The 72,089-nt window shown below is 41.4% G+C and overlaps 1 protein-coding gene across 1 annotated transcript; it reads right to left on the reverse strand.

The window, feature by feature from the left end:
* Positions 1-17,333: 17,333 nt before the first annotated feature.
* LOC124795744 lies at positions 17,334-54,674 on the reverse strand. Its single transcript, XM_047259827.1, has 5 exons — positions 54,614-54,674; positions 54,351-54,460; positions 43,112-43,146; positions 28,277-28,457; positions 17,334-17,441 (listed from the first exon to the last, which is right to left on the reverse strand). Exons 2-5 carry the CDS (start codon positions 54,393-54,395, stop codon positions 17,334-17,336), a joined length of 369 nt encoding a protein of 122 aa, XP_047115783.1. The 5' UTR covers positions 54,396-54,460; positions 54,614-54,674.
* Positions 54,675-72,089: the final 17,415 nt, after the last annotated feature.

Below are 72,089 nucleotides of genomic sequence, written 5' to 3' on the forward strand. Positions count from 1 at the left end.
CGTACTTTGTGTACAATCGAACTGGTATCCCATCAGGTCCTGCGGCCTTTCCTCTTTTGAGCGATTTTAATTGTTTTTCTATCCCTCTGTCATTTTGTCATCTGTGCGACAATCTAGAGATGGAACTGCAATGCAGTCTTCCTCTGTGAAAAAGCTTTGAACATTTAGCATTTCGGTCTTTAGTCTGTCATGCTCTGTTTCAGTTCCATTTTGGTCACAGTGTATTTGGACTTTATGTTTTCATCTACCTAACTCTTTGACATAAGACCAAAATTTCTTACAATTTTCTGCGAAGTCAGTACCTAGAACTTTATTTTAGATTTCGTTGAACGCTTCTCGCATCATGACTTTGGCTATGTTCATGTTTGCTGTGAAGTTGTAGCAGTTTTCTTACTCGATTGTTGTAGCACGGTGCCTCTTTCCCATCTCTTACGATCTTGCTTGGCACATACTCATCGATTGCATGTTGTACCATGGTTTTGAACTTTGTCCACTGATCCTCGACACTATCTGTACTTGAGATGAAACTTTTGTGTTCAGCTGTCAAGTACTCTGAAATCTGCTGTTTGTCACTTTTGCTAAACATAAAAATCTTCCTACCTTTTTAAATATTTGTATTTATGCCTGAAATCACCGATGCTGTAACCGCTATATGATCGCTGATACCCTATTCTGCGTTAACTGTTGCAAATTGTTCGGGTCTGTTTGTCACCAGAACGTCTAATATGTTACCACCACGAGTCGGTTCACTGTTTAACTGCTCAAGGTAGTTTTCAGATAAACCACTTAAAAAAATTTAACTGGATTCTTTGTCCTTGTCACCCGTTATAAACGTCTGAGTTTTCCAGTCTGCTAAATTAAAATCTCAACCAAAACCCATAACGTGGGCGGGAAATCTACTTGAAGTATTTTCCAAATTTTCCATCAGGTGTTTTGCCATAACAGCTGTTGAGCCAGGGGGCTTATAGAGACATCCAGTTAGCATGTCTGAGCCTACTTTAACCGTGGCCTTCACCCAAAATAATTCTCATTTCGGATCTCCGACAATTTCCTTCGATACTATTGCACTTTTATCGCTATAAACACGCCTCCCCCGCACTGTCCAACCTGTCTCTACGGTATACATTCCAATCTGAGTTTAGAGTTTCATTACTGTTCACATCTGGTTTCAGATAACTTTCCGTCCCTAGTACTATGTGGGCATTGTGATCGTTTATTAATGAGAGCAGTTTTGGGACATTTCTATACTCGCTCCTGCAGTTTACTGTTACCACATTAATGTTGTCATTCCATGTCGTGTTTTGCCTACTGCTGCCATGTCGCGTCTCAGGAGGCCTCTTGTCGGGCATAGGGAGGGAATTCTCTAACGTAAAAAACCCACATGTGCAATCCACACGTACTCAGCTAGCCTTGTAGCCGCTTCATAATTGTGTTATACTTAAATTCATCCCTTCACTTATTCCACATCACCGCTAAGTGTGTCAACTGTCCCTTCAAGAATATTTAGTTTCCACCAGAGTAGCGGCGTTATGATTATATGCCATCGTTTTTAAATCCACAACCACTGCAAATAGGTGTGCTACGTAATGTTCTTGGCCCACAGCATTTATCTTCTTTTCATATGAGCTAGAGAGACAATCTGAGTTCAAAGTAATGCTGTATCATAATACTTCAGTTAAGAAATAATAGTCGATTTTGTGTTGTGTTTTTCTTACCTGTGAATTGAAATGCATGTAAATGCATTAGAAGGTATACTGAGTACATCGAAAAAGATATCATTGAAAGAGGTGCTCAGTTATAATGTTGAAGGAAATGTGACCAACGGATTACAAATATTCATCAGCCTGAGAAAAACAATAAGTGAAACTACTCTGAAGTGAATACATTTATTTGGTGAATTCCATATATTCCTCACATAGAGGCGTTATTTTATTTGTCACAATTCAAAGTGATGCAGGTTGTATATACATATATTCAGTAGACCGTTACACGCCGATTTCGTCTAAGGTTCTCCATCAGCTCCACGCTCCTCGTAGAAATTGTTCCTACACATGAATCCAAATCCATTTATTGTCTCTAAAAAAGAAGAAACAAAACGATCATTAAGAAACAATGAGAAGTGTTTTTATGTCTGAAATCGCGCTCGAAGGGTTTTAATTGCTTACACATGTGTGCGCTGCCTCGACATACTCAGCAACAAGTGACAAACAATCGATTTTTTAAAAATTATGCTAGGAATCCGAAGACGTATTCTGGAGAGGAAAAGAAATTTGATTAACTTTGGTACGATTGTATTTGTGAAGACTGGATTACAGGTAATGACAAAGATTGATTTATTATTGGTTGTTGTTTCAAAATGCAGCATTTTTTGTTCCTCAGATATCCAGATAAGGAACATTATTAGCATCTGAATTTTTGTTAGGACAGAGAAATGGATTTAAGAACTAGTTTTGGGAATTGTGTGTAACGAGAGTTTATACTCCTGAAGTTCAATTTTTGTAATTCTTCGATTGTTATTACGTGATTGCAGGAAGGCTTCACAGTTTTTGGAATTTCATTAAACTTCATCAAGTCAAACGAAATGAAACTGGAAGTGAGTTCATTTAAACCAGAATCACGGTCCACATCCCAAGAGTTGATTCATTATCATTTTATTTAAAACCAATAAAAAAAATTATGGACCAATAATGATAGTAATGTATTTAAAGCACGCATTACACCTCTGCATATCTCTGTGGTTAAATTTTACACCTTTGTTATACAGACGTACTGTAGTTACGAGAGTAGTTTGCATTCAGGTAACACAAACTGGGTACTGAACAGATTCTTCCTTTCACTAAACTTTTCAGGGACTGACTTTACTTTCGCAGTAATCAGTTTTCTTTTATCAAAATTAATATCCAGATTTTGAGATTACAGTACGTTCGAGACACACAGCATGATTTTCGTAAGGTTTTCGCAGTTGAATTTTTGTCATCAACATCTAGTGTTACGCTACTTACACATTCAGATTCTCCTTCAGATCCACTTTCATTTACAAAAACAAATTGAAACTGTAACTTTCACTTGGTTACAGTTTTTCGACATCCAGGCGACGGGGAGTCTGCTGATATTTTCATGAAACTGTCAAATCAAGTGTACTCCTCTCGAAATTTTTCGGAAAACCGGCAGTGAATTATAATACAGACAATCAAACAATTCATCACACAACTGTTACCATGAATTATTCGTAGAAAAAGATCTTGACCTTATGCTTCAGCATTTATTACAAGAAAACTACAAATTAATTGAAAAAAATACAAGAAAGTAATAAAATATTAGCTAATCATTTATCAAATCCCCTTGAAACAAAGTCACAAGAAAACAACAAAATAACTAGATAAAACTATAAGGAAGTAACAAAACATTACGAAATAAATTATCAGGGCATCATTGAAGAAAATTGCACGGACAACGCAAAATATTTGAAGCAAATCAAAGAGAAACTATTGATTCAATCGTAAAGAATGTGACGACATTCATCAAAACAGAATTAAGTAAAATCTCCACAAGAACAGAAGAAACTATCAAAACACAGACACAATCACAATTTTAGGTTTCTCAGATTGTGGCTGATTTTGATAGAAAATTTAACGAAGTTACAGATACATACCGAAAACACAAAATGAAGTTATTGAACACAGCGACAAGTATTTACAAGTGCCAAAGTAGCAAAACTACAGCAGAAATCACAAAACTATGCGGAACAGTTACAGACTTTGGAGTCAGAAACAAATAAAACTGACACCAGAGCAAAAGTAAAATTTGAAACACTGAAAGCACAATTTGATGACCTTTCAAACTAGAGCAATTCCAAGTACACACGGACGATTACCCAGCAGGCACACAATGAATACACTGTATAGTAACGGAAACACTTCAATCTTTAGAGCGTTTTAAGGAAGGACTGACGACAGTAAACAAGCAGCACAAACAGGAAATAAATTGGTTACACACTCATATAGCTGACATTGAAAAGCATTTGCCACAAGACCAAGAGACACCTGATTGTAGTGAGAGCTGTCACGGGTGAGAAAAAGATTTCGTCCAAGAACAACATTTTGGCCGACTCAGACGTGAAAGATACTTTGAAAATGAGCGCGAACAGTCACAAACGTATTTCAACCACACACAAATTTAATGACTTAAAAAAACACGACGCATTTGAACACCAAAATTTTTTATCCGTTATGAAATTTTATGTTTTTCGCAATGGCATCAATGATGTACATCCTTTAGATTGGATACAACAGTTTACCTTTTCTTCAACACCTGCTTGGTCAGTGACATACGAGTCAGGATATATGTGCAGTTGTTTGGAAGACGAACCAGTGGCGCGGATGCGACCCACAGGAAGACAAAACTCTTCTTTAGATGAATTTCAAAATGCATTTCTTGCAGCGTACTGGTCAGAGACCACATATTGTGCAGTTAAGGACAAACTCATCAGTTTGCCAAATTTTGAAAATTCAGAATTTGCCACTTTAATGCATTTCTTCGATTACGTGGTACTGCAGAACCAATATTTAATAGAACCGTTCTACCAATCTGCTTTAATCCAGCTTTGTATTTCTAAAATTCCCAGATCTTTATGTGTTTCTTTGCTGACAGGATACCATAAAGGAAACATCAATGCATTCCGTGACGTTCTGCAGTTGCTTGAGATTCGAGTATCCGAATGTACGACAATGACAAAAGTGACTCGGGGACATTTCAGATCATCAGTGACTACAGTGACAGAACATACGGGAATTAACAACAGAGCCAAAACCCATATCAAGGAAACAACAGTTTCAGTAGATCACCACAATACAACCTGCAACAAATTCCGAAATTTTATCGCAATAACCTGTGCTTTTATAATGCAATGGGCAACATCACAGTCCTCCACAGCAACATAGCAACTTTAAACAATTACGTACAAAGGAATAACAATTTGCTACAATAGGTAGCAACCATATAATCACAACTACTACAACAACAAAGCCACAATTTCCGAGAAAGTTACGGATATGGGAATAGGAGAAACGAAAATTGCAGACAACAGCAAAATTTTGTTTTGAATGAATCGGACAGTCGTTACACCCAAGACAAGTTAATTCTAATACTGCAGAGCAGACAATATCTGTACAAACAGTTGAAGGTTTGCAGGCTACTTCACAGCAATGTGACAGGGGCGAAGAAGAGTGACTAGAGGAGAAGACTACAGAAGGTTTAAACACAGAGACAACAAGACGAATTACCAGTCCTACTGACATTAGTGAAAATATCATTTGTTTGGAAAATCTCATGCACACATTGTTACAGGAAAAAGGTGAAGTTAAAAAACGAACTTATCATCCAGTCATCTGCATAAAAATAGCCACGCACATATTAAATGCCGTTTTAGATCCAGGCTTTCCTGTTTCAGTAATCATTGATGCAGCATTCAATAAACATAATTTGGATGAAACTTAATCTACTTTACCATTACATAGAACAAAATCTGGAGAAGCTCTACCAGGGAAAAGTTTCTATGTAAAATCCAATACACATTTACAGTTTTTCTTATTTATTTATTTAATTTTTTATTTTTACTGTACAAGGTACCACTTTCTATGCAAACTTCAAGATAGTTCGACTACTAACAACAGAGATTATGCTTGGCATGGATTTCTTAAACAGACGAAAAGCAGTACTGGATTTTGGTAAGTCGTGTATATTGCTTCAAAACAATGATGCGCTAGTTACATTACATTTTGAGAATAAGTTTTCATTGGAGGAACAGGAAATTAACAGGCTACATCAAACTAAAACATCAATTAATTTTGTAAAGTTATTCTTATTCTTCCACTTTTTTGTTAGTTGGTACACATTTCTTAGCATAGTCATGTTTTGATACAGGTGATTTTCTCATTAACGAGGGGATATAGAATTTAAGTCATAAGCCAGTTCATCCTGTGTGTGTGTAGATCCTAACTTTCTTCTTGCATAAGGTAATAGAGGTTTTCCATTTCTTTGTATTTGTTTCACTTCATGTATATTAGTTAATAAATGACCTTTACTGTTTCAGATATAAATTACAACGTCACTAATAAAGAAACTTTCTAGCTGTGTGTTTCACACAAATATTTAGGCAATACTACATTCCAAAGAAAGAAGCACCAACTTTCAAAGAAGTAGAGTTGCGCAATGGAAGAAAACTATGAGTGTTGGATGTTAACATCGGGTACTGCGTTCAGTAATGGAATTTTTCGTGGGGATAACTCACTGATACATGCAACAACGGGATGTTTACGACAAATGTTGTACAAAACGGATTTGTGGAACAGACAGAGTTTTTCTTTGGAGCTCTGAACATAATAACACGAAGTAGCACCTATAAGGACTCCATCTTCGAACTTTATTTCTTTTTTAATATATAGTGTGTGATGGAAGTACTCGAAGTTTGTGATGATGAATTAGATGATTTTTTGAACTTCGTATTTGAGGTGATATGTTCCAAGATTAAGGAGAAAGGGAATGAGACTATGGCCTGTTAGGTATTATGTGATATTCGGTTGCAGTCCACACTCTGAGTTGTTGGGGTTATTATACTCGAACATAATACGTGTTCCAAAATTCTATAGCTGATCGACGTATGAGATATAGCTCTATAGTTCTGCACATCTGTTCGACGTCCCTACTTGAAAACGGGGATGACATGTGCCCTTATCCAATCTTTTGGAACGCTACGCTCTTCTACGGTACACCGCTGCAAGAAGGGGGGGGGGGGGGGGGCAAGGTCCTTCGCTTACTTTGTGTAAAATCGAACTGGTATCCCATCATGTCCAGCACCCTTTTCTCTTTTGTGCGATTTTAATTGTTTTTCTATCACTCTGTCATCTATTTAGATAGCTACCATTTTCTCATCTGTGCGACAATCTAGAGAAGGAACTACAATGCAATCTTCCTCTGTGAAACAGCTTTCGAAAAAGACATTTGGTCTTTCGGTCTTTAGTCTGTCATCCTCTGTTTCAGTACCATTTTGGTCACAGAGTGTTTAGGGTTTTTGTTTGTATCCACCTAACGCTTTGAAATAAGATCAAAATATCTTAGGATTTTCTGCGAAGTCAGTACATAGAACTTTACTTTCGATTTCGTTGAACGCCTATCGCATTGCCCTGCTCAGAGTACATTTCGCTTCGTGTAATTTTTGTTTGTTTCCAAGGATTTGGCTATGTTCGTGTTTGCTGTTGCGAGTTGTAGCAGTTTTCTAACTCGGTTGATGTACCACGGTGGCTCTTTTCCATCTCTTACGATCTTGCTTGGCACATACTCATCTAATGCACGTTTCACGATGGTTCTGAAATATGTCCACTGATCCTCAACACTATCTGTACTTGACAAAAAAGTTTTGTGTTGAGCCGTCAAGTACTCTGAAATCTGTTTTTTGTCACTTTTGCTAAACAGAAAACTCTTCCTACTTTTTTTAATATTTCTATTTACGCCTAAAATCACAGACGCTGTAACCACTTTATGATCACTGATTCCCTGTTTTGCGTTAACTGTTGCAAATAGTTTGGGTCTGTTTGTCACCAGAACGTCTAATATGTAATTGCCACGAGTCGGTTCACTGTTTAACTGCCCAAGGTAGTTTTCAAATAATCCACTTTAAAAAGTTTCACTGGGTTCTTTGTCCTCGCCACCCGTTATAAACGTATGAGTCTCCCAGTTTGCTAAATTAAAATATCAAACCAAAACTATAACATGGCAGGGAAATCTACTCGAAATATTTTCCAAATTTTCCATCAGGTGTTCTGCCATAACAGTTGCTCAGCCAGGGGGTTTATAGAGACATCCAGTTACCATGTTTGAGCCTGCTTTAACCGTGACCTTCACCCAAATTAATTCTCATTTCGGATCACCGTCAATTTCCTTCGATACTATAGGACTTTTTATTGCTATAAACACTCCTCCGCCTTCACTGTCCTACCTGTCTCAGCGGTATACATTCCAATCTGAGTGTAGAATTTCATTACTGCTTACATCTGGTTTCAGATAACATTCCGTCCCTAGTACTATGTGGGCATTGTGATCGTTTATTAATGAGAGCAGTTTTGGGACATTTCTATAGACTTTCCTGCAGTTTACTGTTATCACATTAATGTTGTCATTCCATATCGTGTTTTGCCTACTGCTACATTGTCGCGTCTCAGGAGGCGTCTTGTCGGGCCTAGGGATGGAATTCTCTAACCCAGAAAACCCACATGTGCACTCCACACGTACTCCGCTACCCTTGTAGCCGCTTCATAATTGTGTTATACTTAAATTCATCCCCTTCACTTATTCCACATCACCGCTAAGTGTGTCAACTGTCCCTTCAAGAATATTTAGTTTCCACCAGAGTAGCGGCGTTATGATTATATGCCATCGTTTTTAAATCCACAACCACTGCAAATAGGTGTGCTACGTAATGTTCGTGACCCACAGTATTTATCTTTTTTCATATGAGCTAGAGAGACAATCTGAGTTCAAAGTAATGCTGTATCATAATACTTCAGTTAAGAAATAATAGTCGATTTTATGTTGTGTTTTTATTACCTGTGAATTGAAATGCATGTAAATGCATTAGAAGTTATACTGAGTACACTGGAAAAGATATCAGGGAAAGAGGTGCTCAGGTTTAATGTTGAAAGGAAATGTGACCAACTGATTACAAATATTCATCAGTCTGAGAAAAGCAATAAATGAAACTACTCTGAAATGAATGCATTTATTTGGTGAATTTCATATATTCCTCACATAGAGGCGTTATTTTATTTGTCACAACTTGAGGAAAGCGATGCAGGTTATATATGAATATATATTCAGTAGACCATTACACGCCGATTTCGTCTTAGGATCTCCATTAGCTCCGCGTTGAAATTGTTGCTAAACAAAAATCCAAATCCATTTACTGTCTCTAAAAAAGAAGAAACAAAACGATCATTAAGAAACAATGAGAAGTGTTTTGTAGGAATTTATCTTGTCTTGTACGTCTGAAATCGCGCTCGAAGGGTTGGAATTGCTTAGACATGTGTGCGCTGCCTCGACATAGACAGCAACAAGCGACAAGCAATCGAATTTTTTTGAATTATTTTATGAATCCGAAGACGTATTCTGGAGAGGAAAAGAATTTTGATTAACTTTGGGACGATTGCATTTCTGAATACTGGATTACAGGTAATGACAAAGATTGATTAATTGTTGGTAGCTGTTTCAAAATGCAGCATTTTTTGTTCGTCAGATATCCAGATAAGGAACATTTTTAGCATCTGAATTTTTGTTAGGACAGAGAAATGGATTTAAGAACTAGATTTGGGAATTGTGTGTAACGAGAGATTATACTCTTGAAGTTCAATTCTTGTAATTGTTAGATTGTTATTACGTGATTGCAGGAAGGCTTCACAGTTTTTGGAATTTCATTAAACTTCATCAAGTCAAACGAAATGAAACTGGAAGTGAGTTCATTTAAACCAGAGTCACGGTCCACATTCCAAGAGTCGATTATTTTCAGTTTATTTAAAACCAATAACAAAAATTATGGACCAATAATCATAGGAATGTATTTAAAGCACGCATTACACCTCTGCGTATCTCTATGGTTAAATTTTACACCTCTGTTATGCAGATGTACTGTAGTTACTAGAGCAGTTTGCATCCAGGTAACAAACCGGGTAGTGAACAGAATCTTCCTTTCACTAAACTTTTCAGGGGCAGACCTTACATTCGCAGTAATCAGTTTTCTTTTATCAAAATTAATATTCAGATTTTGTGATTACAGTAAGTTCCAGACACACAACATGATTTTCTAAAGGTTTTCGCAGTTAATGGTAGCTATGCTTTCACGCAGCTGAATTTTTGTCATCAACATGTAGGGTTACGCTACTTACATATTCCCATTCTGTTTCAGGCCCACTTTCATTTACGAAAACAAATCGAAAGTGCAATTTTCACTTGGCGACAGTTTTTCTACATTCAGGCGTCGGGGATTATGCTGATATTTTCATGAAACTGTCAAATCAAGTTTACTCCTCGCGAAATTTTTCGGAAAAAGCAGCAGTGAATTACAATACAGACAAACAAACAATTCATCACACAACTGTTACCACGAATTCTTCGCAGAAAAACGATCTTGAGCTTATGCTTCAGCATTTATTACAAGAAAACTACAAATTAATTGAGAAAAATACAAGAAAGTAATAAAATATTAGCTAATCGTTTATCAACTCCCCTTCCAACAAAGTTACAAGAAAACAACAAAATTACCAGACAAAATTACAAGAAAGTAACAAAACATTAGGAAATAAATTATCAAGGCACCATTAAACAAAATTAATCAAACACAACAAAATATTTGAAGCAAATCGAAAAGAAAGTATTGATTCAATCGTAAAGAATGTGACGACATTCATCAAAACAGAAATAAGTAAAATCTGCACAAGAACAGAAGAAACTGTCAAAACACAGACACAATCACAATTTTAATTTTCTCAGATTGTGGCTGAGGTTGATAGAAAATTTAACGAAGTTACAGACACATAACGAAAACACAAAATTAAGTTATGGAACACATCGACAAGTATTTACAAGTGCCAAAGTCGCAAAACTACAGCGAAAATCACAAAACTATGCGGAACAGTTACAGACTTTGGAAACAGAAACAAATAAAACTGACACCAGAGCAAAAGTAAAATTTGAAACACTGAAAGTACAGTTTGATGAACTTTCAAACATGTGCAATTCCCAGTAAACACAGACGATTACGCAGCAGACACACAACGAATACTCTGTAAACTAACGGAAACATTTCAATCTTTAGAGCGTTTTAAGGAAGGACTGACGACAGTAAAGAAGCAGCACAAACAGGAAATAAATAGGTTACACACTCATCTAGCTGACATTGAAAAGTATTTGCCCCAAGACCAAGAGACACCGGATTGTAGTGAGAGCTGTCACGGATGAGAAAAATATTTCGTCCAAGAACAACATTTTGGCCGACTCAGACGTGTAAGGTACTTTGAAAATGAGCGCGAACAGTCACAAATGTATTTCAACCACACACAAATTTAATGACTTATAAAAACACGACGGATTTGACTACCAAAATCTTTTATCCGTTAGGAAATTTTATGTTTTTCGCAATGGCATCAATGGTGTACATCCTTTAGATTGGATACAAATGTTTACCTTTTCTTCAAAACCTGCTTGGTCAGTGACATACGAGTCAGGATATATTTGCAGTTGTTTGGAAGACGAACCAGTGGCGCGGATGCGACCCACAGGAAGACAAAACTCTTCTTTAGATGAATTTCAAAATGCATTTCTTGCAGCGTACTGGTCAGAGACCACATAGTGTGGAGTTGAGGACAACCTCATCAATCTGCCATATTTTGAAAATTCACAATTTGCAACTTTAACGCAATTCTTCGACTATGTGGTTCTGCAGAATCAATATTTAATAGATCCGTTCTGCCAATCTGCTTTAATCCAGCTTTGTATTTCTAAAATTCCTAGATCTTTATGTCTTTCTTTGCTGACTGGATACCAGAAAGGAAACATCAATGCATTCCGTGACGTTCTGCAGTTCCTTGAGATTCAAGTATCCGAATGTACGTAAAAAAGAAATCTTTATCAGAACAACCACAACCACAATGACAATATGAATCGGGAACATTTCAGATCATTCAGTGACTACAGAGAAAGAACACACGGGAATAAACTACTGCGCCAAAACCCATATCAGGGAAATAACAGTTTCAATGGATCACTACAATACAACCTGCAACAAATTCCGAATTTTTATCACAACAACCAGTGCTTTTATAATGCAATGGGCAACATGGACAGTCCTCCACAGCAACATAGCAATTTTGAAAACAATTAAACAATTACACACAAACGAATAAAAATTTGCATATGAATAGGCAGCAACCACACAATCACAACTACAACGACAACAAAGCCACAATTTCCGAAAAAGTTATAGATGTAGGAATAGGAGAAACGAAAATTGCAGACCACAGCAAAATTTTGTTTTGAATGAATCGGACAGTCGTTACACCCACGACAAGTTAATTCTAATACCGGAGAACAGACAATATCTGTACAAACAGTTGAAGGTTTGCAAGCTACTTCACAGCAATGTGACAGAGGCGAACAACAGTGACTAGAGGAGAAGACTACAGAAGGTTCACGCAAAAAGGCCTCAGGGAGACCTTGTTACAGGAACAAGAGGAACTTCAAAAACGAACTTATCATCCCGTCATCAGCATAAAAATAGCCACACACACTTTCAATGCAGTTTTAGATCCAGGCTTTCCTGTTTCAGTACCATTGATGCAGCATTCACTAAATATAATTCGGATGAAACTATTTCTACTTTATCATTACATACAACAAGAGTTAGAGGAACTATTTCATATTTACAGTTTATTTATTTATTTTTTATTTTACTGTGCTAGGTAACACTTGTTATGTAAACTTCAGGATCGTTCGACTACTAACAACAGAGACTATGCTTGGCATGGATTTCTTAAATAGACGAAAAGCAGTACTGGATTTTGAGAAGTCGTGTATATTGCTACAAAACAATGATGCACTAGTTACATTGCATTTTGAGAAGAATTTTTCATTGGAGGAACAGGAAATTAACAGGCTACATCAAACTAAAACATCAATTAATTTTGTAAAGTTATTCTTATTCTTCCTCTTTTTTGCTGGTTGATACACATTTGCTAGCACAGTCATGTTTTGATACAGGTGATTTTCTCATTAACGAGGGGATATAGAAGTTAAGTCATAAGCCAGTTCATCCTGTGTGTGTGTAGATCATAACTTTTTTCTTGCATAAGGTAATAGAGGTTTTCCATTTCTTTGTATTTGTTTCTCTTTATGTATATTAGTTAATAAATGACCTTTACTGTTTCAGATATATATTACAACGTCACTAATAAAGAAACTTTCTAGCTGTGTGTTTCACACAAATATTTAGGCAAAACTACATTCCAAAGAAAGAAGCACCAACTTTCAAACGAGTAGAGTTGCGCAATGGAAGAAAACTATGAGTGTTGGATGTTAACATCGGGTACTGCGTTCGGTAATGGAATTTTTCGTGGGGATAACTCACTGATACATGCAACAACGGGATGTTTATGACAAATGTTGAAGAAACCGGATTTGTGGAATAGACAGAGTTTTTCTTTGGAGCTCTGAACATAATAACACGATGTAGCACCTGTAAGGACTCCGTCTACGAACTTTATTTATTTTTGGGACAAAGAATGAGAGAGAGGAAAGACTAATTGGGTTCTGTAATAAGTGTTACATCATGGTAAGACAGAGATTCCGAAGTCAGATATTATATTGTAATTCGGATCCGGGAGCAGATATAGACTAAGTCACAATGTAGCAGTGATGAAGAGTAGACTGAAGTTCAAGAGATTAGTCAGGAATAGCCCATTCGCAAAGAAGTGGGATACAGAAGTACTAACAGATGACGAGACACGAATGAAGTTCTAGAAAGCTAAAGATCCTGCAATAAGGAATAGCTCAGTAGGCAGTATGGTTGAAGAGGGATGGACGTTTTTAGAAATGGAAAAGACGGTAGTTGGAAAGAAAAACATAGGTACAAGAAAGTAACTGCGAAGAAACCGTGGGTAACAGAAGAAATACTTCAGTTGATCGATGAAGAAGGAAGTACATAAATGTTCATTGAAATTCAGGAATAAATCAATACAAGTCACTGAGGAATGAAGTAAATAGGAAATGCATGGAAAATAAAAGGAAACGCCTGGATGAAAACTGTGAAGAAATCGAAAAGGAAATGATTGTCGGAGGGGCTGATTCAGCATATAGGAAAGTCAAAAATTCTCCGGTGATATTAAAAGCAACGGTGTTAACATTAAAATGTTAGTGGGAAACCAACTGTTAAACGCAGACGAGAGGAGGATAGGTTTAAAGAGTACATTGAAAGACCCTGTGAGGGGGAAGATTTGTCAGATGAGATAGAAGAAGAAACAGGAGTCGATTTAAAGGTGGTCCAGGAAATCCACTATTAGAATCAGAATTTAAGAAAGCTATAGATGACTTATGAACAAATAAGGCAGAAGAGTTAGATAACATTCCATTACAATTTCTAAGATCACTGGGGGAAGTGGCAACAAAATGACTGTCACATTTGTGGTTAGAATATATGAGTCTGGCGACATACAACATGACTCCTGCAAAAATATCATCCAAACAATTCCGACGACTGCAAGGGCTGACAAGTGCGAAAATTATCGCACAAGCAGCTTAACAGCTCACGCATCTAAGTTGCTGATAAGGATAATATACAGAAGAATGGAAAACAACATTGAGGATTTGTTAGATGACGATCAGCTACGCTTTAGGAAAGGTAAAGAGAACACAGGGGCAATTCTGATGTTGCTATTGATAACAGAAAGAAGACTAAACAAAAATAAAGACACGTTCATAGCACTTGTTGACATGGAAAAAGCGTTCGACAATGTGAAATGGTGCAAGTTGTTTGATATTCTGAGAAAAATTTGGGTAGCTATAGGGAGAGACGGGCAATACACAATCTGTACAAAAGCCTGGAGGGATCAATAAGAGTAGGCGACCAAGAACGATGTGCACAGATTAAAAAGCCCAGGATATAGTCTTTCGCCCCTACTGTTCAAACTGTACATCGAATAAGCAATGATGGAAATAAAAGAAAGGTTCAGGAGTGAAATTAAAATTCAAGGTGAAAGGTTTCGCTGATGACATTGCTATACTGAGTGAAAGTGAAGAACAATTATGTGATACACATCAGATGACTATGCAATTGCGAATAATGACTACCATCAGCTGTAGAATGGAATGACAGGTGATGAACCTAACATCAGGATTAATGGTCACCGAGTAGATTTTAGTTGAGAAATTCTACTACCGCGGTAGCAAAATAACCAATGACGGACAGAGCAAGGAGGATACAAAAAGCAAACTAGCACTGGTAAAAAGGGCATTTCTGATTAAAAGAAGTATACTAGTATGAAAGATAGACCTTAATTTGAGGAAGAGATTTGTGAGAATGTACGTTCGGAGCACAGATTTGTATTGTAGTGAAACATGGACTGTTGGAAAACAGGAACAGGAGAGAATCGATGTATTTGTGATGTGATTCTACAGATGAATCTTGGAAATGAGATGGACTGACAAGGTAAAGAATGAGGAGGTTCTTCACGGAATTGGAGGGGAAAGGAATATGTGCAAACCACTGACAAGGAGGAGGGACAGAGTGATAGGACACCTGTTAAGACATCAGGGGATAATTTCCATGCTGCTAAAGGGAGCTGTAGACGGCAAAAGCAATAAAGACGGAGACTGGAATACATCCAGAAAGTAATTAACGATATAGTTTGAAAATGCTTCTCTGTGATGAAGCGGTTGGCACAGGAGAGGAATTCGTGGGGGGCCTGCATCAAACCAGTCAGAAGACCGATAACTGAAGAAAAAAGAATAGACCACCACAAAAGCGTTCTGATATCCTTAATGCTGCCCCTGTCATCAGTTGTCCGTCCAACATTACGGGACACTAACCTCCATCGATTTAGGTAAGAGCGTTTTGTCATCCATATATTTTCTCAGGCAGAATATGCGACATTTAAAAAATTATCAGCAAAACAATTTGAATGCTGCCGTTCGAAGCGAAATCTATGTCGATGCCTGTCGGTAGATTGGCGTTGACACCGTCAAGTGTCGGGAAGTAGAACGAATGGACCATCTCTTGTAGGCATTTACCCCAAGTTTATCAGACTGGGTGAGGGGTGCTGCGACGTGGCATTCTGTGGAGGACTTCACGAACCATGAATTGTCAAGAAGATATCGTAACTGCATCCACAATTACACGTAACTAAGCCCTTAGTTCACTAAAGATTCGCTTTTATAACACAGTCACGGTATGTCTCCAAAAGCTACGACGTGTCACCATTATCGCTTTTCCAACAAGACAGATATCTGCTGCATATGGTTACCAACTTTCGACACCTTGTTTATCCATGATAAGACTAAGTGAAAAGCATATTCATTCAAATAGCCACTGCGAAAATATACAATGAGATGACGAATGTCATGGGATAGCGATATGCACATATACAGATGGTGGTAGTATTGCGTACACAAGGAATAAAGGAGCAGCAAATTGGCGTAGCTCCTACTTGTCCTCGTGATTACTGACGCGTGGCAGGAACTGGCGGACTTTGAAAGCAGAATGTTGACTGGAGCTATACATATGGGACAGAGATCCACAGTGCCAACAGAGTGCCGAGAAAACCATTTCTGGCATTACCTCTCACCACAGACAATGCAATAGCCGACGTCCTTCACTTAACGACCGAGAGCAGCGGCGTTAGCGTAGAGTTGTCAGTGCTATCAAACATGCAACACTGTGTGAAATAATCGCGCAAATCAACGTGGGACGTACAGCGAAAGCTACCATTAAGACAATGCGACAAAATTTGGCCTTAATGGCCTATGGTATCAGGCGACCGACGCGAGTGCCTTTGCTAACGGCACAACGGTGCTTGGATCGTCTCTACTTGGCTCGTGATCATATCGGCTGGACCCTAGGGACGACAGGAAACGTAGCCTGATCAGATGAGTCCGGTTTCACTTGGTAAGAGCTGATGGTTGGGTTCGAATGTAGCGTACACTCAACGAAGCCATGGGCTCCAGTAGTCAACAAGGCAGTGTATGACCCGGTGATTGCTCCACAATGGTGTGGGCTGTGTTTACATTAAATGGACTTCGTCCTCTGGTCCAACTGAACCTGTCATTGATTGTAAATTTTTATGTTCGGCTACTTGGAGACCATTCTCAGCCATTCATGGACTTCATGGTTCCAAATAACACGAACCCCCACCGAACATTTGTGGAACATAATAGAGAGGTCAGTTCGTGTACAAAATCTTGCACCGGCAACGCTTTCGCATTTACGTACCGCTAAGGCGACAGCATGGATCGGTATTTCCGCGAGGAACTTGAACGACTTATTGAGTCCATGCCGCGTCGAGTTGCCGCACTACGATAGACAATCGAAGATCCGACACAATATTAGAAAGTATTTCATGACCTTTAACACCACTGTGTACATCATGAACTACGCCTATCCACGTTACGTACAAGAAAATGATGTAATTTTGAGATTTGACAGTATGTGTACTGGAAGAGCCAGCACATGAGTACTACTAAATCAGTATTTAAAGTGGAGTAATGGACTAACAACCAGAAAATAGAAAAAAAAAATCCACTTACATTTCAGCTTCAGATGGTGGTTTCAAAACTTTCAGCATTGTGAGCCAATATTTTTCATTCGTCCCTGGCCAGGGTTTGCATGGGAAACTCCTGAAGCCTTTCTCCTGGAAGGAAAACACCAAGCATTAGGAATGGGCAGATATGCTCTGATAAATCTGTGTTCGTTTCTATTGCGACCAGTTGCTGGTTGACTTTTCTACCATTTAAGATAATGGAATTATTGGGGCAGTATATTAGTGGATGCTCACTACAAATGACATGCAAAGATATTGACGATGTACGTGTTGCCATAGTGGCAAGGAGTCGATCTTGTGCAGAATTATTATAGTTATTGTCTAGTGACGCCAAACTGTGTGTTCAAACTGTCAACAAGGTGAGACATATCTGCATATATTGTTAATACCATAAAATCGTTGCACTGGTGTATAAGTACAAGGGCAACTCAGCATTGCGGGGTCTTCCGCCTTTAGCGGCAGTTCGCCATTCCAACGGTCATGAGATGTCCCGAACCTCTATCTGCTCCTCCGCAGCCTAGACAAAGCCGTTGGAAGAACGACGGTGAAGTCTTAAATGGGAAGAAGCCGTAATATCTGGTACAATAGGAAGTACCAACTTCCGGCCCTTCACAGAGGTTCACTAAGTATGACTATAGATGTAGATCCAATAATTTAGTTATTTGTCAAAGATGCTACCCTATACCACACTAATGTATCCGATGTTAAGTGTGTTATCACTAAATTGTACGATAATCGAGGCATTCGCATTCCAAAAATTGGGGGGAGGGGTAAGAATGTAAGGGATGGTAGATGATGGATGGAGGGAGTGTGAGGTAGCTCTGATTGGAAGAGGAGGATGTATGCAGTTCAAACGAAAACTCTGAAACAATCTACTTCTGGGTTTGTAATAGTTGATAGTTATGGAAGAAGACAAATCAACTTTACAAGCTATAATACATATTTTCTCATATTTGGGGGCACAATTTTTAGGTCAATATATCCCTTGGAAAGAGCAGTTCAGGTAATGTATGTAGTTCACCTACCATCGTACTACTGACAGCTCTTGAAGGCATTAGACGTTTTATTCTCATTTCACAATTCATTCACTTGCTAATAAAACTACAAAAGAACAGTCTATTTCAGTGCATAGTTACTACACTACTAGAAAAGAAGGCAGGTTGGCACCAATCAAGACGACAGCATCATCCGAGAATTTCGCCAGTGTAATAAATGTCTTAGGCATGACTTAATGTGAACAATATGTCAGGTATACTTCAAGTGAAGAATATTGGAATTTTTGCTGTATCAGGTGACGCTTTAATATTCAGAAACAGTATCAAATACACGAAAATCTCCTGTGGAATTGAATTGTACTAAGTTAGGTAAATATTGTTTCTTACCTTGTAATAAAGTGGTTTACTATTTCATCTGTTGTAGAATGTCGGAATATCTAGCGCAATTGGAGGCTGATTTTTCTGTAGAAAACAAAACGTGTATAGACTGCAATGCTGTCTTTTTGTCGCAGTCAGTCTACCGCTCTGTGTTAAACTGTGTTCAGACTTAAGTCCCGAATTAGTTAAGTAAGAAAACCTTGTTAAGTTACTGAATGAACGTTATGATAGTCAGGTCCATGTCACAGCATCGACCTATATATTTTTCATCTCAAACAGCAGCTTACACCAACAATAAACCACTGGATTAGAGTACTAACCAGGCATCGTACGTTTAATAGTTCTTGTGCTGTCAATTTCAGTAAGGTCAGATACGTGCATTAGTGCTGCAATTCTAAAACTATCAGGTACTTATTTAAGAAGAGTGCTGTCTACTTTGGCATCTGTCACTATTCTACAGTCGATAGAGGTTGAATTTGAGGCACCATGCATTTCTGTTGATCAGTGCTCATTCTGAAGTACAAGACAAAGTTAAAGTGATAAAACGTAGTGCTCAGGCACACAGTAAATGTAGAAGTGCAAACTTTCAGTCTCAAAGTGCGCTACAAAATTCTGGGGGGCAGTCTTCTACTCCGTGTTTTTCGCATCATGACCAGACAGTTTGCCCTTGTCATGATGCAAAATGCTACCAATGCGGACAACAAGATCACATTTAAACAGTGTCTACGCGGCAACCCCCACTCTGGCAACTAGGGCCACCATGAAAACGCGTGGCTATAGCAATGCTGTCAACAAGAACACACAGTTATGGGGAAGCCATTAACAATGGAACAGGCCATGCCGCGCACTTCCACGTCGCATTATCTTTCACTATAGTACGCAAGCAGGCAAACATAATGTTTGTTCATTTATTCGTGGAACAAAAACAATTAAATTAAAATGGATATTGGTACTTGTGTTTCTCTAACTGACAAAGACACATATGGCTCAATTGATACTCTACCGCTACAGCAGCCTACTTCTATTTTGTCTGCCTACAACAGACAAGAAATTCTAGTCCTTGACGTGTGTATTTCGCCTAAAACTTTTCGTGGAGTGACAGAGGGTCTTTCGCTTCTTGTTCTTAGTTCTAGAAACGGTGCAAACACATTTCGGTTATACACTGAAGGGTCAAAGAAATTGGTATAGGCATGCTTATTCAAAGGCAGAGACATGTAAATAGGTAGAATACGGCGCTGCGGTAGGAAACGCCTACATAATATGACAAGTATCTGGCGCAGTTATTAGATCCGTTACTGTTGCTACAATGGCAGGTTATCAAGATTTAAGTGAGTTTCAACGTGGTGTCACAGTCACCACACGAGCAATGGGCACAGCATCTCCAAAGTAGCGCTGAAGTGAGGATTTTCCCGTACGACATCAGGAATCCGACAAAACGTCAAATCTCCGTCATCGTTACGGCCGGAAAAAGATCCTGAAAGAACAGGACCAACGACGACGGAAGAGAATCGTTCAGCGTGACAGAAGGGCAATGCATCCGTAAATTGCTACAGAATTCAATGCTGAGTCATCAGTAAGTGTCAGTGTGCGAAACCATCAACGACATGTGCTTTTGGAGCCGAAGTCCCACTCGTGCACCCTTGATGACGGTATGGCACAAAGCCTTACGCCTCGCCTGGGCCCGCCAACATCGATATGAGACTGTTGATGACTGGAAACATGTTGCCTGGTCGAAAGAGTCTCGTTTCAAACTTTATCTCATGAACGCATGGGCACTGTAAGTCAGCAGGGGAATGTTAGAGCTGGTGGAGGCTCTGTAACGGTGGGACGTGTCCACCTGGAGTAATATGCGACCCCTTATGCGTCTAGATACTACTCTTACAGGTGATACGTACGTAAGCATCCTGTCTGATCAGCTGCATCCATTCACGTCCGTTGTGCATTCCGACGGACTTGCTCAATTCCTACATGACAATGGCATACCACACACCTCCAGAATTGCTACAGAGTACCTCCAGGAACAGTATTCTGAGTTTAAACACTTCCGCTGGCGCCAAACTCCCCACGCATGAACGTTATCGAGCATATCTTGGATGCCTTACAGCGTGCTGTTCAAAAGAGATCTCCACCCTCTCGTATTGTTACGGATTTATGGACAGCTCTGCAGGATTCTGGAGTCAGTTCCCTCCAGCACTACTTTAGACATTAGTCGAGTCCAGGCCACGTCGTGTTGCAGCACTTCTGCGTGCTCGCAGGGCTCTACACGACATTAGACAGGTATATCAGTTTCTCTGGCTCATCAGGGTACTCATTTCATTTGATGAACCATTGAATACAAGACAGTGTATTACAAATCAGTGTTTCAAGGCCTCACAGTAACGTTTATGAATTGTGTAGTAAATACGAGGAATTGTTTGGGCAAGGTTTAGCAAGGGCTACAGTCTTTGAAGCGCACATTACTGTGAAAGACAATGCGCAATCGAGATTCTTTCGCGCACGGCCTGTCCCCCATACAATACGTGAGGAAGTTGCTGAGGTACTGTAAATATGTAAAGACAGTTGGGCTGTTCATCCCGTTTCTGCAATCCACTGATCATCGTCCTTGGTCATTCTCAAGAAGTCTTCAGGTGGTTTACGTCTGTGTACTGATTTTAAAGCAACACCAAACCAAAAAACTGCCGTGGGTTCTTTTCCTATTTCACGTTTGGAGGAATTTACGGAGAATCTGGGGCAAGGTTGATATTTTTCAAGTAAAGATTTGTGTGAGACGTATTTTCAGCTGCCACTGGACGAGCAGTCCAAGCAATACTTCGCGATAAGCTCTCACCTGGGTTGTGTTCCAGCATAAAGACTACCGTTTGGTCGAGCTTCACCTTATGAAGGACTGTACTACTTAGGTCATTTAATTAATGCACAAAGTATTCATTCTACTACATCACACTTGGATACGTTTATAGATCTGCGAAACATTAAGGAGCTCCAGTCAGTCGTGTGGATGCATGCATACTACATCAAATTTATTGCTAACTCTGTGTAAATTGCTGCATCGCTCAACTGCCTGCGCTGCGAAAATGTTCATTTCGTGTAGCTCAAAGAGCTCCAGAAGGCATTAAACGAAGCATTGTTCAGTCCTCGACGTTTCATTCACTTCGACCCAGCTAAGCAGGTTGTGTTAGCTGTAGATGGACCTTCATACAGGATCGGGGCAGTGCTCTCCCATAAAATTGTTTATTCCAGTAGACCTATAGCTTTTGTCTCGATAACTCGTAACAAAACACAGTGTAACCACAGCCAGATTAGAAAAGAGACACTCGCCTTATCTATGTATTACAAAATTCTACCTATATTTCTGCCGTCACAAGGTTTACTTGCCGACAAACACCCACCTGCCTCTGTGTCTGCGAACCATTCCACAACAGTACTGGCCTTGTGACATGACGCTTTGTATTGTTGAAAATTACCACTGCCATCGGGAAAAGTGATCGTCATGAAGGGATGTACGTGGTCTCCAACCGGTGAAGGGTACTCCTTGGCCATCATAGTGCCTTAGCACAATGGAGAAGTCGCCAGCTTGTCCATGACCCGAAGTACATGTGTCAAGGAACTGTTCCCCTGGAAGGAGACGGATTCGCGACCTCCAATCAGTATGAACATTATGACGAAGGAATCGGAGTTCATCGGGTCATGGAGTGCTCTGCCACCGCGCCAACGTCCAGTGCCAATGGTCTCTTGCCCATTTCAGTCGTAGTTGTCGATGTCGTGTTGTTCACAGCGGCAAAAGCTTGGGCCGTCGGTTACAGAGGTCCATCGTTAGGGGTGTTGGGCGCACTGCGTGGTCACACATTGTTTTACTCTGCCCAGCCTGATGTTCGTTCCGACACAGTTCGCCGCCATTCCTGTTTTATAAGTCTGCCACTCCTACGAAGTCTGACATGTATAATGAGGGGTGTCCACCCAACCCCTGAACCTGGTTTCACATTGTTTTCGCCACGTGTTGAATACACTCATACAGTACTCCTCGAACTCCCAAAAAGTCGTACAGTTTCCGGAATGCTCGTGCTGAGCCTCCAGCCATCACAATCTGGCCTCGGTCAAACTCAGATAAACAACACACCTTCCCCATTCTACACACGGATAGACACTCACTGATACTACGCGCACCATGCATGTGTCTGACTTCCACACTTTCCTCGCCAGGTGGCTCTGCTTCCGCCTGGACGTTTATATAGATAGTAAGTCGGTGATCATAATGTTCTGGGTGATCGGTGTATAAATAATAAAGATGAGGATGGCCAATGACCTCTTTAGTGCTGATGCACACCAGGTTCTATGTCTTGTCGGAATAGTGGAAGTACCGCGAATAAAAAGGGAAATGAGCAATGGGCACTACATCAGAAGTGTGTGGGTAAGGTTAGAATTTGGATCTGACGTGAGGCGTACTAACGAAGTGCGCGCAGTTATGCTGACCACAGTCTCTTATTTGTCAGAGCATCTGCTTAGTAAGCAGGAGCCTTTGGTTCAAATTCCCGTCTGGCACGAATTTTGACATTCCCAACTGATGTAAATCCATGCCCACTGACAGCCATTGTCGTCAATTCCTTTGCGCCTGAAGTAATATCGATTTCGCGAGTCCATTCTGGAACACACGATTGTTGTTAGAGGTAGGCACATAAACAATGTTTCCTTTTGTTGTCCCCACGACATCCGGATTTGTTTTCTTTTATTTGTCGTGAAGGTCTTCCAGAGGTCATTGTCTCAGGCAATGGATCACAATTAACCTCAGCCTATTACCAATAGTTTTGTTCCACCAATTTCATACACCATTTGACTACTGTACCTTTCCATCCTCAGTCTAGTGGTGAAGCTGAACGTTTCGTTTGAACGTTAAAACGTCACACGGGAATACTCCATTTCCCCACAGATGGGAGCAAGCTTTACAGATTTTCCTGTCGTCCTACCACACTTTGCAACGTGTCGGGTCGTCGCCAACTGAATTGTTACACGATCGTAGACACCTTACCCTGTTGCATCTTATGCGGACACCATGGAAACAAAATTTCGGCTGCAAAGTGAGGTCTTCTACTAAGGATTTGCACAGAAACAGTGTTGGTAGCAGCGAAGGGTTGTGAGAGCCTTCCAAACGAGCTTCTTACTTCAGACAAGTTAGTGTAAGGCTGCAGAGGTGACACTAAAAGCAGTCATGTTCTTCTTCAGAATGAGATTTTCTCTCTGCAGCGGAGGGTGCGCTGATATGAAACTTCCTGGCATATTAAAATTGTATGCCAGACCGAGACTCGAGCTCGGGACCTTTGCCTTTCGCGGTCAAGTGTTCTACCAACTGAGCTACCCAAGCACGACTCATGCCCCGTCTTCACAGCTTTACTTCTGCCAGTACCTCGTCTCCTACCTTCCAAACTTTACAGAAGCTCTCTTGCGAATCTTGTATAACTAGCACTCCTGAAAGGAAGGATATTGCGGAGTCATGGCTTAGCCACAGCCTGGGTGATGTTTCCAGAATTGGATTTTCACTCTGCAGCGGAGTGTGCGCTGATATGAAACTTCCTGGCGGATTAAAACACAGTTTTAATCTTCCAGGAAGTTTCATGGTGTTCTTCTTCGTATATTATTGATTTTGCTGCAGAATGCCTATCCTCAGACCGAGTACGTCGGCCTAGCCCACACCAGCAATCGCATTTGTGTCTCCGCATGTCGCGGGTGGCACAATCCACATTGTTGTTCATGGAGGTAAATGGCTCACAGCCGCCCCTGATGTCACCAATTTGGGCGCCTGTCCAGCAGGCTGAATCGATGTCCACACCCAGAAGTGTCTTGTGCCGCCACAGATGGTCACATTGTTGTTCAAGACACCACAGTGTCTGCGTGTCTGGATGCAAGTGTGCCATCTGCGACTGGTTCTTCGTCCAGTGTTTCTGGTCACCACAATGTGGTGTGGGCCCTCTTTACCCTCGCTGTGTTCTCCATTGTGTCAGCATTCAGTTATCACCCCATCCCCTCCTCACTCTCGTCAAAGACACGTGCATGCTCCCTGCACGACGACGGTGCGAAGGTGCGGTTGGCGGGGAGCGGCTGGGACGTGATGTCGTCCAAAGAACAGGGCGGCAAAGCAAGGTTGACACCTCGCAAGGAACCCATAGAAAACAATAGTTGCTGCATGCCGTCTCTTCAGGTCGCACCAAGGCATGATGTGTGTCAGCGTAGCGACACCTCCTAGAGATATGCTACGCCACTGGATTCGATGGTCTAGTTGCAGCTAAACAGAGGGGAAGTTCACCGCAAATCTCAGACACCGAGCAAAACGACAGCATATACTTTTCCAGTATGTTAGATATCTTAGACAGAATCAGTTTCGTGTCGGCGCCAAGTTTCAAAACATGCAGAGAGTCACAATGGTATTTCCCTAAATATAAGAAACTTGTGGAGATAGCAAAAATATATATATAAATAACTGTAAATGAACATTTACGCAGTATGCTGGAAGTTAGTCAAATTTCATGTCTTACAGTTCCACCGAAAGCAAACCAAAGAACGCACCGTTGAACCAGGGAACGTATTTTCTCTCGGCACAACAATTAAAGTTTTCGGTGGCCGAAAAGTTGTTCGATATTGCGCAGGGTGGCCATGCATATGTAACCTGTCGTTTAGAATATATCTTAATTTTCCATCTTTCACTGTATAATTTCATCTTGCCCGCTTTTTGACGTCCACTCCTCCCACTTACATCTTGTGTAATAAATTGCTAAAGAACTGAAGCTATCTGGCAGATTAAACTGTATGCCGGACCGAGACTCGAACTCGGGACCTTTGCCTTTCGGGGGCAGGGGCTCTACCGACAGTCGGTAGAGTACTTATCCGAGTAAGGCAAGAGTCTTGAGCTCGAGTCTCTGTCCGGCACACAGTTCAATCTGCCAGGTAGTGGTTTCACTCTCATTTTGCTAAATAAGTGATTCAACTTTTTTTCACTGGCTGGAAACGTAATAAAAAGCAAAACAAATGTAAAAACTGGCCTAGAATCATTTCTCCGTGAACACTTCATCTCTCCTAAAAACAAATTTTTAACTGAAAGTGGATCACATGAAGAAAAAAAGTGCAAGAATGAAATGTGAGTGTACCACTGGTTAAACGAGCAGTATTCAAGACATACACTGCACCATGTAAGACGGCTTCCTTATGTTCCCCTGCGCCAGTGATTTGGATCTTAGCGCTGTGTTTGGCACTCCTGTTAGACACGTGACCAAAGAGACCGCCGACGTGGCGGTGCTGAGGAGAGGCGCGAACGGCGGCAGTCAGTTGGACTGAAGTAGAGGGGACAGACACCTCCCGGAAGCTAGCGCCGAGTCTGTAGGAGGGGCTGTCTGCACGCCGTCGAAATTCAGCGAGGGGGAACAAAGGGCTATGACGGCCACCGAGTCTGGGAGCTCGACCGGTGATTAGAGATGGACATTGAATCAAGGGACGTTCTGGAGAGACCCCAAGAAGAGCAGTTCTGGTGGTACGTGTGTCCAAGACTCTAAGTTGGCGTGTGTAGCGACACAAAAACGGACGTGGTCAGCACGGGCAGCACCGGAACTGGCGTGTGGACTGCAGCCTGTTGGAGGGGGTGCCGAGAGGTCTGAGGCGGTGCAGTCATGGAACGTGCCGCTGGTCCTGGCGGAGGTTCGAGTCCTCCCTCGGGCATGAGTGTGTGTGTTTGTCCTTAGTGTGTAAGCTTAGGGACTGATGACCTTAGCACTTAAGTCCCATAAGATTCCACACACATTTTTTGGAGCGAGTGCTGTTTCCTTCAGTCACATGAACTCTGTTGGTGGTAGGCGAGGAATGGCTTCAGCAGATTGCAAGGACCTCAGCGAGAGTGCTTTTGAGTTAATCTCGGCAGCCTGATGCTTTTGTATTCAAGTCGAGGGACAGAGCTACATACAAATGTGACGTCAGTGATAGCTCACTTCATCCAGAAGTTGCGATCGCTATGGCTTGATTGGCCTATTGTACGTGAGACAGTGATAAGAGGATATTGTGTCGAAAGCAAACTGGTTCACATCAGTGCATGCAGTGCTCGTGATTATTCGAAACTAACTTAGCATCTTGCCACAACTGTGGATCTATTCCATACTCCTTGGTTATTTTGTCGATTCACTACAGATCCCGTAATTGAACCTGTGGTTCATCCATGTATACTGCGAATTTCTATATTAATATATTCTCAATATATACTCTAAGACAAACAAAAAAGAACGGCTCACTACGGAATCGGTAGGTGCGATGTGCATGTAGACATAAACAAATGATTATGATTTCAGAAAATTTTTATGATTTATTCAACAGAAAAGGTTTCACAGTTGCGCAAGTTAATAACGCATGGGTCTACCTCTGGGACTTATACAAGCTGTTATTCGGCTTGATATTGATTGACTGAGTTATTGGATGCCTATGTGAGGGGTATCGTGCCATGTTCTGTACAATTGGCGGTTACATCGTGAAAATCCCAAGCTGGTTGGAGGACTCTGCCCACAACACTCCGAAAGTTCTCAGTCGGGGAGAGGCTCGCCCACTTTGCTGGGCGAGGTATGTTTAGGCAAGCATGGAGATAAGCACTGAAAACTTTCGCCATTTGCTGGCGGGAACTACATGCTGAAGTTTAAGAACAGAATGGCTTGGCGTGATTGGCAAGAGCGCAGGGCGTGGAATATCGTCTACGTAGCACTGTGTTATAAGGGAACCGCAGATGACAACCAGAGGGGTCCTGCTACCAAAACAAATGGCACTCTAGACCGTAAATCCTGGTTGTCAGGCCTTATGGCGGGCAATATTTAGGCTGGTATCCCACCGCGTCGCACGGTGGGCCATCAACGGAGACCACTCAAATTCAGCCAGTGAAATTCAAGTTTTCTGTTGTGCATAAATGAATATTTACTTTTACAAAAAGTTGATATTGTCATAACAGTTGGAGGCCACAGACTTTCTAATGTAGTGTATTTGGATTTCCCATTTGGGACTATGTATGATGGTTTTGTATTAATTACCGTCAGCATTTGAAGAAGGTATATCGCATTAACCATATTTTGTTGAAGTTTATTCGGGCCTCAAGGAATATTTTGTTCATAATACTTTTTTAGATCTGGTTAAAACAGTTTTTTCATTGTGAAAAAAGGGGTAATAAAAATACTGAGTCACATGTCTGCACAACCCCAGTCCGAACACCTCAATCACCACGTTAATACTTATTATATTGCATCTAGAGCACTATTTCGAGACCTTTAAGTGGCCAGTACTAACAAAAATATCGTGTGTAGTTGGCCTCTAAACTGACGCGGTTTACTGATTTGATGAAATTTACGTACGAAAGACAAGAATAAAAATTAATTAAATGTGTGTTAAATCTTACGTGACTTAACTGCTAAGGCCATGAGTCCCTAGGCTTACACACTACTTAACCTAAATTATCCTAAGGACAAACACACACACCCATGCCCGAGGGAGGACTCGAACCTCCGCCGGGACAAGCCGAGACGAGAATAGGTAAAATTTTTTGCTCACCACAGTTTCCTCATCCGGGTTCCTCAGTGGCAGGCACCTCCTCGAGCCGAGGTCGTACGTCTCGAGCCAGTTGCACTTCTCTAACAGCGGCGACACGCCTACACGATCGCAGACAAAGAACAATTCGCAGGCGAACCAAGCGGACGCCACACCTTCCTCGAGGCACTCCAACCTTCTGACCCTGGAACAATATAAGAGAGGACGACATGTGTTGTTGTTGTGGTCTTCAGTCCTGAGACTGGTTTGATGCAGCTCTCCATGCTACTCTATCCTGTGCAAGCTGCTTCATCTCCCAGTACGTACTGCAGCCTACATCCTTCTGAATATGCTTAATGTATTCATCTCTTGGTCTCCCTCTACGATTTTTACCCTGCACTCTACCCTCCAATACTAAATTGGTGATCCCTTGATGCCTCAAAAATTCTCCTACCAACCGATCCCTTCTTTTAGTCAAGCTGTGCCACAAACTCCTCTTCTCCCCAATTCTATTCAATATCTCCCCATTAGTTATGTGATCTACCCGTCTACATTTTATATCCTATCTACTTCGACCATCATCAGTTCTTTTGCTCCCCAAATAGCAAAACTCCTTTACTACTTTAAGAGTCTCATTTCCTAATCTAATTCCCTCAGCATCACCCGAGTTAACTCGACTACATTCCATAATCCTCGTTTTGCTTTTGTTGATGTTCATCTTATATTCTACTTTCAAGACACTGTCCATTCCGTTCAACTGTTCTTCCAATTTTTTGCTTTCTCTGACAGAATTAGAATGTCATCGGCGAACCTCAAAGTTTTTATTTCTTCTCCATGGATTTTAATACCTACTCCGAATTTTTCTTTTGATTCCTTTACAGCTTGCTCAATATATAGATTGAATAACATCGGGGAGAGGCTACAACCCTGTCTCACTCCCTTCCCTACCACTGCTTCCATTTCATGCCCCTCGACTCTTGTAACTGCCATCTGGTTTCTGTACAAATTGTAAATAGTCTTTCGCTCCCTGTATTTAACCCCTGCCACCTTCAGAATTTGAAAGAGAGTATTCCGGTTAACATTATCAAAAGCTTTCTCTAAGTCTACAAATGCTAGAAACGTAGGTATGCCTTTTCTTAATCTACCTTCTAAGACAAGTCGTAGGGACAGTAACGCCTCACGTGTTCCAGTATTTCTACGGAATCCAAACTGATACTCCATTCGTCAGTAAATAATTCGTGTTAGTAATTTGCAGCCGTGGCTTATTAAACTGACAGTTCGGTAATTTTCACATCTGTCAAAAACGGTTCAAATGACTCTGAGCACTATGGGACTTAACATCTATGGTCATCAGTCCCCTAGAACTTAGAAATACTTAAACTTAACCAACCTACGGACATCACAAACATCCATCCATGCCCGAGGCAGGGTCGAACCTGCGACCGTAGCGGTCGCGCGGCTCCAGACTGTAGCGCCTAGAACCGCTCGGCGCACTCCTAAGGCTATCAGTAGTTGTAATGGAATGTTATCTTCACCCGGGGCCTTTTTCCGACTCAGGGCTTTCAGTGCTCTGTCAAACTCTTCACGCAGTGTCATATCTCCCATTTCATCTTCATCTACATCCTCTTTCATTTCCATAATATTGTCCTCAAGTACATCGCCCTTGTATAGACCCTCTATATATTCCTTCCACGTTTCTGTTTTCCCTTCTTTGCTTAGAACTGGGTTTCCATCTCAGCTCTTCATATTCATACAAGTGGTTCTCTTTTTTCCAAAGGTCTCTTTAATTTTCCTGTAGGCAGTATCTATCTTACCCCTAGTGAGATAAGCCTCTACATCCTTACATTTGTCCTCTAGCGACGCCTGCTCAGCCATTTTGCGCTTCCTGTCGATCTCATTTTTCGTTTTTGCCTGCTTCATTTACTGCAATTTTATAATTTCTCCTTTCATCAATTAAATTCAATATTTTTTCTGTCACCCACGGATTTCTACTAGCCCTCGTCTTTCTACCTGCTTGATCCTCTGCTGCCTTCACTACTTCATCCCTCATAGCTACCCATTCTTCATCTATTGTCTTTCCTTCCCACATTGTTGTCAATTGTTCCCTCGTGCTCTCCTTGAAACGCTGTACAACCTCGGGTTTAGTCAGTTTATCCAGGTCCCATCTCCTTAAATTCCCACCTTTTTGCAGTTTCTTCAGTTTAAATCTACAGTTCATAACCAACAGATTGTGGTCAGAGTCGACATCTGCCCCTGGAAATGTTTTACAATTTAAAACCTGGTTCCTAAATCTCTGTCTTACCATTATATAATCTATCTGAAACCTGTCAGTATCTCAAGGATTCTTACATGTATACAGCCTTCTCTTATGATTCTTGAACCACGTTTTAGCTATGACTATGTTATGCTCTGTGCAAAACTCTACCAGGCGGCTCCGTTTCTTACCCCCAATCCATATTCACCTACTACGTCTCCTTCTCTTCCTTTTCCTACTATCGAATTCCAGTCACCCATGACTATTAAATTTTCGTCTCGCTTCACTATCTGAATAATTTCTATTATCTCATCATACATTTCTTCAATTTCTTCATCACCTGAGGAGCTAGTTGGCATATAAACTTGTGCTATTGTAGTAGGTGTGGGCTTCGTGTCTATCGTGGCCACAATAGTGCGTTCACTATGTTGTTTGTAGTAGGTTACAGGGAAACCTATTTCTTTATTCATTATTAAACCTACTCCTACATTACCCCTATTTGATTTTGTATTTATAATCCTGTATTCACCTGACCAAAAGTCTTGTTCCTCCTGCCACCGAACTTCGCTAATTCCCACTATACCTAACTTTAACCTATCCATTTCCCTTTTTAAATTTTCTAACCTACCTGCCCGATTAAAGGATATGACATTCCACGCTCCGATCCGTAGAACGCCAGTTTTCTTTCTCCTGATAACGACATCCTCCTGAGTAGTCCCCGCCCGGAGATCCGATTGGGGGACTATTTTACCTCCGGAATATTTTATCCAAGAGGACGTCATCATCATTTAACCATACAGTAAAGCTGCATGGCTTCGGGAAAAATTACGGCTGTAGTTTCCCCTTGCTTTCAGCCGTTCGCAGTACCAGCACAGCAACGCCGTTTTGGTTAGTGTTACAAGGCCAGATAAGTCAATCATACAGCTGTTGCCCCTGCAACTACTGAAAATGCTGCTGCCCCTCTTCAGGAACCGCACGGTTGTCTGGCCTCCCAACAGATACCCCACCGTTGTAGTTGCACCAACGGTATGGCTATCTGTATCGCTGAGTCACGCAAGCCTCCCCACCAACGGCAAGGTCTATGGGTCATGGGGGGAGGACGACATGTATAACAACTAATCAAAGTACTGCCAACATGTTGAGCAGACACTGAGGAGAGCTTCCCTTACAATTAAAGACTTTTAGTACGAGATCTAAAAACAGAAATAACCCTTTCCTCATTATTGTTTATTATTCCACACCCACATACGTTCATCTCCCTTACAACTGCATCAACAAATATTAAGATAAAGAGATACTTTATGATAATATGCCTTGAGGAATTTTTTCATTTTACGTTACTGGTCACCAGTTTGGAATGCCGCATCAATGATGGTGCTAGTCAATGACGTCTGAGAACTTGGTTGGGAACTTGACCACATGTTTATTTTGGGATGTATGGAGATCTTCGTATCTGTGTTAGTTGCCAGTTGACCAAATAATTTTAGATCCTCTTGTGCAGCCTCTTGAGAGTAAAATGCCTGGATGGAGCCGATGAGTAAAAAGTTCATTAACTCATCTTTAGTCTTTGTGGCACACAGCAACAGAAGTCACTGAATTACATTACAAGCACCTTTATTTGTCTGTATGAGTGTACCCTTCATCCTGTCAATTCTGTGAACATATGCCTTGTACGTGAAGATGCTTGTGAGCGATTGGAATTGCTTTGGCGCTGCGGAAGTGATCTTCTTGTTTCAGGTAGCTTGTCCTGTACATTAGTTTGCTGACTGAAGATAAGCAGGGGGCGCATCTACATACGGGAGATGGTACCTTCCCACGGCGAGAACTACTGTAGGCTAGCCCCCTCGTACGCAGCCACAGTCCGTGGTTAAGCAGCCCCATCACATCCGTGCCGCCTGCACGTCATACAGAGTGAGGTATTACAGATCATAAGCAGTGACCCAAGTTACGCATGTACCGAGAATTTATATAATGGAATCCTCTTCGATACTCTTGTAGAGGTATTCAAAGTACTCGCCACACGACTTTACAACGCCTCGACACACTCGAACAAACCCTTCAATCTGAATCTGAGAAACTGCTGTCATTCCCAGAGGTGGAAGTATAACCGCTCAACAATTCTGTTCCTTAGGGAAAATTAACCATCTATGGAGGGCTTAAATTAAGCATACAAGCTTTGAAGCTAAATATAGGCACCGCCAGCTGTACAGTTCAACGATTCAACACAAGCAGGGACGTGAAACGTTCCGTGCAAAAACAAAGCCCACACAACTCTATGCAACAAGCGGCCAGTTTTATAGTCAACTTTAGCAGTAATATGACGACTTGGTAAGTTACAGATACGCAGACACTGTTGGTGGCCCAAGAGATTTCCCCAAAGATAATTTACACCGGTATCACCTCTCCACTAAAATTTTCCAATACCCAAGCATGAGTTGCCGCTACTGGCACAAATTTATCGGCAGTCCTATTTCCCGCACAGACAATTGCAGAGGTCTCTTTTCCCAATCGACTTAACGTAGCGCTTTTTCCGCCTCTGCACTTAAAACTGCTACCCTACAGTCACTTTCCGTCTAGTGTCTCCCTGAAGTGATCGTATCAATGGGTATCGCACCCAGACGTACAGGTGTTACAGACCCGCTTCCTGTGACTCCTAGATTCGAATACTAACTCGTAGAGGTGACAGTAGAACGTCCTGTGTTGGTCACCATGATAGTGCTGGCGTGATGTGGCTCCACTACTTGTTAAATAACAAAGAAAAAAAGCCTTCATCGTGTTTTCGTGACATATTCATGGGAAGAAGCAATTAATTTGTTGACTCTACCTGGAACGTAAGTTCTCGGAAGCTGACGTTGGCTTAGCATCCTCCTGATGCTTACGAATTTGCTAAAAGAACCTCCAGCGAAACACGTTACTCTTCTTTCGATCTTTTCTGTTTCCTGCATGAATCCTATCTGTGCGGAAGAACCTTTAGCGAAACACGTTGCTCTTCTTTCGACCTTCTCTGTTTCCTCCGTGAATCCTATCCGTGCGGATCCCAGACTGGCGAGCAATATGCAAGTACTGGTCGAACGGGGTTTTGTAAGCTACCTCCTTATGGGTGGACTATAGTTCCTGAAGATACTTTCATCGAATCTTAGACTGTCATCTGCTTGCTTACAGTTTGCTTTAGTATTGTTCCAGATATCTAACGGATGCGACTGTTTTCGATGATTATGTTGCAATCGTGTAATTATAAAAATGGGTCTTCCTCGTCATTTATACGTAATAGTTACATTTTCTTGTACTGATATCACAATCTCAGGCTCCTGAAAGAAGTGGTTACGTAACTTCAGTGTATTACCACACTTAGTTGCTGCTTGTTGTGTGGTCTTCAGTCCAAAGACTGGTTTGATGCAGCTCTCCATGCTACTTTGTCGCGTGGAAGTCTCTTCATCTCCGAGTAACTGCTGCACCCTATATCCTTCTGAATCTGCTTACTGTATTCATCTCTTGGTCTCCCTCTACCATTTTTTACCACCTACGAATCCCTCCATAATAAATTGTTAATGATGTCTCAAAATGTGTCCTACAAACCGATCCGTTCATCTAGTCAGGTTCTATTTAGTACCTCCTGATCTACCCAGCTAATCTTCAGCTTTCTTCTGCAGAAGCTTTCAAAAGCTTTTATTCTCCTCATGTATGAACTGTTTATCCTCCATGTTTCACTTCCATACGTGATTAACCTCAGACATATACTTTCAGAAACGTCTTTCTAACACTTAATTCTATACTTTTCGTTAACACATTTCTCTTAATCTTTTCTTGCCATTGTCAGTCTACATTTTATATCCTTTCCACTTCGACCATCATCAGCTATTATTCTGCACAGATAGCAAACTCATTTACTACTTTAAGTGTCCTACTCCTTAATATAATTCCCTCCGCATCAACTGATTTAATTCGACTACATTCCATTATAAACGTTTTGCTTTTGTTGATGTTAATCGTTTATCATCCTTTTAAGACACTGCCTGTTCCATTCAACTGCTCTTCCCAGTCCTTTGCTGCCTCTGACAGAGTTACAATGTCATCGGCAAACCTCAAAGTTTATCTTTCTTCTCCCTTCATTTTAATTCCTAACGCACACTTTTCTTTTGTTTCCTTTACTGCTTGCTGAATATACAGATTGAATAACACCGGGAATAGGCTACAACCCTGTCTCACTCCCTTCTAAATCACTGCTTCCCTTTGATGCCCCTCGACTCTTATAACTGCCATCTGGTTTCTGTACAAACTGTAAAGAGCTTTCGCTCCATGTATCTTCCCCATACCACCATTAGAGTTAGAAAGAGAGTATTCCAGTGAACATTGTCTAAAGCTTTCTCTATGTCTGCAATTCCTATAAACGTAGGTTTGCATTTCTTTAACCTATCTTCTACGAGGAGTCGTAGGGTTAGTACTACTTAGCGTGTTCCGGAATCCAAACTGATCTTCTTCGAAGTCGGTTTCAACCCGTTTTTCCATTCATCTGTAAGGAATTCGTGTTGGTATTTTGCGACCATCACCATTTAAACTGACAGTTCGGTAATTTTCATTTCAGCGGTTTAGCGTTTTCATTTCTCCACACCGCAAAGAATAAAGGACACCAAGCAGATTTATTGGGTAAGTTATTACTCAACTTCTCTGTAATTTGGCTCACATGGAAAACTGCAGATTGTGCTGAAGTCGTTCCATTTTGGTTTGGGCTTAGGATGGTATATAGAAGTAGCTTTCAGTTTACAGCCCTTAATAATTGACAAGTCTCGGAAAGATTCATTGTCCATCAGTCACACCTCGTTGTAGCGTTGCAGATGTTCGAACCCAGCATTTGAATGTATGAGGCTTGGGGACACGAAGAGCATTTAGACAATATCACATAACCAGTGCGTGGCAGGGCAGTGAACAGTAAGACATACCTTAAGTTGTCAGTCTGTGCTTCTTGAAACCAGCAAAATACTTCGTGCACCGATGAATTCCTTCGTGATTATGGAGAAAAAACTCATCCTGGTGGCAGTTCGCTATAATTGCCATCTAACATTTTAACAAAATATCTACCCTCCCTCGCTAGAAAAAACAGTTTGATGTAAGCATTTACATAATTAAAACAATGTGGAGTCAAGTGGTCTTCTTTATTCTCCCATCATCGGGTAGGGTGTTGTGTAAATCCGTGGAGTTTCATGGCTGGTTGATTTCTTGCCCAAATTTGTAATGCATTGCAAATATCGGCTCAAATGTTCAAATGACGACATTACCGTTGTGTGTCTTCTATGGAAACTAACTTGTTTAATTTACTAAACGGTATTTGTGTACTCGCGGGTATACAGCCCAGTTGTTGTTCAATTTTCAGGATATGTTTCGACGAGTTATGTAGCCGTCGTGTTCAGGTGTTGCAAGTTGCGGTGCTACGTGCACTCGCTCCATGTACTCCAGCCACACTGTTAACCAATGTTGATACCGCTCCGCTGTTTATAGTTGATTGTGTGTTCGGCTCCCGACGCCCAGTACGCACTTTGATGTTCTTTCGTTTTTCAGATCCCATATAGGCACAGGCATATTCTATCAGTCTTTTCCAGCTGTGATGGATGTGACAGCCGTCGAGATCTTAATAAGGCGCCAGACTTCAATCATAGTTCAAATTGCAGCCTCCCTTCCCGTCCATTAGATTTTGCATAATCTTCATTTAGATATATTACCTAAACGCTCTCTTCCACGAACTTGGAGTTTGCACTGCAATACTGATCTCCCCGTATTTCATATCATAATCGTATTTCAAAGAGTGTTTGGCGATACCAAATGGTGTTGGTTGTTTTAGACGGGTGTGTCGCTAATGTTCACTGTATCTCGCCTCGACTTCTCTAATTGTGTGCCCCGTGTAAGACGCGCCGCATTCGCATGGAACACGGTACACACCAGGCTTTCGGGTAATTCGATCGTCTTTAACATTATAAAACACTCCTTATATTTTTATATGAAACAGGAGATGGGGAACGAATGTGAAAGGAAGTATGAGGATTTGTGACCTCGCATAGGGTATTGTGGTAATGCAACGCCGAAAGTCTAATTTGTGCGATACCGGGACTTGAATTCTGATGCTCCACGTCCGTAGAACGGTTTCCTTAACTTCCTCTGCCATCCGAGCATGCTTACCATCCGACCCAAATTCTCAAATTATCGTACGCTGCAATGCAGGGTCCCTCGTCCATTAATTATCTTGCACGTAAAAGAATGATTCTCGTAGGAGTGTAGACTGTACTAGTGCACCTGCACTGAAAATAACTTCAAGGAACCGTCACACTGTTTCAGAAAAGCAAATATTCGACCATCAAACATAGCTTACATCACTCAGATCTACACTTTTTATCTTCTTTGACGGGAGCGAAACACAGCAAATGTCATTGTTCTCTAGAAGTTTACCAAATTCGCCAGAAAATGGGGTGGGCGTCACATAGATTAGAGATTCGTGGCTTCTCTTTCGGAGCGAGTGCACATAATATCGCAACTCACAGCACCTGAAGAAGAGGACTGGGTCGTCAAAATATTGTGTAAAGAAATGTAAGCTCATCATTAATCAGTGACACCGAGAAAACGTGAAGGATCTCGTCAGTCACGGTGCTTGCCACTGCCAATAGGAATTTTTTCCTTCTATGCCCTCAAGCTTGCATTCGCTGCTGCTCGGATTTCTCTTAGGTTTGCAGTATATACAGTTTTAGTACTGGAGAGTTGGCCGTTGCAGTACTTTTGTCGATACAAATTTTGCAACTCATGCAACACAATCACAGGAATTATTTTCATCAGAAGGAAACGAGTCGTAGATGTCTTTCTGGGGCTAGATGTGTTTGGGTTCAGGAGAAATGCAGTAAAACGGTAGGTAATATTGACCTATGACGTATTTTATAGGAGAGATTAATGAGAGAGAAACCTCCATTCATAGCTTTAGTATAGCTTCACTATATCTCAAGTCAACATTCCTTTTTCTCAACACACAATAATCATTCAGTGGTTAATTAAGTACCGTTAGAAACTTATTTCACCGGCTTCTGAGATTGTATAGCGATTTATCCCTAAGATTTACTATTTGTGGAAAATTTTAACATGAAATAGACTATTGACTAGCACAGGAAAAAGGGCGTCATGGATGCCCAGCTTCGTACCTGTTGTTTACGAAGGTACCTTATTGACAACAAATTAGAGACTCCCTTTCCAAATTATGTTATTACAAATACCATTTCTTTTGTTTTAATGTACTTATTAACAGGATAATTTGTAAAGAATCGCATTCGATAATAACCGTGACCAGTGCGGTAGTTCGTAACTCTGCCCGTAGTACACGTTCGCTTCTCTAAATAAATATATTTTCCAAAATGACTAACACATTTTTCATGTCGCCATGAATTGTGATTTACCTACTGCTACTATGACCTAACGTGCTTCTGTAACTGAAAACCGCCGTCTGCTTCACGTCTGCTGTGCAGCGGGCTACCTTAATTTAAGTATTAACTGTATTTTTCTTACTTGTCACTTCTTCTTCCGTGTGTTTTTGCTTTTAGGAAGCTTTATTTGCCGAGAGCTACTAATAGTGTTCCATAGATTTCGTGTTTGTTTTGAATACAGTCAGAGAGAGTCCCTTTAGTCAACCATAGTGCCAGTAGTGCTAGTGTTTGTTTTCAATACAGTCCAGAGACAGGTAGTGCTATTTTCTTTGTTTTCTACAAGAAGTGGCTAGCAATCACAGTTTAGTCAATAGTCGGCCGCCTTTAGTGAATTAGCAGTCTAGTTAAAAGTTGATTAACTCTCTTCAGTAAATTGATTCCTTAGGATGGATAGGATGTGTGACTGCTGTGTACGGACGCAGGAGGAGCTGGCCACTGTTCGCGAACAGCTGAACGTGTTGATGGCCGCGTTCAGCCGTCTTCAGGCTGCCGCCCCGGAGTGTGGCGGCAGTGGGGAGTCTGGTGCGTCGCAAGGTACACCCCAGGTGTTACATGCTTCATCCAGTGTCCCTGCTGTCGAGACATCTTCGCGGATACCGGGCGCGGTTGGGCCACCCTCTCCCCAATGGGAGTGGCGGGTTCAGCGGCGTTCGCGGCGCACGAGGCGGAGGGTAAATGTGGAGGCTGGCCGTGTGGCATCGCCCGCTCTGCCTGTGAGTGGACATGTGGCTGCTCCTTCAGCAAGGTCCGAGCAGGCACACGGGGGGAGGGGTTTATTAGTTATTGGGAGCTCCAACGTTAGGCGGGTGATGGAGCCCCTTAGGGAAATAGCGAAAAGGTCGGGGAAGAAGGCCAGTGTTCACTCTTTCTGCTTGCCGGGGGGTCTCATCCGAGATGTGGAGGAGGCGTTACCGGCGGCGATAGAGAGCACTGGGTGCACCCGACTGCAAATTGTTGCTCATGTGGGCACCAATGACTCTTGCCGTCTGGGTTCAGGGGTCATCCTCAGTTCTTACAGGCGGTTGGCGAAATTGGTGAAGGCGGAAGGCCTCGCTCGCGGGGTGGAATCAGAGCTAACTATTTGTAGTATCGTTCCCAGAACCGATAGCGGTCCTCTGGTTTGGAGCCGAGTGGAAGGCTGAAACCAGAGGCTCAGACGATTCTGCGGAGATCTGGGGTGCAAATTTCTCGACCTCCGCTATCGGGTGGAGAAATGTAAGGTACCCCTGAATAGGTCAGGCGTGTACAACACGCCGGAAGCGGCTACAAGGGTAGCAGAGTTCGTGTGGAGTGCACATGGGGGTTTTTTAGGTTAGAGAATTCCCTCCCTAGGCCCGACAAGACGCCTCCTGAGACGCGGCAAGGTAGGAGTAGGCAAAATGCAACACGGAATAAAAATATTAATGTGCTAATAGTAAACTGCAGGAGCGTCTATAGAAAGGTCCCAGAACTGCTCTCATTAATAAACGGTCATAGCGCCCATATAGTACTAGTAGTTGGCTGAAACAAGACGCAAACAGTAATGAAATCCTAAACTCAGGTTGGAATGTATACCGCAGAGACAGGCTGGACAGTGAAGGGGGAGGCGTGTTTATAGCGATATGAAGTGCAATAGTATCGAAGGAAATTGACGGAGATCCGAAATGTGAAATGATTTGGGTGAAGGTCACGGTTTAAAGCAGGCTCAGACATGGTAATTGGATGTCTTTATAGGCCCCCTGGCTCAGCAGCTGTTGTGGCTGAGCACCTGAAGGATAATTTGGAAAATATTTCGAGTAGATTTCCCCACCATGTTATAGTTCTGGGTGGAGATTTTAATTTGCCGGGTACAGACTGGGAGACTCAAACGTTCATAATGGGTGGCAGGGACAAAGAATCCAGGGAAATTTTTTTAAGTGCTTTATCTGAAAATTACCTTGAGCAGTTAAACAGAGAATCGACTCGTGGCGATAACATATTAGACATTCTGGTGACAAACAGACCCGAGTTATTTGAAACAGTTAACGCAGAACAGGGAATCAACGATCATAAAGCGGTTACTGCATCGATGATTTCAACCATAAATAGAAATATTAAAAAAGGTAGGAAGATTTTTCTGTTTAGCAAAAGTGACAAAAAGCAGATTACAGAGTACCTAACGGCTGAACACAAACGTTTTGTCTCAAGTACAGATAGTGTTGAGGATCAGTGGACAAAGTTCAAAACCATCGTACAATATGCGTTAGATGAGTATGTGCCAAGCAAGATCGTAAGAGATCGAAAAGAGCCACCGTGGTACAACAAACGAGTTAGAAAACTACTGCGGAAGCAAAGGGAACTTCACAGCAAACATAAACATAGCCAAAGCCTTGCAGACAAACAAAAATTACGCAAAGCGAAATGTAGTGTGAGGAGGGCTATGCGAGAGGCAGTAAAGTTCTATGTACTGACTTGGCAGAAAATCCTAAGAAATTCTGGTCTTATGTCAAAGCGGTAGGTGGATCAAAACAAAATGTCCAGACACTCTGTGACCAAAATGGTACTGAAACAGAGGATGACAGACTAAAGGCCTAAATACTAAATGTCTTTTATCCAAGCTATTCCAGAGAGGAAGACTGCACTGTAGTTCCGTCTCTAGATTGTCGCACAGATGACAGAATGGTAGATATCGAAATAGACGACAGAGGGATAGAGAAACAATTAAAATCGCTCAAAAGAGGGAAAGCCTTGGACCTGATGGGATACCAGTTCTATTTTACACAGAGTACGCGAAGGAACTTGCCACCCTTCTTGCAGCGGTGTACCGTAGGTCTCTAGAAGAGCGTAGCGTTCCAAAGAATTGGAAAAGGGCGGAGGTCATCCCGTTTTCAAGAAGGAACGTCGAACAGATGTGCAGAACTATAGACCTATATCTCTAACGTCGATCAGTTGTAGAATTTTGGAACATGTATTATGTTCGAGTATAATGACTTTTCTGGAGACTACAAATCTACTCTGTAGGAATCAGCATGGGTTTCGGAAAAGACGGTCGTGTGAAACCCAGCTCACGCTATTCGTCCACGAGACTCAGAGGGCCATAGACACGGGTTCCCAGGTAGATGCCGTATTTCTTGACTTCCGCAAGGCGTTCGATACAGTTCCCCACAGTCGTTTAATGAACAAAGTAAGAACATATGGACTATCAGACCAATTGTGTGATTGGATTGAGGAGTTCCTAGATAACAGAACGCAGCATGTCATTCTCAATGGAGAGAAGTCTTCCGAAGTAAGAGTGATTTCAGGTGTGCCACAGGGGAGTGTCATGGGACCGTTGCTGTTCACAATATACATAATTGACCTGGTGGATGACATCGGAAGTTCACTGAGGCTTTTTGCAGATGATGCTGTGGTGTATCGAGAGGTTGTAAAAACAGAAAATTGTACTGAAATGCAGGAGGATCTGCAGCGAATTGACGCATGGTGCAGGGAATGCCAATTGAATCTCAATGTAGACAAGTGTAATGTGCTGCGAATACACAGAAAGATAGATCCCTTATCATTTAGCTACAAAATAGCAGGTCAGCAACTGGAAGCAGTTAATTACATAAATTATCTGGGAGTACGCATTAGGAGTGATTTAAAATGGAATGATCATATAAAGTTGATCGTCGGTAAAGCAGATGCCAGACTGAGATTCATTGGAAGAATCCTAAGGAAATGCAATCCGAAAACAAAGGAAGTAGTTTGCAGTACACTCGTTCGCCCACTGCTTGAATACTGCTCAGCAGTGTGGGATCCGTACCAGATAGGGTTGATAGAAGAGATAGAGAAGATCAAACGGAGAGCAGCGCGCTTCGTTACAGGATCATTTAGTAATCGCGAAAGCGTTACGGAGATGATAGATAAACTCCAGTGGAAGACTCTGCAGGAGAGACGCTCAGTAGCTCGGTACGGGCTTTTGTTGAAGTTTCGAGAATATACCTTCACCGAAGAGTCAAGCAGTATATTGCACCCTCATACGTATATCTCGCGAAGAGACCATGAGGATAAAATCAGAGAGATTAGAGCCCACACAGAAGCAAACAGACATTCCTTCTTTCCACGAACAATACGAGACTGGAATAGAAGGGAGAATCGATAGAGGTACTGAGGGTACCCTCCGCCACACACCGTCAGGTGGCTTGCGGAGTATGGATGTAGATGTAGATGTAGATGTAATCAGTTAGCAGCGTTTCAGAGGTACCTTTGTCCTGAGATTGGTACTAGCATTTGATTAATTCTGATACTTCTTATTCAACGCAAATTACCTTATGTGTATTATTGGCCCTACTGGTTAAAGTGTAAGACTTTCATTTTTTTTTTTTTTACTTTAGTGTTATTTTAAAACCTGTACAACAGGCAGGCTGTCTGCAGCAGACTACGCTGCTCCTCAGCTATAGAATATACAAGGAGCAAAAACAGTGAGAAGACACATAAGTTACAGGACGGTGGGCAATAAAACAGGAGACACATAGAGACAAACACGGAGCCGTTCACACTCGTCGATAGTCCACACTGCTAACTGATGAGACGACGCCCAAACACTGAAGAGGACGATGGCACTGGTGAACGATGGAGTGTGACGGTGAACACTGAACACTAAACACGACGGCACACACGAAACACTGATGGCGGTGATCTCCGGCGCGCGAATGTCCACTTAGCGTGTGCGAGTCCGGGGACCTGCCAAGAGGGGAACAGGGGTGAGGTGGGGGAGAGGGGAGAAAAAGGATGCCAATGGCTGAGGAGACGGGGGCAGGAGGAGAGGGACAGGGGAGGGGTGGCCTGGGGGAGGAGGGGGGAGAAAAGGAGGAGGGAGGGGAAAGGGAGAGAAGGAAGGGAGGGTGCCCAGAGGAGCAAGCACAGGAGGAGGGTGGGAGGATCAAAGTTGGTAGGAGGGGTAGACGGAGGGGAGGAGGGCATCATCAGGGAGGGAGAGCTGGCGGAAGCCACCTTGGGAGAGGGTATGGATGGTGGAGAGATGGAGACCGGGTGGGACGTGCGAATATAGGCGCGGCAGCGGGCGGGGGTGGGAGAGGATCGGGGAGACGAGCGGGTGAGGAGGATCGAGTTTGCGGGAGGTGTACAGGAGCCATATCCTTTCAAGGAAAAGGAGGAGGTAAGACTTTCATTGAATACGAACAGTTTAAACCTTACCTGGAACCAGTATAGCCCTGCGAGAAGAACAGGACCTGTAGAAGTAAAAAGTACGAATTAAAAAAATATAGCAGATTATCATAAAAGAAAAGAACTACTTAGTCATACACAGGGTGGTCCATTGATCATGATCGGGCCAAATATCTCACGAAATAAGCGTCAAACGAAAAAAACTACATAGAACGAAACTTGTCTAGCTTAAAGGGGGACACCAGATGGCGCTATGGTTGGCCCGCTAGGTGGCGTTGCCGTAGGTCAAACGGATATCAACTGCATTTTTTTTTAATAGGAAGCCGCATTTTTACTACGAATTCGAGTAGTACGTAAAGAAATATGAATGTTTTAGTTGGACCACTTTTTTCGCTTTGTGATAGATGGCGCTATAATAGACACAAACGTGTAAGTACGTGGTATCAGGTAACACTCCGCCAGTGCGAACGGCATTTGCTTCGTGATACATTATCCGTGTTAGAATGGACGGTTTTCCAATTGCGGAAGAGGTCGATATCGCGTTTATGTATGGCTATTGTGCTCAAAATCCCCAACAGGCGTGTGTATGTATGCCGCTCGGTATCCTGGACGACATCATCCAAGTGTCCGGACCTATCGCCGGATAGTTACGTTATTTAAGGAAACAGGAAGTGTTCAGCCACATGTGAAACGTCAACCACGACCTGCAACAAATGATGATGCCCAAGTAGGTGTTATAGCTGCTGTCGCGGCTAATCCGCACATCAGTAGCAGACAAATTGCCCGGTCACCATCAATGGACCACCTTGTTTAAATACGCAGTCTACAACACTGATCCTAGGAACACGGTATCGAGAGATAAATCCTTATATAGCGCAGGCACACACTCTGAAAATTCGATGGAATCGTATAGCAGCTGTAGGAAAATACTGTACAGTCTTACTACTGGAGCGATGCTAGACAGGCACTCGTTTCAGTTGCACAGCGAGAGACGAATACTGAGCTAGGATAAGGCTCTGTCATAACCTTAACAAATGGAAGATAAACAAGTAAACAGTTCATTATTTCAAAATTAATCGCCGTTACCGTTAACTGTTTTATCCCACTGTGAGAGAAGGTGGTAAGTGCCTTCAAGGACTACTTTTAGTGGTTTCCTAAACCAGTAGATCGAATAATTAATTAGCAAGCACCGAATCTAAATGGGGAAAAAGAGATTTATAGTACAATTACGGTAAAGGGAAGGAACGGTTCATGGGCCAGGCCGTATCCCGGTTAACTATGAGCTGTTGCGTCTCTGTAAATGTCACTTTCTTCCCTTTTTTGTCTATAAGTAATGTCTTACCACCAGAGAATTTTTCCTGTCGACATGACAGTGGCAGCGTTACACTTCTTACCTTATTAAAGGGCTCCTGCCTGACATTGCTGTATGGATGTATTCAGACAGGTGGGACATTTAGAGACAAGAAACAATTAGCAGAAGTTAAGCTTGATTTAACTCTTCTTCACTACGTAACAAAGTTGAGGCAGCGTTTCAAATTTTGGGAGCCACTGATTCACAATATCGATTTATTAATGAAAATAGCCCCATTACTCATGGGAAGCTGACAGAATAGAGAGAGAATTGAAGACAGTAAACTTGGCTTACTCCAGCCTGTGTCACGTTACAAATACAACAACAATAAGGCAACTGACCAATTAGCTACGATGCTTGCTTAAAGAGACAGGGACTTGTTAGACTCAATATTCTGCAAGATATATTAATTTATTAATTAAACCTGTTTTCGGCTGACAATGTCACATTATCGTCGTAAAAGAAGTTGCAACATTTGTAGGTAACATTGTAAGAGATGTTACTCATCTAGAGTGAGGTAAAAACACAGAATAAATATTATTTTTGACATTGGAGTCAAAGATATTGCAATTATATTATGAAAAGGAAAGCTGCTACTCACCATAAAGCGGAGATGCAGAGTCGTAGATAGGCAGAACAGGAAGCCTGTCACAAATAAGCTTTCGGCCAGCAAGGCCTTCGTCAAGAATAGTCGACACACACACGCACACACGCAAACGCAACTCACAGACACATGATTGTAGCCTCTGGCAACTGAAGTCTGTCGTCAATTCTCTGTATTTTAAGGTTAGCAGAACCAAGTGCTATAATTTTTCCATAAAACGACGGGGGCATTAAATTTCACTCAAAACAGGAGCAGATTTTTCTCGAAACGTAGAAACAGATTAGAGATGTTTTATAATATAAATGGGCACAAAACTTGTGTGGCCGCAAACTGGCCGCAAACATCCTAACTCGGAGTATGAAGCAATGACGTGGTCAAATAGATGGAAGTTTCAGATGTAGTTCAACAAACAACCATGATTAGTTCTAACGAACTAGACTCTTCACTAATCATGCAGTGTTGGAATACGTTTTTGTAGCTGAGTTTCAGCAGAACGTGATTCTACGGGATTATATTTTATAGTCTGTGAAATTATCATCTGAAACGTCTGTATGGTTTGAAATTTCTCAGATGTCTTCCTGTAGCGGATGACAGTAACTATAGCTTACTTGAGCTGTTCATACAGGGTACATTAAGTTCTTCACATTTGGCTCTGAGCACTATGGGACTTAACATCTGAGGTCATCAGTCCCCTAGAACTTAGAACTACTTAAACCTAACTAACCTAAGGACATCACACACGTCCATGCCCGAGGCAGGATTCGAACCTGCGACCGTAGCAGTCGCGCGGTTCCGGACTGAGCGCCTAGAACCGCTAGACCACCGCGGCCGGCTTTTCACATTTCCTGGTGTACTGCTCTTAGGACACCATCGAAAGAATAGGACACAATTGTTCCGAAGTTTCGGATTTAATTCATTTAAGATTCGATACTGGAACTGCTGGGGACTTTTCCCATGTCGGTTAAATCCCAGGTTTAGCACTCATTTGAACACAGATGACAGATCGTCATTCATGCCGTCGATGACCGTTTTGATGTATTCCGGTGTGGAATTAAGATAGGGATGAAGGTTGTCGGCGCAGAAATTATAGTTGCTTGTAGGAGCACAAAATGAGCTGCACGTCACTGATGTACAAGGAAAAGAATAGTGGTCTCAGGATTAAGACTTGTGGCTGTGCTGAGAGGATATCGTCCCAGAACGGCTCCTCATCCCATGTCTGATTTGCAAATGGCTTTCAAAACACTACGGCACACTATCTGAATAATTTAGCTGGTGCATGTTTTCTAACATATTTAGCAAAGCTGGCAGTGTAAAATGCTTTTCTGAAGTGCTACAGTGTCAGTATTTGAGCATCACGGTTGCACGTAGCTTTAATTCAGGTCATCAGTTACCTTAATTAGTGTAGTGTTTACGAAGCGTAGCCTGATATTTGTCGTGTAAGTTGAATTTCCGGAAGTATTCAGTCAGATGATAGCGAATAATATATTACTGGGCTTTGGACATGGAGGGTAAGAAACTGATTGGGCAGAAATCACAAATTTATTGTGGGGTTTCATTCTTAGGGACAGGCATGACTGCACTACTTTGCAACTGAGATGGTTATCTACCGCTCACGAGTGAAAAATTTTATGTATGTCTTTTAAGACTAGGAAGAAAAGACGCAATCTAATCATAACTATCTGGCCAGTTGTCAGTGAATTCTAATATGGGGTGCTCCATCCCTGACGACGGCTCGAACGGTGATGGGGACACTTTAAGGCAGGTGTTTGAATGTCTATGGAGGAACGGTAGCCCCTCTTGAGCCGAGTGGTAATAGTGACTAATTTACGTGCATGTAGGGTGCCTCCACCTTCGTTCATTAACAGAGAGAGAGTCCATTCTCTTTTACCGAGGAACAGAAAAAAAACATCTTACGTTTTTTAATCCTGGAAAATCAAAAATACATTACGGTAGGCGCGTGCTCTACTCTGGGCTACCGCTTCACCTCTTCTCTTTGCCTTTGAAGAAAACGAAAACATAAAATCAAGAAATGCGAAAGGTACATCACAGAAGCCACTGCATAAAAAGATGTTACGCTTATTTTATTTTGAGAAATGAAATGTGCAATTAATCTTGAAGTTTAATGTACAGATCATTTTGGACTCCTGCCACCGACCACAGCAACCTCTCTCCTTCCTTGTTTGCGTCCGTGCTGACTTCCACAGTAGCGACGCAACACTCTGTACTTCAGTAATGGTGCTGCACAAATGGCAGTTAACAACCTAAAGGAATTCGCCAAATCTGTAATCTACCCACGCACAACCATAGGGTGTAGCGTGTTAAACACTACAAATCTCTTGTTTCAGGTTATTCGAAATCCAGTGGCGTCGCTCTTTACTATTCCTCTATCTTTTCTTACCCCTGACCACGGCAGAGTGCAGATAAAGTGGAACTGATCGACCATTGTACCACATACACTACTGGCCATTAAAATTTCTACACCAGGAAGAAATGCAGATGATACACGGGTATTCATTGGGCAAATATACTATACTAGAACTGATATGTGATTACATTTTCGCGCAATTTGGGTGAATTGATCCTGATGAATCAGTACCCAGAACAACCACCTCTAACCGAAATAACGGCGTAGATACGCCTGGGCATTGAGTTAAACAGAGCTTGGATGGCGTGTACAGGTACAGGTGCCCATGCAGCTTCAACACGATACCACAGTTCAAGAGTAGTGACTGGCGTATTGTGACGAGCCAGCTGCTCGGCGACCATTGACCAGACGTTTTCAACTGGTGAGAGATCTGGAGGATGTGCTGGCCAGGCCAGCAGTCGAACATTTTCTCTATCCAGAAAGTCCCGTACAGGACATGCAATATGCTGTCGTGCATTATCCTGCTGAAATGTAGGGTTTCGCAGGGATCCAATGAAGGGTAGAGCCACGGGTCATAACACATCTGGAACGTAACGTCCACTATACAGAGTGCCGTCAGTGCTAACAAGAGGTGACCGAGACGTGTAACCAATGGCACCCCATACCATCACGCCGGGTGATACGCCAGTGACGCGATGACGAATACACGCTTCCAATGTGCGTTAACAGCGATGTCGCCAAACACGGATGCGGCCATCAGGATGCTGTAAACAGAAACTGGATTCATCCGAAAAAATGATGTTTTGCCATTCGTGCACCCAGGTTCGTCGTTGAGTACACCGTCACAGGCGCACATGTCTCCGATGCAGCGCCAAGGGTAACCGCAGCCATGGCCTCCGAGCTGATAGTCCATGTTGCTGCAAACGTTGTCGAACTGTTCGTGCTGATGGTTGTTGTCTTGCAAACGTCCCCATCTGTTGACTCAGGGATCGAGACGTGGGTGCACGATCCGTTACAGCCATGCGGATAAGATGCCTGTCATATCGACTGCTAGTGATACGAGGCCGTTGGGATCCAGCACGGCGTTCCGTATTACCCTACTGAAGCCACCGATTCAATATTCTGCTAACAGTCATTGGATCTCGACCAATGCGAGCAGCAATGTCGCGATACGATAAACCGCAATCGCGACAGGATACAATCCGACCTTTATCAAAGTCGGAAACGTGATGGTACGCATTTCTCCTCCTTACACGAGGCGTCACGATAACGTTTCACCAGGCAACGCCCGTCAACTGCTGTTTGTGTTTGAGAATTCGGTTTGGAAACTTTCCTCACGTCAGAATGTTGTAGGTGTCGCCACCGGCGCCAACCTAGTGTGAATGCTCTGAAAAGCTACTCATTTGCATATCACAGCATCTTCTTCCTATCGGTTAAATCTATCGTCTGTAGCACGTCATCTTCGTGGTGTAGCAATTTTAATGGCCAGTAGTGTACTTTTCAATGTGCTAGCTTGGCTACTTAAACTACTTTTCAACTCACGAGTGATGTCTTCTGCTGATTTCATGCGATGTCTTACAATGACTCTTCGGCATGTTCGACGCTGCCAGTCCTTCAGTACAGAGGTCTGCCCGGTGTTGTTTATAAGTAGTTTGTTCCTTCCTGTTTCCGCTTTACTGCCACATCACCAAAGGTCGAATGCGCAGTCGTAAAAGGGTTGAATGTCCCTGGCATATTTGTTACACAGGGGACATAGAATTGCGAGCCACATTCGAAGCTACTGAGTCCTTCTGACTGAACCAGTCTGCTGCTACTACTACGCACTCCTGCAAACACAGTAATTACCACGTGCTTTTATTCTGTCGAGTACAGCTCTCATGCCATGTATCGATGAATTTCGCATTACATTGGGTTGTCCGGATACTTTGATCGGTTAGTGTAACTAAAGACTTTAGTTTATTCGCAGAGCGTGTGTTTAGCATATATTACAGGACAACAATTAAGTGTCCTGCAAGATATGTTAAATACATAAAATCAAATACTTGAAAATGGCGTAATAGGCTGAAACGTGGATTGTACTTAAATAAACAACAGAACAGTCACCTGCTGGTGTGGCCCTTTAAAATAAGTTTGTTGGTAGGTGTGTGGAGGTGTGTGACATTATATGCCTATGTACAGGTCTTGTAATTCACGTAAATAATGGGCCGCTGATTTGCGCACGTGGTGATGACGCCCGACAGTGACCCAGAGGGGTTCCACAGGCATAAGGCGAATCTGGCCGCCGAGGCATCAACGTGAGTTAACTAAAATGCTCTTCAAAGCACTGTACCACGGGTCTGTCTCCGAGACACGGACAATTATACTTCTGAATTATGACATCGCCGTCGAAGAAGACATCAAGCATGAAGGGATGCAGGTGGTTCGCAGCTGTCAGCGTGTTTTCGATTACTTCCACAAGCCCTATGTAACAGCAGCATGATGTCCAAAGTCAAGTTGTATAGGTAAATACATGGACTCCACATAAATATGGAAACGCAGCGAGAAATGCAAGCTTGAAAATATACGCAGATGCTAGCCACTCCTGAAAGGTGCACTGTAGTATTTTACTTGGAACGGCTCAGGTGCAATGTCCTCAATGAGTTACAGATGATATTCGTGGTCTGGGCAATATCACGTGTAGTTGTGAGTGCATTACGTCGGAGCTAAGTGAATTCGATTGTGTACAGTTATTCGTGCTCGTATCGTGGGCGCCTCTGTAGCCAAGGTAGGTTGGTATTTCAAGAGGCGGCGTATCGAAGATATAAATCGCATGCAGGGAAAGCGGAAAAGCGCCATCCGCTAAGTTACGACGTGGACGAAAATGTATGTTGAGTGATTGTGACAGACGGTCATTAAAGAGGACTGTGACAAGAAATAAAAGGACGACGACTGTGAAAGTCATTGCATAACTGAATATCGTGCTCGTGGATCATGCTTGCACCGAAACAAAAAAGTGCTCCCCAAGCTGGAAAGGACTGACTGAGCTCGATTCCTAAACCACGCCGTAATAGGGAAATGTGGTACCGAGCCATAAAATATGGCATACGCAGCAACGGGGAAAAATTCATTTGGTCGGATTGGTCTTGTTTCATACGGTTTCCAACATCAGACCGAGTTTGCGTCTGGCGTACGATGTGACCAGCTTACGATGCACACTGCTTGCTGCCAAGAGTGAAACATGGTGAGGCTTCTGTGATTATTTGAGCGGTCATTTCATGTTATTCCATGGTCATATGGTTATTCTGCAAAGTCGCATTACTGCTAAGGATTTTGTGACCATTTTGGGTGATCACGTCCTTCCCATACCAGTGTTTGTTCCCCACAGGACTTCTTTAGTGAGCACAAGGATGAATAGCCACATCCACCATGACGACCTCAATCACCAGATCTCAATATGTGGTCTAATTTAGACAGAAGTGTATGTAATCGCTATCACCTCCATCATCATTATCCCAACTTGCCATCGTTTCGCAGGAACAGTGCTATAAGAGTCCCTTGAAACCTTTATGGAATCTATATTCACTATTTCCAGACAACTGGAAGTCGTTTTGAATGCTATATGTTTTTATCCATCGTATTAGGCAAGCCAGTTATTTTTGGTCGCTTCAGAAGAGGTTCTCATTATTTCTTTCACCGTCGATATCCTTGTAATGCGCGTCAGGTGGAAAGTGTGAGAGTTAGTTCTGTATCCCGGTGATTTTCTCCAGAGCTCATAGTCGTGGAAAGGTTACTGACGGGGCTAGAACGGAGATCCTTCCACAGAATCGCCGTTGTCGTCTCGCTGCACGCAACACAAAAAGCGTACCTGATTTTGGCACTGCGGAGTTATTGCCCTACGCTGTTTCGCTGCATTCTTTATTTTTCGTAGTGTTGTGTCTTTGAATTTGATTTGAAACGTTTTTGAGATGCGCCACCAAAGAAGGAGGAAGTTTTCTTAGTATGACTGTTTGGACTGTTGAATGTTTGTCGTAGAGAACCGCTAGCTTATCAGTAACTTCCTCAGTTTTGCCATCTTTCACGGGTACCCTGATTATTTGATGTCATTGTGATGGTGAACCCCATTCTGTGCAGATTTAGCGAACGTGATTTGAAGAGAAAGTTGTACAGAAAATTATTTAGTTACACAAACGTGTCTATTTATCCTTTTAACATCAACAGCACGACATCGGTAAATGGAATTTCATCATTCTCGCTTATCAATTTAGACTGCGTCTTTCCCGAACGATAGATCTCTACCTGACAACGATACGTTTTTCTCTCCGTCATCCAGTGAAAAGATTGTCCAACCCGGTTACCGGGATTAGTAACCGACGCCAGTGAAAAGTGACAGGTTAGAATTGTCGAACAGAAAAAAAACATCACTTTACGAAAATCTGTCTTGAAGATTCCGCCTCGAACAATGAACAATTTGTTATTTTTTTGGGTTTCGTACAACATTCGGTGCCAGCGGAATCATTATAGGAATTCTTCGCAGTCTGTTTGTCTGTCTGTCTTTTCGTCCGACTGTTCAGACCACGACATTGGAAGGGGGAGAGCGACGTACAATTTCACCAGTAGCGCCCTCCGGTGCACACCGTAAGGTAGCTTGCGGAGTGTGGATGTGGATTTAGTTCTAGGACACTCTTTGCAAACCACTATGTATGTTGTGCGGAGGTGACGTCTCAAGAAACTTGTTACGAAATTCATGAAGACTTGCAGAATATCAGTGTCTGTTACAGGGAATAGCTGTTAACTCCGAACTCAAAGTATTGTAATATAAAGCTTATAAATATAATGTGTGATACAATACGTGTAAATATCGCGACTGGCGGTCAATTAATGCAAATAGTCACAAACTTCAAGTATCCAATTTCATTTTCCCGACCCATTCAAGGTGTAACTACACGCCAGTATGTTCTTGGGGGAGGCGGACACCAGATTCAGGTTTGATAGCATACTGTCTATTTTCCTTAAGTCACTAGCCTTTTGACCGTTTTGATGTAGTCTGCCACGAACTACTCTCCAGCCAACGGACTTGCCTCAGAGGTAACACTGGTTCCCGTCAGATTACCGAAGTAATGTGTTGTCGGGCTTGGCTAACACTGGATGTCTGACTGTCCGGTCTGCCGAGCGTTGTTAGCAAGCAAGGTGCACTCGGCCCTTATGAGACAAATTGAGGAGCTACTTGATTAAGAAGTAGCGGCTACGGTCATGGAAACTGACAACTACCTGAAGAGCGGAGTGTTGGTCAGACGCCCCTCCATGCCCGCAACCAGTGACGCTTACAGGCTGTGGATCACACGGGGGTTGGTCAGTACCTTAGAGTCTTCCGAGACCTGTTCGATCGGATTTTAGTTTTAAGTTATCCTCTTCATCTCAGATTAGCATCTGTACCATACATCCTCAAGTATTTGTTGGGTATGTTCCAATCTCTGTCTTCCTGTACCGTTTTTACACTCTACAACTTTTCTAATAGTATGTACAATAGAAGTTACTCCCCGACGTCTTAACACACGTTCTGTTATCGTGTCCCTCCTTTTTGTCGGTGTTTTCCATACGTTCCTTTCCTCGCCGATTCTCCGATGAAATTTCCCATTACCTACGTTACTAGCATTCATAATTTTAAGCATTGTTCTGTAGCATGACATCTCAGAGACTCTGATATTCTTTCTCTTCCAGTTTTCCCAAAATCAGATATTTACTGTGCTACAAACGTACATTCTTATAAATTTCTTCCTCAAATTGCAGCCTATGTATGATACTAGTACACTTCTTCTCTTGACCAGGGATTCCCTTTTTGCTAGTGCTAGTCTGCTCTTTATGTCCACTATGCTTCGCCCATCAAGGGTTATTTTGCTACCACGGAAGCAAAAAAAAAAAAAAAAAAAAAAAAAAACGGAGTTCCTAAATTTCGTCTACTTCGGGATCACAAGTTTTCATGTTACACGATGTATGGACTGAACACTAGGAGCGAAAGACTGCATTCCTGTCTTACACACTTCTTAAGCCGAGCAATTCGTTCTTTGTCTTCCGGTCTTCATTTTTTCCTAACTAACCTAAGGACATCACAGATATCTATGCCCGGGGCAGGATTCGAACCTGCAACCGTAGCAGCAGCGTGGTTGCTTACTGAAGCGCCTAGAACCGCTCGGCCACAACGGGTCATTCTATCTTCGGAATAGTGTGGCCGAGATTTTCCCTAAAATATGATGGTATGTCACTGGTCTCACAAATTCCACACATCGATATGAATAGTTCCTTGGCTGTCACTTCCCCAGTTATTTCAGAAATTCCAGTGGAATCTTATTTAATTCTTGTGCCGAATTTGATGTTAAGTCTTTCGAAGCTCTTTCAAATTATGGTTCTAGTACTGGATCCCTTAACTCTCCGTGTCGGCTCCAGTGCGAAGTAAGTGAAATTCAACAGATAGAAACGATTCAATTAAGAATGGCACGGATCGTCACGGGCTTCTTATGCAAGAATGTATCACAGAAGAGAGGCAGTTACGTGGAAGATGTGTGACATTTCAGAGATCCTTAAAAAATTCTTAAATAATTCTTAAATAAATTTTTATATAATTCTGAAATAAATTCCGAAACAGGTAGAGAACCAATCTACTTCCTGCATATTATATCTCGTGTAATTTGCCACAACTTTTTAACTAGACACATTCCGGCCGATTCAGAGGGGTACCACCAACAGTATTTTTCTGACGCAAGATCGGTAAATGTATTCGCAGGGGGAAACCACGCCCGTAAGCACTGCAGAGTGCAATTGTAGATGTAGATGCATGTGCAAGATTTCATCCATTACCAAATGTTGGCGTCACCATAACCCCGAAACAGTGACGGATCTCTACAGTTAAAAATGGTGAACATAATCTCCAGTTACTGAGAAAACAAGGCGACAGATGCTCTGAGCAATGACTTACCGCTAAGACAAAGGAGAGCGCGAAGTATGCGGGCGGTGACTTCATGATCGTAGCAGCCAGTGCAGATGGCGTCACCAAAATTCAACAGCGCCTCCGTTTGAGTGTTTATTCTGAAATGAGGTGACACAGAACGTAACAACTGTATAAATCAGATTTCAGGAGTTTATCATCGAAAGAACAGCTGAAGAATATAAAGAAAATGAAATTATATGAGAAGATGAACGATTCAGGCGGATATGTTGCTGAAGAACTGAAGGACTTACCTGTTTACCTGCGCTGGGTTATGTAGTAGAGTTGTTTCTGCGCTAAAAGTTCCCACACGTGCACCCCGTGCGGAATGACTGTTCTGGGTGCCGCGCCTGCTTATATTAGCGTTCTGAGTTCTTAGATGGTAGCGTTCGGCACACGACGTAAAATTATCCAAATAAGAAATTACGCCACTGGGTTTATGGCACCCTTTGTTCTTTATTTAGACAACGGACCACTGCCTGCACGAGTGAAAGTCTTTCGGTTCTAAAAAGCTGCCATATAGCTCGAAGAAAAAGAGACATTGAGTAGAACAATCCAGTATAGTTATGTTTGTGAGCGAATGTTAACTTCTCACAAAGGGGATTGTTCTCAGGTTACGCTCACGAGTGCCGACCGACATATTCTTTTAGCCCTGCATGCTTTCTGTGTTGTTAATAACTCATCTGGTACAATGGCGGCATCGTGAAAAGATGTTCCATAGAGGCACAGATTTTCGTTATACTATACTACAAGCACAAAATTATACACAGGGATCGGTCTGCATATGGCCCACATTTTCCACATTTTTACCTCGCAAGCCGCCGTACGATGTGTGGAAAAGAGTTAGCGGTGTACCAGTGTCATTCACTTCTTCCACACCCATCCGCGCCCCCATTTCCACACACTTATCCTTTTTAAGGTCATATGTGGAAAGAAAGACGATTTGTGCCATTCGGTATTAGCCCCAAATTCCCTAATTTTAGTGTTTTCGTCATTAACCGGCATGTACAGGGTGAGGCAGCTAAGACAGCCAACTCCACATATATCCAGAATGAGTAAACATATCGAGGTGCGGGCAATACGGCAAATTTCCCGATGTTTGTAAGTAAATTTCATTGTTTTTAGTCGTCAGATTACAACGACTTTGTTTCTTCTAATGTAACTATACAATTTTTTTTCAGGGCATCTGAAAGAAACTTTTAATAGAACTTCAGAGACATGACATGTATGAGAATTGATCAAAAGTATCAAGATAACAGCGCCGTAAATCCACTGTTATGCCGTCAGCGGAAGAGATTCCACAGACTTCTGCCCTGTTATAACAAATGCACACAAAAACGTAACATCAGATGTGGTGCTTGTGTTTACCTGTGCATTTGAAGCCCATCAGCATGTTGCAGCAAACAAATAACTTGGTCTTAAACCAGTAGAGAAAATGAATGTCGTTTGTGACGAATGTCTCAAAACTGTTAGAGTAGCACTAAGGTTTTCTGCTGAAGAGTATCCAGATCGCGCCAAGCACTCACGATTTCATTTTGCTACTATTAAAAATTTTAGATTCTAGAAGTGTGGAGAGTAAAACATGCCAAGAAAACAGAACAGCAACTAACGGAAGAAATGGAACTAACATCTTAACAGCATTAACACACAGTGTAAACGACACTAAAAGGCACCTCGAAAGTTCGAGTGAGATTCATATATCGCTGCAGATACAGAATCATGGCAATTTACATCTTATTTTGGTTGCAGATCTTCTAATGTTATCTCCGAATAGCGCAAAATAATGCAGCATACAAAAATTTTTTAAGGAAAATGTACCGATGAGCGATAATGCTCACCGCATTGCTGCAAAGAATAGTGAGAAATGTTAGACAATAAATACTTTCTTACGAACACTTGAACTGTCATACCAAGAAATAACAGTAACAACAAATTTAATGTGAATGTGAACAGGGGTCTGAGGATGAATCTATTGGTTCGAAACCGGTATTGGCGCTACTTGTTTAAGTAAGTAGTCTTGTTAACATCAGTTTCCCTCCCCAGTCAGAACATGTGCGTCTTGATGTTGAGTAGAGCCCGTAGATTTATTAAAAATTGTGACTGAGGCAATGATTAAAACATTCATAATGCATTCCTTATAATTTCCATGTATTTTCATGTTGGTTACATGGATAAGTCACAAACTGCAACTTTTGAGTGCGCTGTGTGGGTGACAATACTTGTGGTGGTTTATTCCTTGCATTTAGTAAGAATGGGTATATTAAAAAAAACGGGAGTTTAGTAATTCAGCGTATGACTCCGATTGGCACGTTATTTTCGCTGTTCTATTGGTAAACAAGTCTTGAAAACTATTGTAGCGATGTTGGATATTGTCTGCTGTCAGCTGTCAAAAGGTTTCACGTATATTCGTAGCATCGACAATTATTATTTTGCGTAAAAACGAATTATAGTACTTGAGTTAAATTTTCTTATATAAAAGTATTGAATTGCAGCTATGTTCGTTATATTGCTCGATCAACCAGATCGTTTCCATGGCAACCATCGAAGAGGATTTGGCACTCTTCACAACACAAATGTTGTTCTGGTCTCTCTACAGGTACCACTTCAATGTGGTTGTTCCTACGATACGGCTGTTTGCATCGTAGAGGCACATTGACCACCTCACCTCAGCGAAATCCACGTTTTGTGGAGTAATGACGGTAAATTTAGCTGTAGGAAATGAATACAGTGCAGCAAAGTTTTAGAAATCTGAAATGTTGCTTTTATTGAGTGCTTTAAATAAAACAAGGCTTTATATGTGTTACAAGCGTTTCGAAGAAGACCGTGGAGACCTTAAAGACGACGGGCGCTCATGACGTCCCACTGCATCATCAACCTATGATATCGTGTAAAAATTAAAGAAATAATTTTTAACTATCGCCGAATCATTTTCAGAGAAGTAGCTGGTGATATGGATGTTCAGCTTGCTCATTACATATTTTTTTCGAATGTTTTGGGTACGAAAAATGTGGCAATAATATTTATTCCAAAATTGTTTAATTTCGCTGTGAGAACCTGTTTTATTCAGCCACACGTGTGCAAACTCTATAATGTCACGTCTGTTATTATAGTAAACATCTTTTCACTGTACTTGAAATCATCTCCAGATGGCAGAAATTACTTTAGAAGCATATGACCTGACTGGGGCCACATGGAAACAATATAAAGGACAGATGACCAATACATTACACACTAATCAGCACATTCACATTGGCCTGGAATTTTCTACTTAGGGTAGATATCGATTCTACGCCAAAGTTACGTTCCTCAAATAAGGAAAAGGTTAAGAATACGTGGAGGGTCGGTCCAGTTGATCAACTTTACATCACACGATGCGACATTTCGAGTCGTATTTGCCAGACGAGATACGTTTGCTAAGTTTGACAGTAATACTCAGCACTATTTAGAGACAATGTTGTCATCATAGACCAAGTGGTCAATGGTTGAGTATAGCTGCGATACGTGAATGATTGCGAGGTTGCGACCGTGCTGTTATACGTTTAGTTATGAACAGTATCAAGACATAAGAACTACTGTATGTCGTTGTGATGGGAGGCGGTGTGAAATACTTCGAGATATTTACAATAAATGGCCAAAAATGCTGTAAGCCCTTTTTTCTGCTGGCGTCTATTTTGGTAGCTTATCAAATAAGCGCAGTACGTAGAGATAAATGGAGACAGAATTGTAACCTAGCTCCGATTTTATTCAGTCTTTATGTTAAGCAAGCTATAAAGAAAACCAATGAAAATTTGGGAAGGGTATTAATGTTCAGGGAGAGAAATTAAAACTTTGAAGCTTGCGGAAATCATTATGTAAAGCCAGACATCTCAAGACCTACGAGAATATTTGACAGGATGATGACGTCATTAAGGGATATTATGAGATGAACATCAAGGAAAGTAACCCAGGAGTCGAATGTGATCGTATTAAGTAATTCGATGTTGATGTAATTACATTAGGAAATGAGTTGATATACTGGAAGTACCTGATGAGTTTTGTTAATAGGTACACAAAATACGTCACGGTGGTCTAAGTAGAGAGCATATAAAACACACACTTGCAAATTAAAGAAAAGCCTTTACGAAAAGAATAAATTTGTTAACATGAAATAGGCTACATATTTAAATATTACACTATTCTCATGGTATTTGTCTGGAATTTAGTCTTGTCCAGAAGTGAAAAGTGAATACTCCAGACAAGAAGAGAATAGAGACTTTTTAAATGTGATGCTACAGGAGAACGCTCAAGATTATAAGAGTAAAATGGATAACTAATGAAATGGTACTGAATCGAATTGGGGAAGATATAAATTTTAGGCACTTACTTAAAGAACGGCTAGGTTGATGCTCTGGCTTAACCCCAAGCGCTGGAACGAAGAGGAAGAAACCAAGACCAGACAACGCAGTGAGGTGACGTCAGCCAAAAGCCCGCTGACAAGGACTGCGCCACGACAGGACAACGTCTGCAAGAAGTGAATGTAAGCGCCATCCTCGAGCGATCATTGGTGGAGTATTAGTACGGCCTTGCAGGGAGTGTTACGAGATCAGTTAGTAGTGACCCATACCCATTGCTTGTTTGGACTTGGTCTATAGCGAAGATCATTACTGTTTGCATGTCTCTCATCGCTTGCAACACTTGCTGTAAATTCAAGTTAAGTACCGTCAAATCTGATTTATTGAAATAAAACTATCAATATTATTTGTTTAAATTGTTGTATGGCATTCCGAGAACGCAGCATCCTGTAGGCATCCTGTACAAGATCAGTGGGCAGGATCCCACAGTTCGTAGCACTCATTCTGTGGCATCCTCGGATCTTACCTGGTAACGTTGGAAACTGCGAGCGCAAATATTGCTAAGGAAGACCAATGCTTCTCAGCAGCAAATTGGGTAAAATAAGATAGGATGCAGTAGTCACAGGGGGAGGAAGATATGTCCACATAACATATTTTCTTTCTTTGTGTGTGAGGAATGTTTCCTGAAAGTTTGGCCGTACCTTTTTGTAACACCCTGTATATGGCGTTGCCATTCATCCATCCGCACCGACAACAATTCTAGAGAGATAAGGTCTGGAGTCCTTTATGGCCAAGAGTCTCTAACATTCCTGCCAGTTCATCATCTGGGGAGTGTTAGGTTTAGATGACGTGTCACTTGACGACTAGAATGCGCTGGAGCCCCGTCATACGAGCAGAACATACACATATTTTTAGCCTAAGGAACCGCTTATTACAAGGCTGAAGAAAGCTCTAGGTAACTGTTCTATGTAAGACGATGCCGTAACACAATAAGCCCAGTTAACTGATTGTCCATCACACCACAACTCACACTAACTTAGAAGCATTCTTGAAAACGAAAGGCCGTAACATGTCGGACCACCAACGCAAGTTCCATTGGTTATTGAAACTGTCACGAGTGAAAGCTTCTCCCCCAGCGAGCGGTACTAATTGGTCTGCTAGGCGATTTGCAACGTCTCTCAACGATAAAACTACAATGATCTTATTTAATCTCATTCTCGGAGGTATTAAATCCGCTATAGGGGATGAGAATAAAGGCCGTACATACGTAACATACCCTGAAATCTTGCATGTGCAGTTGAGAAACATGGAGAAATTTTGCTTTTTCTTGTTGAAGGACTAAGTTCTACAAACCGAATAATCTCTTCTACTTCAGTTATACTCTGTTCATTTGCATGTCTGCTGACACTGTCCCTGTCTTACAGAGTTTAGTGAAAAAAGTAGATAATCTTGAACCTGCTACTCTCTTCTTCTTTGAGTCATCAGTCTTCTGTCTGGTTTGATGCGACCCTCCATGAATTTCTCTCCTGTGCCAACCTCTTCACCTCAGAGTAGCAGCTGCAACCTGCATCCTCAATTATCTTCTGGATATAATCCAATCTCTGTCTTCCTCTACAGGTTTTGCTCTCTGAAGCTCCCGCTAGTACCACGGAAGTCAGTCCCTTATGTCTTAACAGATGTCCTGTCATCATGTCCCTTCTCCTTGTCAGTGTTTCCCACTTACTCTTTTCTCTCCGATTCTGCGCAATAGCTCCTCTTTCCTTACCTTATCAGTAGCCCAACTAATTTTCATCATTCGTGTGTAGCACCACATCTCAAATACTTCGATTCTCTTCTGTTCCACTTTTCCTGCAGTCCATGTTTCAATACCACACAATGCTGTGCCCCAAAGGTATATTCTCAGAAAATTCTTCCTCAGATTAAGGACCATGTTTAATACTAGTAGATTCTATTGGCCAGGAATGCCCTTTTTGCCGCTGCTGGTCTACTTCTGATGTCCTCCTTGTTCCGTCCGTCATTGGTTATACTGCTGCCTAGGTAGCAGAAGTCCTTAAATTTGTCAAGATCGTGACCATCAACCTGATGTTAAATTTCTCGCACATCTCGTTTATGCTACTTCCCATTGCTTTCGTATTTCTTCGATTTACTCTCAATCCAAATTCTGTACTCATTACACTGTTCATTCCATCCAGCAGATCATGTAATTCATCTTCACTTAATCTCAGGATACCAATGTCTTCAGCGAATCGTGTCATTGATAGCCTTTCACCTTAAATTGTAATTCCACTGCTGAACCTTTCTTTTATTTCCATCATTGCTTTTCCCATGTACAGATTTAACAGTAGGGGCGAAAGACCGCATCCAAGCCGTACACCCTTCTTAATCCGAGCATTTCGTTCCTGGCCGTCTACTCTTATTGTTCCCTCTTGGTTCCTGTACATATTGTACATTACCCATCTCTCCCTACAGCTTACCCTATTTTTCTCAGAATTTCAAACACTTACACCATTTTACATCGTCGAACGCATTTCCTAGGTCGTTAAATCCTATGAACATGTCTTGATTTTTCTTTAGTCTTGCTTCCATTATCAACCGGAACGTAAGAATTGCGTTTAGCTGTTCTAAAACCAATCTGATCGTCATTCATCACAATCTAAATGTTCTTTCTAATGCTTCTGAATTTTATTTTTGTCAGCAACTTGGATGCATGAGTTGTAATCTGATAGTGCGATAATTCTCGCACTTGTCAGCTCTTTCAGTCTTCGGAAGATCGTCTATTCTTTATAAGCAACAGCAGTGTTTCCATTACGAAACAAGACTAGAGACACTGTGCCTTTGTAAATACACTACGCAACAAATTAAAGGAATACTTTTTCAGAACACCGTTATTGTCTCCCTTTTTGATACGTAAGTTTCAAATGTGGCTAAAGGGTGCCTACAACTCTCCCCTTAAGTGGCTCAAATGCATGGCGCCCTCTGGCACCACTCTCGTTTTCGGCGACGCTTCAAACAGCGGGATGTAGAGACATACGGGAAAAAAACTTCAGAGCACATAAGTGAGGTGTAACCTGGGTTAATGATGTCACATTGGCACCAAATTTCTCAAAAAATGTTGTTAAACGCCCCAGTGGACGTCACACACGTGTAAAGGACCATAAGATCCCATCTTATCCACATTAACACCTTCATTTGACGCCTCTGCGATGGAGGTCAGAACCACAACATTCAGAGCTGATATCACACGGTTTTCTTATAGGTTGTCGAGAAAAGTCCCTCATATACTTCAACGGTTAGGCTCGATAGGAAAAGACCTGAGGAGGTGGCATATAGGGTGTCAATGAAACAACCCCTTCTCGTGGGGCGTTCATTTCCACACATTTTCCGGTCGAATACAGCAGTTCGCAGGTGCGATGAGCAACACTATGGCGTTCTTGACGACCTTTCACACTGCTGATACCTCAAGAACTCTGCAACCTATCACTCAGGACATCGTGGACCGGCAACCCCACTGAACGTGATTGCACCACTTTGGATTGCAGTACGGCCGCTATTTTTGACCTGATTTAGATGCTGGAACCACTATGACCCTTCAAAACCATTAGAAGAAATTTAAAGGTGATCCGGAGCAGCGAAAGTTGCTTTTATTTTTCAGTCCTCCTGTTTCACACCCTCCAGTGGCGTAATTTCCGCGAGGTGTGACGTTGTCACATGTATGAGAAAACGACAATGGTCCCTCCTAGACCACTCATTTCGGTAACATCCTCGGTGTGATCCTCTCACTTTCGTTGAGCACTTAAAAATTTACCTGAACAGAGAAAATCAGTGACGAAGCCCTGGGCTCTCGCAGACAGGCATGCCTCCAACAACAATTCCGCATGGTCTACTGACAGGCGCAAGAGCTTCATCATATCCAGCCAGCAGACGGACTAATGTCAACGGTCCTGTCTGTGCAAGGACATTTTGAAGGAGCCCAACAAGGACGGGTGGATGTCACCGAGGGTGTTGCCGAGTTGGTTGGTCCTAGAGGGACCCCTTGCCATTTTACTCGTGCATGTGTCAGTGTTGCACAACTCCGTAATCATGTCACAGTCGTGCGCGAAATAGATAGGCTGAAAAAACATTTTGCTGCTACGGATCACGTTCAAGTGTCGTCGAATAGTTTTGGACGGTCCCTAGTGTTTCCACCCTGTACACCAGAGTAAAAATTGTAGCCACACTGCACAGCGAACTGTCGTTTTCGAATGCAAAGTGTGCAGGAATCGACGTCCGCAGGAAGAAGAGGTTTCACTGTCACGATCTACGCCACAACCTTAAGTCTTTTCGTGTCGATTTTGAGCGGCGGTTTGTCTGAAATCTTTCCTCAGCTATCCATAAGGAAACAGCGCGATGTTAGCTCTGGGAGTTGAGGACCTGTGTCCATCGCAGAGGTGTCAAAAGAAGGGTTGGCTGTGGCTAAGAGGTGATGTGATGATCCTGTCATGGTGTGACCTGTCAACTATAGAATTGCACAGAATGTTATGAAATCTCGTGCCAGTGTGATATCATTAATCCACCATACACCTCACTCTTCTGAGTTCTGGACGTTTTCCCGAATGTGTCGGCACCCTGCCGTTAGAAGCGTCCCGGAGTCCGAGGGTGATGTGGCAGGACGCAACGCATTTGCACCATTAAATCGGAAGGTTGTCTTAATTTGAAACTTATGCGTCGCAGTGGGACACAATTATGGAGTTTCGAAAAAGCTATACTTTAATTGTGTTGCGCAGTGAACGTAAACCATGCTTGAAGCGATCCATTAAATTTGAACTATGTATTACACCCACAGCTGAAAAAATCAGTCATATCAGCTCATGCACAAATTCGCAACTAGAACTACAAAACCAAAATGACAGTGGATAATATACCCACAGCAACAGGAGTACTGTCACGCGATATGAAAACTTCTGGTATGTCTGTAATGAATAAAACTTGGAGGCATGTAATATGTTTTCTGATGCCATCTGTCCGCCTTGAATCTGGTCATTTACGTCTTTCGCTAGAGTCCTTTACATGTTCAATTTTATTTTTATTTTTCCACCTAAATATTCCTAAAGTGCTGCTCTACAAATCTTGCTCAGCAATCTCGAATCCTGTAGGGACTTCACGTGAAATTTCATGCATCTCTGTGACAAGTAGAAGTAGGTGCTGGCACTTTCATCTTCAGAGACATCGGAGGCTTCATTCTGAAAAGAATTATTCCTACAGCTCCAGTTTCAATTCATTTATATGTTAAAAAAACATTAATTGTCCTAGTTTCAAGGAAGACCATTGTCAAGTGTTTCTTGATATGGTTTAGGAAATACATTGAATGCCACGAGAACGATTTAGGTTATGATTTAAAAACAGAAAAATCAATTTCTACTGAACCTGTTATATTAGCAGTCTACGGTTGTGTATCGTTCCACCACCTCTTGCAATGAAGAAACAGAGTGATACTGATTAAATCTGTACTTAGTTTACTATAAATATTCCACACCAAATTTCCTCTTCTGTTTATTTATTCTGGTGTCCATCCAGACATTGTATTCAGCTAGGCTAAGTAAAAAACTACTGTTGAGCTGTTCCTCTGACGCTATCCGAAATTCGAGCCCAACTTTAGCACACCCCGCCGCTGGAAATAACTGTCTGCTAACAAATAGAGAAACTACTGTGAAATAGCTCAGATAAATTAGTGCGATTTATCGGACACCTGTTACGCAGAAACATGACCGTATGTGTGAGACTATAATACACAGCAGGATGATTGAAAGTGGTGTATTATACCAGTTAACTTAACACAACTGTCGATATTGTTATACTATACACAACGACACTTTCGAAAGCATCTTGTTGTATTCACCAAAAACAATTGGTGTCACGCCTTAAAACGGAGTGACCCAGAAGTCCGTTAACATTTGAAAATGCACTAATTCGAGGCTTAATGTAGGTAGAGAAGTAAAAATTAACATACATGTCTGAAATGACATGATGGTTTATTGAAACAAAAACGGGTGCAAAAACGGACAAGCAGAAAGCGCTGGGAAGTACCACGTCAATGGCACTACATTAGGACCGTGTATAATATCAGCTGTAGTGATGGAAGGAGTCAGATGCGGCAGCAGCCGCAACTTATTAACTTTACCAGACACAGGTACTGCTGCTTCTCGGATACTTCAGAAAGAAACAAGGAGAGGATTCATCTCTGCATGGTGAAGCCAGCACTCGTGAAGTCACACGTCGCAAAAGCATTCCAAGCACTGCTGTTTGCAGAACGCTAAGGTGTAGCCTGCTACCCACCGATTTTGAGACGCGGAGAGCTTTTGCGTTGTGAACACTTCAAAAGAGACGAGAAGATGACCATTGGTTGTCTAAAGTGTTGTGGACTGACGAAGCGCATTTCACACCCACAACTCCAGTATTTGGGCTGTCTCAAATAATAGAACTGTCGAGGAAACCCCATTACACGATGTAAAGGTCACGGTGTAATGTGGACTTACGACTTCAATCATAATCTGAATATAAATGTTGTAATACGTTTCATTGATTTATGGGGATAGATCCATTGGCAGCGGTAGGAACTTTAACCTGGTCACTTGCGGAATAGTCAAGGCGTTGAGATCAGTGTGTAAACCAGCCTGCAGAAAATCTAAGAGTACCATACCTGGACCAGAACGTTATTCCAACAGATTATGAAAAACACTGAGGTGGCAAGACTCATGGGACAGAAGTATTTAGTACACAAAGTATAGAGGGGCAGTGCACTGGCGGAGTTGTAATTTGTGCCAGATTATACATGTGAAAAGTTTCCCGACGTGGTTATGTCCGTCAGGACAGTGCAATGAAACATGGTGTTAGTGGGCTTTGGTAGCAGACGACTGACGCGAATGCCATTGCTGACAGAACGACATCGCCTGCAGCGCCTCTCCTGGACTCGTGACCATGTCTTTGGGACCCTAGAGTACTGGAAAGACGCTTGGCCTGATCACATGAGTCCTGATTTCACTTGGTAAGAGCAGGTGGTAAGGTTGGGGTGTGACGCAGAAGCCATTGACACAGGTTATGAAGAAGGCGTTTTGAAGCTGGTGGTTGCTCGTAATGGTTTAGGCTGTTTTTACATGGATTGGACTAGGTCTTATGATTCAGGAGCACCGATCATTGCCTTGAAATTGTTATGTTCGGATACCTGGAAATAATCAGCAGCCATTGAACGATGGACTTTTTATGGAAGACAGTGAGCCCTGTCACTGGGCCGCAACTGTTCTTCATTGGTTTGAAGAACATTCTGGAGAGTTCAAGTGAACAATTGGGCCTCCCAGTTCGCCCTGTATGAATCCTATCCAACATTTATGGGACATAGTCTAGAGATCAGTTCGTGCACAAAATCCTGCACCAGCAGCACTTGGGCAATTACGGACAGCTATAGAGGCAGCATGCCTCAGCATTTCTGCGGGAACCTCCAAATTCTTGTTGAGTCCATGCCACATCGAGTTGCTGCACTAAACCAGGCAAAAGGAGGTCTGACACTATATTAGGAGCAATCTCATGGCTTTTGTCGTCTCTGTGTAAAATTATAAAGAAATACGTTGATGTAAGGGGGTCGAAGCATTTTTCATTTTGTCTTAATCTGAATGCAGGAAGTTGTCTGATGACTTACGACTGTTGAAGAAGTGAAGCTGGCGAGAGACAGGCTTATGTGGCAGTAATCGGCAGTGTATGTTAAGGTATACTGGTTTTAATAGCTTCATATCTGGATGAGTCTAGAGTAGAAAGATCGCAACTGAAATGGTGCAGTAATTTTTGTTTGGTATATTGAAAGTGACACCTCCGTGTAGAATCTCTTATAATTTTGTGGGGAAGCTACTACGTAAAGGTGATGTGCATTCATAGAAATACAATATATTGTGTAGCTCAGAATGCTTTACCGTGGCTGTGAATAAAATAACTAACAAACGCGTTTTTTCAATAATGTTGTTTTATTGATGTCGCGTGCTTTTTTAAGCACTCATTAAAACCTAAGTCAAATTATTACCTGCTTTTCATGCTACATTTGCTTTGCACAAATATAGTACAATTTAGATGTTGAATCAGCGATGTGGCAGTTAATTCGAGAGTTTACATTCATACTTCAGGTTTCACACATTGATTGCAGCTAACAGTAATTCAAGCTGCATGCATGTTTGTGGGCTTGCCTGCTTAGTTTAGTACTTCAACCAATATGTGTTTCGCTTAATTTTAGGCTTGGTCGAGCGTGTATTGGAACAGTGCCTTACTTTAGACCTAAAGTTATGTGTCAAGGACCTGCTCAACCCGATATTTTGTATGCATATGTGTTTCGTAACAACTTATCTGTATAAGTAACATGTGTGTGTGTGTGTGGATATTTTAGATAATGGAGTTGAATACATTTAAAAATTGTGGTGTCGATGAAGGTCACATGTTTTGGCATACTTTTACATGTTGAATTAACATTTTGACTTGTGGCAAGAAATTTGTATTTTGTAGAAAAATTTGGATTTTTAAGTATTCAATTTGAAAATCCACTGTGCATTACACCAAGTGTATTCCAAAAAATACAATGTCCACTGCACGATTAGTGTATTACGTTTTAGCCTCATATATTTTGTAATCATTTAGACATGGAGATATCTTTGTGGCTCTTATTGTGAGAGTCACCAGGAAAATTTTAGACAGATATTTGTGTGAGTGGAAATAAACCTTATAACGCTTGACATACACCTTTCACTGCTGTTTTACTGACATTTTGTGGACACCTTTCATGTGGAAACAACATTGTCATATTTGGCACCCACCATATGTTTCATAAAAATATTTAGATGTGGAAATATTTAAGTGTCCATGTGCCTTACACCAAGAGTGGTACAGAACTTGAAATATGCTCGTTTGCAAGTGCTGCTTAACCTGTAAGGTAAGTAGGTATATGCCAATTTATGCAAAATTCAGATCAAGCTTAAGTATTTTTGACATGGATATACAGCAGTATTTATCGATACCATTACATACTTCTGACCTTGGACCAAATTTCAGATTGCTTGGATGCCTTTGAATTTTGTACCACAATGGCTGCTAGTACAAGAGAGCTGGTTACTCTGTCTTCGTTTATACATCTATTTAAATTTTTAACTTTTTTCTTAATTTCGTACCAGCATCAAAGGGTTAGTTCCACCATCGACAAAAATGTACATAGTCGAATTTCGACTTTGGAAACTAATGTTGATATCATATTGGTACTTCTGGAAAGCGTTTGTGCCGGCCAGAGTGGCCGAGCGGTTAAAGGCGCTACAGTCTGGAACCGTACGACCACTATGGACGCAGGTTCGAATCCTGCCTCGGGCATGGATGTGTGTGATGTCCTTAGGTTAGTTAGGTTTCAGTAGTTCTAAGTTCTAGGGGACTTATGACCACAGCAGTTGAGTCCCATAGTGCTCAGAGCCATTTGAACCATTTTTTTTAAAGCGTTTGTCAAACAGGTGAAGACAGTAGATAATAAATTTGTAGAAAATGTAATGTTAAGTAACAACGAAACCAGCACACTAGAAAATAATTTTTCTCTCCTGTACAAAGAAGTTAAGAAATTGACCCACTGGTATACTTCATAGAAACTTGCTAACAATTTTAGTACTGTGTTTTGCTACATTCCAGTCAGAAACTTTTGAGGTGAAGGTGGTTTACATCCTCTAGATTTTCTGCGACGTTGTAGATATTATTTTGTGTCGAATATGACTGATATGAAAATAGGGTTTGTTGAGAAGTTTCTCGAAGGTGATGCATTAATTTTTGCTAATCAGTAAACTAGTGATGACACAACCTATACAGAGTTTCAGAAAATATTTTCAGATAGATTTTGTTTAGAGACTGAACAAGCAAGAATAAAATGTCTATTTCTCAATAGATCAAATTACAGGAAAGAGCTTATTAGCATGAAACAGTTTTGCATCAACTTAAAAAATTATTTCATTTGAGCAAACATTTCCATGAACTCTTTTAGAGCGATGCTTTAAAAAGAAGATTACAGTGGACGTACAGTGGGACTTAGTGTATGGGCCAGATGACACAGGTGGCTAATTCAGGAAACATCTATATAAATTAGATAGAGTTTTGGAAAAATAAACACGGAAATACAGCCACAACAGGTTCACTCATTTTGAAAGAGGTAATAATCCAAACTGCCACACTAATAATCAGAACAGGGGGGAACATCATAGCCACATTGGTAACAATTATCATAAGCAGGAACATAATAGACTAAATAGTTACATTTTTTTTATTCTGGAGAGCAACATTGCAATAGCTGGAACAGTTGGAATATAGATGATAGCAGAAACACAAGGCAACAGGATTGGGTGATAATTCAGGAAACGAAAAATTAATTTGGACCCCACAGTCGATCTGAAAGTTGGTGGCTCATGAAACAAATAACAGACTAAAAAGTACACAAATACTGACACACAAGAAAAACACTGTAATGAAGCTATCAGTAGCTATCTTAAATATATGTGCTATCCTATTAATATTACGTCTGTTGAGAAGGAAGTATGTTCACCAGGTAAGGCAAAATATGCAAATAAGGTAAGCGAGCACAGAGAAATTGGAGAGAGGGTAAACAAGAAATTAATTTATCAGAATTCTGACACTGGTTAGAGATTAGTCATTTCTTAAATGCTGAAGTAATAGATTTCAGTGATGATTTTTGTATTTAGAAATTAGTAGAAGAACCAGGAAAGAAAAACCTGAATAATGTATTCCTAAACAGCAACTCAAGTGAAACTGGGTATTTAAACAGGAATGATGATTTGGTAATCTGTGTGATGATATTGACGATGTTTGTGGTATTATTGAATATAATAAACTGAAGGTCAGTGATGATGTGAATAGTAAGAAGAAAAGTATTTTGTTTGTTTTAAAGAAGAACTGGGTGGATTAGGTATTAGTAAGGAAATGAGGAGTAGTGGCTATGATGCTGTAGAGGTACCCAAGGACACTGTTAAAGGATTAAGCAAACAAAACTCTTGATTTAATTACTAGTAAAGATGCATGTATAAATGATCATACTAATTCAGTTACGAGTTATGACAGTGACAGGAAACTGCTTAATGTCGTGAAAGAAAATGAATCTTTTTTATGTAATATGCTGTTAAGTGATGATGCTGTTGAGAATGATAAAAGCTTTAGAATCATGATAAGAATCTGTGATCTACTTTATATTCAGACTGGTGGCATAAAATCAAATGTGTTGTTGTAAAGCAATTTATAGATAATGCGGATCTACATGAAACAAGTAAGTGTACATAGACTGAGGAAATTCCCAGTGACAGTGATTATGATGTCAGTGATAATTTAATGAAAGTGTGCCAAGGCAATGGAACTGCTAACAACAACAGTGATTTTGAAGGCTTTAGTTTTGAAGAGATAGAAGATGACCTGTTTTACAAGGATGTTGAGGCTGATAAATGTACTGATGTTTGTTGTCTGTTCTTTAAAGCCGGAATAGCATCATGGGAAGGCAGGTATCTTATTGACACAGGCAGCCTGGTTCCAGGAGTGTCTGAATCCTTAAGTAAAAACTAAGACATATTGGGGACTGCTGTAATCTGAGTATGAATTAAAGGTGCAACTGTGGACCTAGTAAAGACGTTAAAAGTCAGGCTTTAATAACTTCCACAACTGAGGGAATATCTTTTACACATGGATGTTTAACAAATCAAGATCTCGGTGAGGATCTTATCCTCAGTATGTAATGGATAGTTAATGTGATTGCAGATTTTTATTGGGGAGGATGGAAGTTGATTATCAATGCACCTCATTGGGATTCTACTTGTACTAATTTAATAAAGTCAACTGTATTTTATGAGGAGGATAAACTAAATAGTGTACAATTTTTAAAAGATAGTGGCTTTGTAGTCAAAGATAAAAAATTATATATAGATGAAGCACAATTTAAAAAAACTTGTAGACACTTAGATTTCAGAAGCAAATGGGTTAACTGATTATCAGGAATGGGCTTTGGAATCATTCTTGTGGGAGTATATTGACGTGTTTAGTAATATTTCAGGTAGAATGAGAGGATATCAGTGTACCTTACACCTAAAACAACACGAACCATTTTTCATAGAGCCATATTGTGTACATATAGCTAATAAATTTGAAGCGGAGAAGGAGTTGCATAAGATGGAAGCGTGTGATATGACTGGGAGAAGTGTTAGCCCATATAAAATCCCAATAGTCAAAAATAGACTGAGAAGTGACATTGGCACTCGGTTCTATGCATTTGAACAAGTATTTGCACAGAGAAACAGATCACGTCAAAAACAGTGATAAATTTCACACAAGTATAAAAATATTGAAAACATGTCTAGTATGTACTTAACCTCTGGATTTTATCAAGTACCATCAGCTCCATGATCATGTAAATAAACTTTCTTTACAGCAGTAGATTCTACCAATATTGTGTAACACCTTATGGTCTGAACTCATCTGTAGCTAAAATTATAAGAGCATTAGATTATGTGTTTTACCAAAATCTAGTTCGAAAACTTAATGTTTATGTAGATGAGATTTTGGTAACAGGACAAAACTGGGAAGAGCATTTTGAATTGTTGAAGCAGGTATGCAAAAAATTTTGACAAGGAGTTATGACTCTTAAGACATAGCAATCAAACACTGTCACAGAAGAAGAATTATTAGCTGCTTACTGAGCATGTACTAAATTTGGATCTAATTTGTTGGGACATAAAGTAATTGTATATTCAGACCACAAAGCATTAAGTTACCTGCAGGACTATAGAATTTATCACAATATACTTACCAGATGGGGAATGTATTTGCAAAAATTTGATTATGAAATTAAATATATTAAGTGATCAAACAATGTTTTTGAAATGCTCTGTCAAAGAGGTCATTAGGTGTAAGTGTTACACCCAAAATTAGGAAAAAGAATTTAAAATCAAATATATGAAGGGTATACATTATAAGAAAATTATTAGGACCATGGGTAACACAATTAGAAAGAATCAAAACTGTGATTCAAATTGGATGTTAGTAAGGAGTTGTTTAAGCAAAAGAGGCTATGAAAAATTGGATGCTTATTGTAAAGTATAAAAAGGAACAGTTTTCAGGAGAATAGATGTGGATTGTAACCACTGGAAGCTATGTTGGCCAGAGAAACAGCCTGGGAAGTTGATTAAGCATATATATGAGAGTTATGGACATTGTGATATTCAGAAGTGTGTACAAAAGCTACAAGAAAATATTTATTTCTATAATATGGCTAAAAATATCACCAAAAAAAGTCTACTTGTGACAGGTGTTAGAAAGTCAAGGTAAGTAACAAAACTTGTCAAGGTGAGATGCAAAACATGATATGTGA

Source organism: Schistocerca piceifrons, chromosome 4 (genome assembly GCF_021461385.2).
Source record: "Schistocerca piceifrons isolate TAMUIC-IGC-003096 chromosome 4, iqSchPice1.1, whole genome shotgun sequence".
NCBI classification, from domain to species: domain Eukaryota; kingdom Metazoa; phylum Arthropoda; class Insecta; order Orthoptera; family Acrididae; genus Schistocerca; species Schistocerca piceifrons.

What these genes read in the sequence shown, in the direction of transcription:
- LOC124795744 (XM_047259827.1), bottom strand. Translation starts at nt 54,395, where the DNA reads ATGAAGTCACCGCCCGCATACTTCGCGCTCTCCTTTGTCTTAGCG. An exon ending in CGCTCTCCTTTGTCTTAGCG is followed by an intron (nt 43,147 to 54,350) that starts GTAAGTCATTGC and finishes TTACTTCTACAG; the next exon opens with GTCCTGTTCTTCTCGCAGGG. An exon ending in ACCCGGATGAGGAAACTGTG is followed by an intron (nt 17,442 to 28,276) that starts GTGAGCAAAAAA and finishes TTTTCCTTCCAG; the next exon opens with GAGAAAGGCTTCAGGAGTTT.